The sequence below is a fragment of the Sarcophilus harrisii genome, chromosome 4 (genome assembly GCF_902635505.1).
Source record: "Sarcophilus harrisii chromosome 4, mSarHar1.11, whole genome shotgun sequence".
NCBI lineage: Eukaryota > Metazoa > Chordata > Mammalia > Dasyuromorphia > Dasyuridae > Sarcophilus > Sarcophilus harrisii.
This window is the reverse complement of record NC_045429.1, coordinates 101,241,840-101,308,291: the sequence shown is the minus strand read 5'-3', so window position 1 is coordinate 101,308,291 and position 66,452 is coordinate 101,241,840. Positions and strand designations below refer to the sequence as shown.

At 38.0% G+C, this 66,452-nt stretch overlaps 2 protein-coding genes across 2 annotated transcripts; one reads left to right on the top strand and one right to left on the bottom strand.

Annotated features, from left to right (window-relative positions):
- Nucleotides 1-17,124: 17,124 nt before the first annotated feature.
- FCMR (Fc fragment of IgM receptor) lies at nucleotides 17,125-37,633 on the top strand. The gene is made up of 8 exons (XM_012547821.2): nucleotides 17,125-17,306; nucleotides 20,211-20,540; nucleotides 21,658-21,753; nucleotides 22,544-22,763; nucleotides 24,204-24,331; nucleotides 26,057-26,242; nucleotides 30,186-30,241; nucleotides 37,252-37,633. Exons 1-8 carry the CDS (start codon nucleotides 17,270-17,272, stop codon nucleotides 37,435-37,437), a joined length of 1,239 nt encoding a protein of 412 aa, XP_012403275.2. The 5' UTR covers nucleotides 17,125-17,269; the 3' UTR covers nucleotides 37,438-37,633.
- A 7,004-nt stretch (nucleotides 37,634-44,637) lies between these two features.
- Nucleotides 44,638-53,677, bottom strand: IL24 (interleukin 24). Its single transcript, XM_003767649.2, has 6 exons — nucleotides 53,507-53,677; nucleotides 48,798-48,970; nucleotides 47,689-47,751; nucleotides 46,435-46,593; nucleotides 45,857-45,931; nucleotides 44,638-45,315 (listed from the first exon to the last, which is right to left on the bottom strand). Exons 2-6 carry the CDS (start codon nucleotides 48,951-48,953, stop codon nucleotides 45,232-45,234), a joined length of 537 nt encoding a protein of 178 aa, XP_003767697.1. The 5' UTR covers nucleotides 48,954-48,970; nucleotides 53,507-53,677; the 3' UTR covers nucleotides 44,638-45,231.
- Between the last annotated feature and the right edge of the window lie 12,775 nt (nucleotides 53,678-66,452).

Genomic DNA, 66,452 nt, shown 5'->3' with positions numbered 1-66,452 from the left:
CAGATTTGCCACTTTAGAAAAAGGAGAGAATTGAGAACAGAGACTTGGAAATGCTCTGGAGCCTTGTAGCAAGATTCTATCTTTCCTGGATATTGAATAAAGGGAAGACTAATAACACATCACTCTACAAATTGACAAGGTGGGGAAAGGCCTGTGACTAAGGAGGGGAAGAGGATGATGTTCAATAAATGAATTCGGGTTTTTTTTTTATTAGAGCATTTAACTCTAAGACTGGAGAAGGAAATGGCAAACCAATCCAATATCTTTGCCAAGAAAATGCTAAATGAGGCCATGAAGAGCCAAAGAGTTGGACATTACTGAAACCACTGAACAATAACAATACCCTAAGGCAACATCCATGGGTAACAAGCTGATACTTCACTAATTCAGGCTATTAATTGATTAAATATCATGATTATCATTGTTCCAACTGCACTTAAGTTGGGTTCCTTCTCAAAGATAAATTGGGTACTTATCTTTGTCAGTCAGTATTTTGCTGAGGCAGTTGGGGTTAAGTGACTTGTCCAGGGTCTCACATCCAGGAAATAATAAGTGTCTGAGGTCACATTTGAACTCAGGTGCTCTTTCCTGATTTCAGGACTGGTGCTCTATCCACTGCACCACCTAGCTGCCCCAGATAGTCTTTGATTTTAAAGAGCCCATTCTCAATGACATTCTAACACACCTCTCCATCTAGACCTTCTCACTGCCCTCACAAATTTTGCAGATCCTTCACAAAATTTCTAGTTCTCAAGTCCAAGAAAGGAGAAGTATATTCTAATCTCAAAACACAATCCGAAACATCACCATTTGAGGGTCATAAGATTCTACTTTGGAATCTAACTAAACTGGGGTCAAATTGAATTTTATTGAATTGAATCCCTAACTCAGACAAGTCCTTTGCATTTATAAAATTCTATTATCAAAACTTCCCTCCCACACTTTTGGTCTTGGTTTCCTATGGAATAAGTAGGAGTCTTATCTTCATTCTATAAGAGGAGCTAAAGTCAGAGACAGGTTCAGCAATTTGCCTACAATGGCACCAGAAGATAATGGTAGAGTCTGGTGTTCTTTCTACTTAATTGTGGTGCACAGATATGACATCTTTTAGCGAGCAACTGGCAGTCAGGTGACACAATGAATAAATTTCTGGACCTGAAGTCAAGAATGCCCGAATTCAAGAGCTGCCTCACAAGAGCATGATTCCAGTCAAGTCATTTAACTTTTATCTATCACTTTGGTCATATGTAAAATGGGGATAATATCACCTACCTTTCACAATTATTATAAAGATCAAATGAAATAACATCACTTAGTAGCACAAAGCTTAGGATATAGTAAGTGCCTTATAAAACGGTAGATATTCTTGTGTGAGATGAAGTATGTTTATGAGGCTGGGACCATCTTCAGCCTTGGTAGTCCTAACAAGACCAATTCAATTCAAAAAGCATTTGTTAACTTCCCCTTGTGGATAAGACACGGTGCAAAGAGACAGGGACTGGATCTTCAATTTTATTTGTCTAGTACATCCTTTCTACCAGTGCAGATTGGCACTTCTGCAAAGTGAAGTCTTAAAGACTTCCCAAGAGCAGTGAGAAGTTAAGTGACTTACCCAGTCAGTATGGTTAAAACACAAACATGGGGTAGAAATAGATTTTGAACCCAGGTTCTTGGCTTCGAGGTTGGCTCTCTCTCTACTCATCTGTGCTGCTACTCAGGTACTGGGGTTACAAAGACTAAACATAGTCCCTGCTCCCAAGAACCTAGTGCTTGGATCAGTTTTTCTACAGGACTTGCTTATAGTCTATGTTTACATTCTACCAAGAGGAACACAACCATTATACAGATGAGAATATACAAAGTAGAATATGATGATAGGAGGCCTTTTCTGGTCCTCCTCCCTTACTAGACCTAATTGTTAGTACCATCCTTTCTAAGGTCACCTTCCATCTATTCAATAATTATATCATATGTCCTGATTCATACACACACACACACACACACACACACACACATATATTCATGTACACACTCCCATTAGAATGTAAGCTTTTTGAGGACAGAGACAGTTTTGCTTTTTCTTTGTATCCCCAGTGATTAATACAAAGTCTAGCACATAATAAGTGCTTAATAAATCATCATTGATTGATTGATAAGGGCAAAGAAAGGGTCCAGATTTATAAGATATTTGAGCAACCATGAATGCTTTTAGCTAGCAAGGATTAGGGTAATGAGGTAGAAGAAGTACAAGTCAAAGAATACAGTCAAAGAATAAAGATGAATGGTTTGGGAGATTCTTTGGTTGAAGTTGGGGGACTGAGGAACTCCCCCATCTAGCCATCAGTACCCCTGGAGTTTTGAGATTCTAGTATTGGAGTGAGTGTGCCAGGACTAGCCCTTTGCAAAATTATTTATTAAACAGATGAAATTTGATCAGTGGTCTCTGCCTGGGTAGGATGAATTCCCCAAAGCAAGTCAGGAGTTTCTCAGTATATACCAGAGCCTTCAGCAAAATGCTGAGAAGTGGTTGCTCCCTTATTTGAAAAGTACAAAGAGGACAGTGCTCCATTTGGGCCTAGGCAAATAGCTGACTCCCTCTAAAGAATTCTGGGTAGCAGTTAGTCTCCATAGTCCAGATCATAAGTAGAAAGTGTCTCCACCAGGATAATTGACTAAAGTATTGAATTCTTTCCATAATTTATTTTTATCCAATGGGTGAAGCAGCAAATTATAGATACAATTAATAATTTCACCCAAGATAATGACAATGATGAGACGTCATACCAAAATTTATGGGATACAGCCAAAGCGGTAATAAGAGGGAATTTTATATCCTTAGAGGCTTACTTAAATAAAACAGAGAAAGAAAAGATTAATGAATTGGGCTTGCAACTAAAAAAACTAAAAAAAGACCAAATTAAAAACCCCCAATCAAATACTAAATTTGAAATTCTAAAATTAAAAGGAGAAATTAAAAATATTGAAAGTAAAAAAACTATTGAACTAATTAATAAAACTAAGAGTTGGTTCTATGAAAAAGCCAATAAAATAGATAAGCCTTTGGTAAACCTGATTAGAAAAAAGAGGGAGGAAAATGAAATTAGTAGTCTTAAAAATGAAAAGGGAGAACTTTCCATCAATGAAGAGGAAATTAGAGAAATAATAAGGAATTATTTTGCTCAACTTTATGCCAATAAATTTGATAACCTAAGTGAAATGGATGACTACCTCCAAAAATATAGACTTCCCAGACTAACAGAGGAGGAAGTAAATTGCTTGAATAGTCCCATTTCAGAAAAAGAAATAGAACAGGCAATTAAACAACTCCCTAAGAAAAAATCCCAGGACCAGATGGATTTACATGTGAATTTTACCAAACATTTAAAGAACAATTGGCCCCAATGCTATATAAATTATTTGATAAAATAGGGAATGAAGGAGTCCTACCAAATTCCTTCTATGACACAGACATGGTACTGATACCTAAACCAGGTAGGTTGAAAACAGAGAAAGAAAATTATAGACCAATCTCCCTAATGAATACTGATGCTAAAATCTTAAATAAGATATTAGCAAAAAGACTACAGAAAATCATCTCCAGGATAATACACTATGATCAAGTAGGATTTATACCAGGAATGCAGGGCTGGTTCAATATTAGGAAAACTATCAATATAATTGGCCACATTAACAACCAAATTAACAAAAACCATATGATCATCTCAATAGATGCAGAAAAAGCATTTGACAAAATCCAACATCCATTCCTATTAAAAACACTTGAGAGTATAGGAATAAATGGACTTTTCCTTAAAATAATCAGCAGCATCTATTTAAAACCATCAGTAACCATCATATGTAATGGAGACAAACTGCAACCCTTCCCAATAAGATCTGGAGTGAAACAAGGTTGCCCACTATCACCATTACTATTTAATATTGTATTAGAAACGCAAGCTTTGGCAATAAGAGCTGAGAAAGAGATTAAAGGAATAAGAATAGGCAATGAGGAAACCAAATTATCACTCTTTGCCGACGACATGATGGTATATTTAGAGAACCCCAGAGATTCTACTAAAAAGTTATTAGAAATAATCCAGAACTTTAGCAAAGTTGCTGGTTATAAAATAAACCCACATAAGTCATCAGCATTCTTATATATCACTAACAAAATCCAACAGTCAGAGTTACAAAGAGAAATTCCATTTAAAGTAACTACTGATAATATAAAATATTTAGGAATCTATCTGCCAAGGGAAAATCAGAAACTTTATGAGCAAAATTACAGACCACTTTTCACACAAATTAAGTCTGATCTAACCAATTGGAAAAATATTAAATGCTCTTGGATAGGGTGAGCAAATATAATAAAGATGACAATATTACCTAAACCAATCTATTTATTTAGCGCTATACCAATCAGACTCCCAAAAAACTATTTTAATGACCTAGAAAAAATAACAACAAAATTCATATGGAAAAACAAAAGGTCAAGAATTTCAAGGGAATTAATGAAAAAAAAATCAAATGAAGGTGGCTTAGCTGTACCAGATCTAAAACTATATTATAGAGCAGCAGTTACCAAAACCATTTGGTATTGGCTAAGGAATAGATTTGTTGATCAGTGGAATAGGTTAGGTTCAAGGATAAAACAGTCAACAAATATAGCAACCTAGTCTTTGACAAACCCAAAGACCCCAGCTTTTGGATAAGAACTTACTGTTTGATAAAAATTGCTGGGAAAATTGAAACTAATATGCAGAAACTAGGCATTGATCCACACTTAACACCATACACCAAGATAAGGTCAAAATGGGTTCATGACCTAGGCATAAAGAATAAAATTATTAATAAATTAGAGGAACACAGGATAGTTTACCTCTCAGACCTGTGGAAGGGGAAGGACTTTATGACCAAAGCAGAACTAGAGATCATTACTGATCACAAAATAGAAAATTTCGATTATACCAAACTGAAAAGTTTTGTACAAACAAAACTAATGCAGACAAGATTAAAAGGGAAGCAATAAATTGGGAAAATATTTTTACAGTCAAAGGTTCTGATAAAGGCCTCATTTCCAAAATATATAGAAATTAACTCTAATTTATAAAAAATCAAGCCATTCTCCAATTGAAAAATGGTCAAAGGATATGAACAGACAATTCTCAGATGAAGAAATTGAAACTATTTCTAGTCATATGAAAAGATGCTCCAAGTCATTATTAATCAGAGAAACGCAAATTAAGACAACTCTAAGATACCACTACACACCTGTCAGATTGGCTAAGAAGACAGGAAAAAATAATGATGATTGTTGGAGGGATGGGAAAACTGGGACATTGATGCATTGTTGGTGGAGTTGTGAACGAATCCAACCATTTTGGAGAGTAGTTTGGAACTATGCTCAAAAAGTTATCAAACTGTGCATACCCTTTGATCCAGCAGTGTTACTACTGGGATTACATCCCAAAGAGATTATAAAGAAGGGAAAGGGACCTGTATGTGCACGAATGTTTGTGACAGCCCTTTTTGTAGTGGCTAGAAACTGGAAACTGAATGGATGTCCATCATTTGGAGAATGGCTGAATAAATTGTGGTATATGAATATTATGGAATATTACTGTTCTGTAAGAAATGACCAACAGGATGATTTCAGAAAGGCCTGGAGAGACTTACACGAACTGATGCTGAGTGAAATGAGCAGGACCAACCAAGAGATCATTATATACTTCAACAACAATACTATATGATGACCAGTTCTGATGGACCTGGCCATCCTCAGCAACGAGATCAACCAAATCATTTCCAATGGAGCAGTAATGAACTGAACCAGCTATGCCCAGAGAAAGAACTCTGGGAGATGACTAAAAACCATTACATTGAATTCCCAATCCCTATATTTATGCACACCTGCATTTTTGATTTCCTTCACAAGCTAATTGTACAATATTTCAGAGTCTGATTCTTTTTGTACAGCAAAATAATGGTTTGGTCATGTATACTTATTGTGTATCTAATTTATATTTTAATGTATTTAACATCTACTGGTCATCCTGCCATCTAGGGGAGGGAGTGGGGGGTAAGAGGTGAAAAATTGGAACAAGAGGTTTGGCAATTGTTAATGCTGTAAAGTTATCCATGCATATAACCTGTAAATAAAAGTCTATTAAATAAAAAAAAAGAGATATACTAGGATAATGAAGGACCTTGAATCTACGTTATAGAAGTATCAATTGAAACAATTGGGCATATTTACCTTGGAAAAGAGAAGACTTTTGGGAGCATGAGAGCTGTCTTCAGATTTTTGATGGGCTGACACATAAAAGAGGAATTAGATTTGTTCTAAATGGGCCCCCTGGGGCAGAATCAGGACAATTGTAGGCTTGATATCAGCAAGAAATTTTCCAATCATGGTAGCTGTCAAAAAAATGGAATTAAATTGCTTCAGAACGTGGTGAGCTTTCCCCTCTTTACAAATCTTCAAGGAGACTCTGGAAAACCAATTGGTTATGTTATACCAGGGGTTGTTATAGGCATAGGTTGGACTTAGTGCTACTGAGGTCGCTTTGAAGTTTCAAATTCTGTTATTCTGGGATCCAATGTGATTTTATAATCTGAATTTCTGATCCCTGCTTCACAGTTGCTGAGCAAGATGATCATTTAACCACTGAACATGTTACAGGTAATAAATAGTATTCACATTTAACCACTAACTGAGCCCCAGTCCTCCTAGCTTCTACTACTGTAAAATCCCTATTGTTACATGTATCCACTTCCTACTTCTGTTCTTTGGTATAAACCAGATTAAGGTGCATGCTATGAAAATGGGAGGTATAATATCATTGCAACATCATCAATCCTGAAATTAGGAGAACTGAGTTTATTACTGGGGCTTCTCAGAGGTCCACCTCAGAGGTGACTGAAAGAGCTGTGTGAATATACACACACATTCATATATATATATATATATATATATATATATATATATATATATGTTTATATACATATATCCTGAAATTAAAGCTACTGAGGTTGCTTTGAAGTTTCAAATTCTGTTATTCTGGGATCCAATATGATTTTATAATCTGAATTTCTGATCCCTGCTTCACCTTCACCTAGCTGCCCCAGATAGTCTTTGATTTTAAAGAGCCCATTCTCAATGACATTCTAACACACCTCTCCATCTAGACCTTCTCACTGCCCTCACAAATTTTGCAGATCCTTCACAAAATTTCTAGTTCTCAAGTCCAAGAAAGGAGAAGTATATTCTAATCTCAAAACACAATCCGAAACATCACCATTTGAGGCTCATAAGTCTACGTTTTGGGGATAGGTATAAGGATGGATATGGACAAAGAAACTCTGCTCCAGTGTTGCTCCAATACTTCATCATGGTCACTGGAGGAATAACTTTTTTCAACCAGAGAAACCAGTTGGAAAGAACTTAGGAGTCATCTGCTTCAGCTCCCTTCACTTTACAGATGAGCAAGCAGAAACTTGACTTGTTCAGGATCACATAGGTAGGGAAGTAGTGAAGCCAGAATTCAAAGCAAGTTCTTCTGCTGCCAAGCTCAGCCCTCTGGAGCACCATTATACCACACAGAAGGAAGGAGAGAAAGAACTATTTATTAAGTGAGCCAAGTTCTGTGTTAAGCATAGTACCTACTTTATTATTATCCCCATTTTACAGGCCAGAAATTGGGCTAAGTGCTTTTTTTTGCAAATATGATTTCATTTGAGCCTCATAACAACTGGGAGAGATAAGCTATTATTATCCCATTTTACAATTGAGAAAACTGAGACAAACAGAAGTTATGACTTGCCCAAAGTCATACAAGTGGTAAGTGTTTCAGACTGGATTTGAATTCATGTCTACTTGATTCTAGGTATGGTGCTTTATCAATTAGTGGAGAAAATAGCTAAACTGACTACAGTCATGGATTGTTAATGTTCAAGTTGGGAAATGAGGCTTTGTGACCTAATAGAGGGCTAAATTTGAAGTCAGAAAGACCTACCTTCAAATCTTGCCTCAGTAATTTACTATTTTGGTGCTGTGATTCTAGGCAAGTCACAAATTTCTGTTTGCCTCAGTTTTTTCAATTGTTAAAAATTGTAAAAATCCTCTTTGGATTGTCTGATAATGATGACAGTAACAATGATGATGGTGACAAAGACTATGATAATATATTCACAAGGAGGAGAGGCAGCCTGGTATAATGGAAACACCTGTTTTGGAGTCAGAAAAACTGATTCACATCCTTCTTCTGGACAAATCATTTAATCTTATCTTTTCCCAGTTAACTTTTTTTTTTTTTGGCTGAGGCAATTGGGGTCAAATGACTTGCCCAGGGTCACACAGCTAGAAAGTGATTAGTGTCTAAGGCCAGATTTAAACTCAGGTCCTCTTGACTTCAGGGCTGGTGCTCCTAGATGTCCTCCAGTTAACTCTTAAAGATCACAAGTGGCAGATGAATTGACAATCTACATCTATGTCAGGAGACATAAATACACGTAGAATGACAAATGTGGACTATTTTTGAGAAAAGAAATAATTGACAGAAATATTGCTGTGGATTCATAGCTAATTAAAACCATATTTTACAATTAATACCAGTCAAATTGAATGATTCTGTAGCTTTCTGGGCTGATTAGATTTTTTAGCTAACACTCAATAATTCTCTGGGCACTGGACTCCTTCCAAAATTAGATAGGCTCTCTTCTCCCCAAAGCATTTTTGAGCCAGCCTTGGAATCCATCCAGCCCAGGCCTTCTGGATAGATTCCATTTGTGTGTTGTTAAGTCCTTCTCCAAGCCTCAGCTTCCTCCTGCTGGTTGACTCCTGGTATTCTAAACTTACATTTCTAGGAACTTTAGATTCGTTAGGTCATTCTTACCCATAGAAGAGAAACAGGAAAATGGTCATTTTAAAAAATTGCATTGCTATCTTTTAGTTTTACATTATCTTCATTTCCCAATATACCTTTCCCGTTACCCTATCTCAGAGTCATTGCTTATAGTAAAGGGAGGGGGAACCATTTTGGGACAAAGCTAACCAATGTATTAAAACCAAGTCCATGAGTATAGACAGTGGGATGGGATTTTTTTAAGCATACAATCTTCCCCTCCTTTAAAAAGAATAATTTTTTCTAAAGTACATAAAGACATAGTCCAGTTGTTAGACCCTCTGAGGTAGCTCTACCCTGGAACTCTCCCTCACATCCCTTACTCTCTAGGGACACCTTCAACCCCACGACAAGCTCAACAAGACTTTCCATTTACAAGTTAAATGTAGGCTGGGAAATCCCCATAAAACACTTCTTTCTAGCTCAAGGCCCATTATCTTTCCATCTGAGTAGGTTCTGGAGTAAAATTGCTTATTTTGCAATGGCAAACCGGGGTCAAAAGTCAAGAGAGCATTTTCTCTCTCTCTCTGCTTCTGACTACCTATATATGTATATGTATATGTACATGTGCATATATATGTATATAAACATATATATATATATATATATATATATATATATATATATATATATGAATGTGTGTGTATATTCACACAGCTCTTTCAGTCACCTCTGAGGTGGACCTCTGAGAAGCCCCAGTAATAAACTCAGTTCTCCTAATTTCAGGATTGATGATGTTGCAATGATATTATACCTCCCATTTTCATAGCATGCACCTTGAACTACATCTATATTCTGCCTGCTTATTTTTTAAATTTTCCTTTTTTCTCTTTATTGAAAACTTAAATGGAAAATAAGAAAAGAAAAAAAAAAGCATTGCTGTGTGCACAGCAGAACATAAGAGAGGATTCAGAATATAAAGCAACACATTTTCATTTCAAGAAAGCCTAAGTAATAAGTACTATGCATTGTATTCAAAGCTGTTCATTTTTTCTTTGTTTCCTTTCTTTAGTTTTCTGCTGGGCACTTTCTACTTTATCTTTTTTCCCTCCTTTCTCCCCCACCTCCACAAAAAAGACCATGATTAAGTATGTGTATGTGTATACAGACAGATATACATACATACATACACACACATATATGTATACATATGTTTATATATACATACATACATATATGTCTGCTTGCTATTTCTGCCTAAAATCTTGCCATTGATGAGTCATTCTTTGAAGCTAAAGCTTTGCCCTCTCCCCATGGATCAATCAGTCAATCCACTAGCATTTATTAGCAGCTTGGTGACACAGTAGGCAGCTAGGTAGCTCAGTGGATGGAAAACTAGAGCTGGAATCAGGAAGACCTAAAGTCCCATTCAGCAAATGGTCAAATTTTATTATCTGGGCAACTTGCTTCATTTCTGTCTGCCTTAGTTTCCTTAACTATAGGATAGAAATATAACAGCACCTACCTCCCAGGGGTTGTTGTGAGGATCAGAATGAGATAATATTTATGAAGCTCTTTGCAAACCTTAAAGTGTTATAAAAATGTTAGATATTATTATTACTACTAGTAGTACAATATGTTCTATGTACTGAAGATACAAAGTTAGAGGTGAAATAGTCTCAGCACTGAAAGTCATATTCTCCAAGAGAGACATCATGTGCAGCACCTATACACATACATTTTAGTCTAAGTATCCCACTGATATCTCAAGCTCAGTGTGCCTAAAATAGATGTTCAGCTTTTTAATATGAATGAGTTTATAAGGGTTTATTTTTCTCTGATAGGAGTTAATAAGAAAGCATAAAAATACCTGGGTGAAAGGAGGGTGACAAAGGGATTGGGGACTCAGAGCTGCTGAAAAGATAGAGAAGGGCAGAGGAGGAGAAGAGGAAAAACTTTGGGAATAACTTGCTCTACTTCCCAACTTTGCTAAGGGCTACACTTGAGCTAGAGTGATTCTATAGCCTATATATCCAAAGAGACAGCACTGAAAGAGTGCTTAGTCTGGACTCGGAGGCTTTGGCTTCACATTTTGGCTCTGCCACTTATGATATGTCTCCTTTCCTCATTTTTAAAATGAAGGGACTGGACTAGAATACTAGTACCTTATTTTCTTCTGTATAGAATCATAGGGCTATAGCTTTAAGTTAGAAAAGACCTTTGAAGTTAGCTAGACCATTTTAATTGATCACAGCATCTTAAGGCTAGAGTTAGAAGATGGATTTGGAACCTCAGAGGCCATCTAGTTCAACCCCTTCCTTTTATAGATGTGGAAACTGAGGCTCAGGCAGGCTAAATGTCTTACATTGATAAAGTCAAGGTCACATAGCTTACAAAATGGCAGAGCTAGAATCCAAACTCAGGTCTTCGGACTCTAAATGTAGCTATTTTATTTCCTTGGGGACACAAGGTCTGACTCATCTCCTCATCTCTAGACCTTGGATTGCCTTTTCCAAGGCAGAGCCAAGGTAACTGGAGCGTTGATCACTCCTAGGAAGGGGTTAAGAATGTCTAAAAATTGAACTCCCATCCTCACTTTTACTCAGACTAGAGCTCTGGCTAGTCAGGGGAAAACAATTTCAGAAAGTAGGGTCTGAGAGGGTTTCTTCCTCTTCTGAGGCGAGGGGCAATGATGCAGGGGAGAGCAGGCTTAGGCAGGCATTTCCTTTGCACCTGCTCTGGCTCCTCCTCCTACGCTAGAAAATCATTGAGCCTCTACTACAGATGTTTTCATTTATTTATGCTACGGAGGTGGGCAGGAGGGAACAGCTGGCAAACACCCAGCAGCAGCAGAGAAAGCCTAAGCACTGTACCCAACTCTACCCTGTTCTCTGAAGAGCTAGTCTTCCTCGGCCCAGAAAGAGTTGATAAGGAGTCATTGGGCACCAACACTTCCTTGCAAAAAGAGGACTAGGGAAAGTTTCTCTGTGTGATATTGAACAAATCTTCATCACTTTCTGGACTTCCATTTTCCCTTCTATGAAGAGATCTAGACCTAGGTTGTGATTAAAGGCCTTTCTTGGGTAGCTAGGGGGTGCCACAGGGCACAAAGCACCAGGTCCAGAGTCTGGAAGACTCAACTTCATGAGTTCAAATCTGATCTTAGATACTTACTAGCTGTGTGACCTTAGGCAAACCACTTAACCCTATTTGCCTTACTGTAAAATGAGCTAGAGAACCATTCCAATATCTTTACCAATAAGACTCCCCCAAAACACACAATGAGTCACAAAGAGTCAGCCATGACTGAAAAACAACTCCAAAGTCTAGATTTAGCATTTTCTGGGCTTAAGAATCATTCATCTTTTCATCAAATCATGATTCCTGCATTTTCACAGAATTTTCTCATAAGAGCATGGACACATGACAACAAACAGGATTTTAGTTAGCTTTGGATTCAAATCCTGCCCCTGACACTTCCTATCTGTATAATCAGAGCACATTTCCTCATTTGTAAATGACAATGCTAATACTTACACTGTTTCCCTCTATCAGCTAGCTAATCACCTGGTATTTATTAAGATGTGCTATGGGCAGCTAGATGGGATAGTGGATAGAGCACCAGCCTTGAAGTCAGAAGGATGTGAGTTCAAATCTAGCCTCAGAAACGTAACACTTTCTAGCTGTGTGACCCTGGGCAAGTCACTTAATCTCAGTTGCCTCAGGGGAAAAAAATGTGCCAGGCCCTACAACTAAGCACTAGGGAGGTGATGGCCCAGTGCCACATAGAGCAACAAGACTTCAAATCCAGTCTCAGACACTTACTTGTATGACCTCAGACAAATCACTTAACCCTGTTTGCCTGAGTTTCTTCAGGTGTAAAATGGCAATAACTTTTCAGGATTGTTATGAAGATCAAGTGAGATAATTTTTGTTAAAAAAAAAAAAGCCTATAAAATGGGATAATATAGTAGGTTCCATAGAAGGGCTTTATTCCCTTGTCTTTCTTGGGGATATAAAAAAAGACAAAAACATAATTCTTGTTTTCTAGTAGCTCACAGTTTAATTGGGAAGACAAGATGAAAACAATTATGTATAAATAAGATAAGTACAGGATAATTGGAGATAAGTTTGTGGGAGGGTATTACAATTAAGAAGACTGGGAAAAGCTTCTTGCAAAACTTGGGGGTTTTAACTGAGATTTGAAGGACATCAGTGGCTTGAGCTGAAAAACCAAGAAGAGGAAGCAAAGCGTTCTCTCAGAGTTGTTGTGAAGAAAGTACTTTTAAAATTATATAAATATAAGCTATTATTATCCTCACAACAAGCCTGTGTCAGCTCTGGGTAGCTATTATTACCCTGATTTTAAGCTTGAGCAAATTGGGCCCCAAGGAGACTTAACTGATTGAACTTAAAGTCACCCCAGAAGATCGGTGTGGAGCCATGGTTAGAACTGTGGAAGTCTTAAAATACTTCAAATGAAAATATTGAGAAATATATATTTTTCTAAAATGCTTTCCAGACTTTGCCACTTAATAAGGTGAAGAATGAGAAAATGGATGAATGTAAATTATCCAGCTTAGAACAAGAAATATCTAGTTAAGATCATTGACTTTCCTATCCCTTAAAGGAATGAGATTTCAAGAGGCATGTGTTGGAGCCACCTCTTGCTATTTTAAAAATCCAGTTGTTATATATATTTTACTATGTTTACCATATATTGGATTAATTGCCATCTAGGGAAAGAGGATGGAGAGAAAGGGAGGAAATTGGAACACGAGGTTTTTTCAAGGGTCAATGTTGAAAAATTATCCTTGCATATGTTTTGAAAATAAAAAACTTCAATTAAAAAAAAAGAAAGCTAATTGTTAAAAAATCTCATTGTGGCCATTTGCACCCTAGAAATGGGCAATGCTCCAAATCAAGATTTGATTTATTCTTTTGTCAATTGTCTACACTTGAAAAAGAAATGGGAAAAATGTCAAAGAGTGAACTTTAAGATATATCTTACACACATTTGGGGGGGGGAAGGGGATGGAGAGTCAGTTGTTAAATATTTATATCAAATTCAAGCAACCTCCCCTTTTTCCATTCTGAAGGAATTTGGGTATTGATTTGTGGGAGGAGATGTTTTCAGTTTTTCTGGGAGAGCCCTTAAGAAAAGTGGTCAAACAATGAAGTAATTTTCTGAGATTAATTTTCTATCATCCTGGTAGGTAGAATAGAGTGTTAACCTCAAATTGCATTTTATCATATTGTGGCCTTTGCTTTTTTTCAATGTTCCTATGAAGTTTTATCATCTTGGGTTAGAGAAATGTCTGAAGGAATGGGGTAGAACTCTATCAGCTTGGATATTTCTCTCTAAGATGGAATAATTTAGATTTCAAATAAATAAGTTAAATAGAAATCAATCAGTCTTATTAATAAATAGAAATTATTTCTGGCAGTGCAGAGTACAATGTCAATATTTTTCTTTGACTGGTTTCAAATCTACTCTCATACCATATATTGCCATCTCTTCCTACTCTCCCACCTCTCCACTGTTTATTAATTACTTATCTTTGCTTTCCCTGTGGCACTTTCTCTGCTTTGAAACATCTCTTTTTCAGTTGCTTCCAACCCAAAAGAGACTATGACCATCTGACTGGTGCCAACAGCCATGCCCTGAAATAGAGAAGGTCAATGCTGAACAGCAGCCATACAAGTTGTGAGGAAGAATAATTCCAAGAAGAGGCTTTTGAGAAGATTTCATGGGAAGTCATGAGATATTAGAACTGAGAAAAACCTCAGAAATCACAGAGTCTAACTATCATTTTATAATTAACAAAAGGGACTTGCTAAAGGCCACACAACTGGTCAGTAGCAGAGCCAAGCAAACATTCATTAAATGCCAACTATGTGCCAGGCATTCTGTTTGGTGTTGGGAATACAAAGACAGGATGAATCTACCCCTGCCTTCAAGGTGTTTACATTCTATCAGAGAAGTCAACAGGCACATATATGAATATACATTGAATATATAATCAAGACAAGCCAACGAGTACTTATTAATCTTGTTCTTTTCCAGGCATACTATGTTCCACTGGAGAAGGAAATGGCAAACCATTCTAGTATCTTTGCCATCTCCAATAGATTACTCCTTCTGTCATCCTCACTCTTACTTATTTTCAAACTCTCTGTGTATTGGTTCACTCTACCAATCAGAAACATTTTCATTTTTCCTCCATCCTGGGGGGAAAAAAACCCACTGGATCTTTCTGTCTCTGCTAACTACTGTCCACTATTTCTTTTGCCTCTTTCTAGGTTAGCTTGAAAAGGCAGTCTACAATGGGTGCCTCCACTTTCTCTCCTCCAACTTTTTTCTCAACCCCTACCAACTTTATCATACCTTCAAACTGTTCTCTCCAAAGTTACTCATATCTTAGTTGCCAAATCCAATGACTTTTTCACAATTCTCATTCTCCTTGATTTCTCTGTAAATTTTAACATTATTGATCACTCTCTTCTTAATAATCCCTTCTTTCTAAGGATTTTTAGAAATCACTCTTTCCTTTTTTCCATTCAACTATCCTACTGCTCCTTATGTCTCCTTTGTTGAATCCTCCTCAAGATCATGCCCTCTAACCATGAGTGTCCCTCAGGGTTGTGTCTGGTGCCCTCTTCTTTTTTTCCTCTAGATTATTTCACTTACCAGCTCACCAGCTCCCATGAATTTAAATCATGATCTCTCTGCTAATGATTCTCAAATCCACATCTCCTATCTCAGTCTCCAACCTGACCTTCAGTCTCTCATCTCCAGTTGCCTTTGAACTAGATGTCCACTAGATACTGTAAAATCAACATCCAATATGGAACTTACTATTTTCCCCTCTAATCCTCCCTGACTCTTACCTTCTCTATTACTGTCAAGAATACCATTATCCTCCCAGTCTCCCAGAACTCCAATCTAAAGGTCATGCTAGATTCCTCTCTCTCTCTTTAGCGCCAGCCCCCTGTATTCAAGCTGTTGCCAAGGCCTGTTGATTTAATCTTTGCAACATCTCTTGAACATGTTCCCTTCTGTCCTCTGACACTGACACATCACCTCATATTTACAGTACTGTAACAATCTTCAGTTTCTCCCCACTCCAATCCATCCTCCATTCAGCCACTAACGTGATTTTCCTAAAGGGAGGGTCTGACCTTTGTCATTATCCCTGGCTCAATAAACTCCATTGACTACTTATCACCCCTCAGGATTGAATACTTAAATACAAAATGCTCTGTTTGACCTTCAAAGTCCTTCATAATCTATCCTCCTCCTACTTTTCCATCTTCTTACATTTTCCTCCTTGACATGTACTCTTTGACCCAGTAACACTGGCCTCTTGGTCATTCCACACTTCATCTTTCTGCTCCAGAAATTTTCTATGGTTTTCCACTATATCTGAATGCTCTCCCTCCTCAGCTCTGCATACTGACTTCCCTGTCTTCCTTCAAGTCCCAACTAAAATCTCATCTTTTACTGGTAGCCAATTCTAAGGGCTTCTTTATTATTTCCTCTTAATTATTTCCTGTTTCTATTGTATATAACTGCTATATGTATATGTGTGTATGTGTGTGTATACATATACACACATACATAAATATGGCTTTTTTTTGGGGGGGGGGCATGATGTATCTTCCATTAGATTATAAACTCCATGACAGCAGGAACAATTTTGTTTCAGTGCTTAGCACATTAAATGCCTGGCACTTAATAAATGTTGATTGATTGATTGAAAATTGAGATAATCATTTTTCTCAAAAAGCTCACAATCTAATTAGGGGCAACATCACATCAAAAATAGAAGGGCTAAGTAGCAAATGATACCTTACCAAGAGAAGAGGGGCTCCAAAAATCAGAGTGGACTGGGGCTCTGGGATAACTCTAGCAAAGCTAAGGGTTACAAAGGTTAGCATCCAACTGGATCTAGGTAGCCTGTGCCTAGTAGGAAGTGGACATTGAGGCAATGAGTGTAGATTGAGAGACTGAAGATGTGCCTAAGATAGAAGCCAAGTGTGGAGCAGAAGCCCACTGGCTTGCCAAGTCCCTAAATATCTGTAAAGCATATAATGTTCCTCAAAGTTAAGGTGCTAAAGACTAATAAAGAAACATTACTGGTGACTACCATTTGTAATGAGCTGACCCTGAGCTCCTAAGCCCTGTGTTCATCCTCAACCCCATTCAAATATATGATTTCCTATGCGATCAGCTGACATTTTCCTTTCAGCATGGGTGAGTGTGTAAACAAGATTGTCTACTATTTCCTGATTTCTGATCTTTGTCTTCATCAGGATCAGAAACATCAGTCTTAGAGAGTGAAAGCTCCCTGAGCAGGCTGTGGGTCCTCTCTCCCTCTCCAGCCAGACAGGGCTGGGATGGGATTTTTTCCTGCAAGGAAGTCATGGACATCTTCCTCTGGATACTTTTCTTCTTACCAAGTAAGTGCTTCAGGAAAGGACCAGATTTTGGTTTCTTCCAGTGGTTGAGGTGCAGCACCTCTTCTGCTTCCCTTGAAGATAACTTGGAAGGCAGAAAAAATGTTGTAGATAATATTAGGAAGATCTGGACTCAAACCAACTAGACATTTTCTTGTTGTGTGAATCTGGACAATTCATTTAACTGCCTTAGTTTCCTCATTAATGAAAGAATGGAATTAGTCTTGACCATAAAGCTTTTTGTAATCCTAAATCTATGCCTCTCTGATACCTTTCTCACTCTGTCCAGAATTTAGCCTTCCTGAATGAAATACTATGGGATAAAAACTTAGGAATTTACCCCATCTTGGTTTATTGCTATTCTGACAGAGGGCTCTTGGTGACTGAAAAGTTTTCAAACCCTAAAAGAATTAAATGGTGGAATTCTAGGTGGCAAAGTAAGTAGATGAGGGAAAAGAAGATATTGGGGATAGAGATTTGGGAATAGGGGTCTTCTGCTTTTCCTCAAAATAGAATACATGATTTCTCAGGTTCCTTTCAGCTCTAAACCTTGATCTTGTCCTCCTATACCATATAGTATTCTATTTCATATGGAGAGAACCAGAGTAAATTGGAAATGAGGAGGACCATTTGGTTTTGGCTCCAAGGTTAAAGGTGGTTTCTAATTTTATATTTACAAGCATTTATTCTCTCTCCCTTCCATTGTCCCAACCAATGGTTTAACCCAAATTAAACTATTTCGAAAACTCAAAACAAAACAAAACATATTGATTCAACAAATAGTCCAGCAAAACTAGTTTCAACATTGCCGTGTCCAAAAACACATTTTCTTCTGGATTTTAAGTTGCTTTCTTTTGGGGAAAGGGCTAGGTGGTATGTTTCCTCTTTAGTCCTAATGGACTAATCATTTATCATTGTAGTTATTCCAACATTGGCCATGTCCAAAACCATATTTCCTTCTGGATTTTAAGCTGCTTTCTCTTGGGGAAAGTCCTATGGACTAATGATTTATCATCATACTAATTTGAGTTCTAAAGTTTTAAAAATATTTTTCTTTTGTTTATTTCTCTGTATAATAAATCATAGAGATCTTTCCAGTTTCTTATGAATGGTCCAATTTATCATTTCTTATGGCACAATATTATTGCATTATATTCATAAAATATAATTTGTTTATCTAATCTTCAGTGGTTCAACATCCCCTTAGTTTTTAATTTGGGGCTACCAAACAGAGAGTTGCAATAAAAAATGACCCATTAGCTGAGTGCTCCCTTCTCCCCTTATATTACATCATTCATATCCTTTCTTCCACTATCTCCTCCTTCATTCCTCACATGAAGAGTTGACCCATCTCTTTTTCAAGGCTTTCTACATGCCTAAGTGAGCCCATTGTATGCCATCTTCTCCAATAAAACATCCCCTCTGTCATATACTCATTCTCTCATTTTTCTTCAATCTGCCTACAAGCGTGCTTATGTTTCACCCTTCTTCAAAAACCCCTCACTTAATCAGTCCATCCCCACTAGCAAAGAATCCTCTGTTTCTCTTTCCTTTTGTTGCTAACCTCATTCAGAAAGCCATCTTCACTTCCTTTCTTTTTGCTGTCTTCTTAAACATCTATAGTCTGGCTTCCAACTTCATCATTCAACTGAAAATGCTCTCTCCAGATTTATTAATGAACTCCTAATGGTCAAATTGAGTGCTTGGCACACAGTAAGCGCTTACTAAATATTTACTGAACAACTGATTAACTGACGAATCTAAGGGCCTTTTCTCAATGCTCATCCTTTACCTCTCTGCAGCCTTTGAGACTGTTGATTGCCCTTATCTTCACGATAATCTTTCCTCTCTAGATTTTTGTACCACTACTCTCTCCTGATTTTCTTCTTACATATCTGGCTACTTCTTTAGTCTGCTTTGCTGAATTTTCATCCATGGTCACATCAGTTAACCTTGTGGTCCCCAGGGCTCTCTCCTGGGCCCTTATTTTCTTGTTTTCATACTATTTCATTTGGTGATCTTATTAGCGCTTATGAATTTTATTAGCATTTTTATGCTGATTATTCTCCAATCTATTTATTCAACATTAACTTCTTGGTTGATCTCTAGTCCCACATCTTCAACTGCTTACTTGACATCTTGAACTAAATGTTATATAGATGCAACACGTCCAAAACTGAATTCGATATCTTTTCTCCCCCAACTCTTCCCCCTTGAAAACTTCCCTATTATTACTCTGGGTCTCTCTACCCTCTCAGTTGCCTAAATTCACAACATAAGTGTTATATCCAAATTCTCATTGCCCCTTATCCCCTGTACTCAATCTGTTGATTTTACCTTTGTAACATCTTTCACATATGCCTTCTTTCCTCTGGACCGACAATCAGCCTACTGCAGGTACTTAAAGGTTCTACTGGTATAATAATCTGATGGTTGTTCTCTCTGCCACTGTAGGCCATCTTTCATTTAACTATCAAAATGATTATACTATAAGATGCTCTATCTCTCAACTCCAGTCTTCTTCACTAGCCATTCCCTATACCTGGATCCTCTCCATCCTCATCACTACCTCCTCTTACTGTTAAATTTTATTAACATTATTCAGAAATGTTATTGATATTATGTGTATTCATTTTACATCATGTTACTTTATTGATTATTAATAATCTTAATTCATTTTAGTTAAGCTCTCTCTCGAGATCATTTTGCATTCGTCATCATATCATTTTCAAACATGGACTTTAATTACTATGTTTAATTAATATTTATTCTACAACACTATATTATTTCTTTGGAATGTATTATAGAAGGAGGACTATATCAAGATTAATACCTGGGTCTCTAAGGGGTAGGCTGAGCCTGTGATGAAACTACTACTTCTTTTATATTAATTTCCTCTCCCTGCAGTCTCAAAGGCTTGGAAGCCCCTTAAAGAAATAAAGTTGTTTGGAGAACTGGGAGGATCCATCAACATCAAGTGTCCATTGGAGATCCCACAACAGAGGTATTATCTCTGTCGAGAGAAGGGCAAATGGTGCTCCACAGTAGTGTCAAGTTCACCATTTGTGGCAAAGGACTATAAGGACAGAGTCTCCCTGACGCCTTTCCCAGAGGATAAGGTATTCATGGTAGAGCTAAGGAATCTGAAAGAAGAGGACAATGGAAATTATGCCTGTGGAACAGGCTATCGAACAGACAGGGGGAAGACCCAGAGAGTAATTCTCACAGTCAATACTGGTAGGTGTTTTGGCTGTTTGGAAAACCCCATCTTGCAGGAAAGGAGATGGTATCTCCTTTCCCACTTGGAAATGTGAGGGCAAGCAAATACTTGGATGAGCTTCCTCATTTTTCCAGACCAATTCTTCTAATCATCAATACTCTAAGCTAAAGCCAGAAGCAAATGGGGATAATTGGGATACCTCCTCAGTTACCAGTTTCATTTTCCTCTAGTCTAAGATTTTCTTCTCAAGATGTCTATTAGGAACAAAGCATATGTTCTTTACTGCTTTTGCTTTCTTTCTTGGGGAAAGTCAAGTAAATAGGGAGCTGACCAAAGATTAATGAAGAGAAAGAGGTTGAGAAGGTTAGTGAAGGAAAAAAGTAGAAGGAAAAAAGAGAAAGTAAAAAGAAGAGCAAGAAAAGGAATTCAGAGGAGGAAGAGATAGAAAAGAGAATTTAATATGGGGAGAAGGAGGAGGGAGAGAAAAAGATAAAAAGGGAGGAATTTAAGGAAAGAGAAGGAAGAGAAGAAAAGGGAGAGGGGAAGATAAAGAAGAAGAAATATAGGAGGAGGAGGAGGGAATCCAGAAAATACTATAATCCACAGTCTTGATAATGAACCTTTCAAAAGAATAATTGATGGTATGGAGGGGTGCAGGGGAGAGGAGAAGAGGGAAACAATAAGAAGTGTAAGATAAGGAGGGTCATAAACAAGGATAATAAGACAGAAATGACTCTTTACTTTAGTGTTATAGCAATTGTAAATTTCATTTATGTCCTTTACCTCTTTTTCTATCACTCCATTCCCCTGCTGTTTTTCTCACTTTTATTAAGAGGAGTTGATGAATAGAGGGAACTTCCCCCTAATAAACAATCCTCCCTATTTCCTACACCACATTGTAAGTTTCTGGGAAGCCTCTTTCCTTGTTCAGTTCCTTTTTTTCTGATCCTATCTCTCCTCCTTGTACATTAGTTTTAGCAGCTCTCACTCTACCTTACAGAGTATTCCCTAAACTCTTTTTTCCCATCTTCTCCCCCACATCCCATCTGCTCTTCTCTCTCCCCAGCCAAAATATTCAGACCTTTTTCCTAGACTCCCCAGTGCTAATGATTTCCTCTTTCTATCCCACTACAGAATACTACCCATTCTGGGATCCTGACTACTTTGAAGCCCTTCCACCTCCCTGGTTGTGGACCCCCATTGAAGCTTCCTCTTTGTCCACCACTCAAGGTCAGGTTTGTTAATCCCAGGGGGAAAGGAGGAAGGAAGGAGGAGAATGAGGTTGGATGGAGATAGGGGAAGGAGGAGTGAAGGAGAGAGGAAGGCAAAGAAAGAGGAAGGGAAAGAGACAAGAGGAAGGGAATGGGGATGGGGATGGGAGGGAAGGAGAAAGGGAGGGAAGAAGAAGCAAGGAAAAGCTAAGAATAAGGAAAGTTGGAAAATAAGAGGGAAGAAGGAAAGGAGAAGAAATTAAGAAGAGGGGAGGAGAAAGAGACAAAATAAAAGAGAAAGAAAAGGAGGAAGTAGGGAAAAAATTTTAGAAAGTGTAAGGCTTGCACTGTTCCATCCTGATGATCTTGTAGGGACCAAGATAAACGATGTGTCTAATTCTCAAAGGAGCTTGTAAGAGAGTTGAGTCACTGATAGACCTTTCCTTAATGGAAACTTAGCTATCACTCTTTACCCTTCTATTCAGTGTCCTCATGCCATACATCTGAACCTCAATCTCTGATTACTGGGACTAGATATCAACACTAGGGAGTAATGTGGTGATTAAATTAGGATCACCATTTAGAAAATGGTGTTTCTTTCACTGAATGGTTGAGCAGAAGACAACTAGCGCAGACACCTCCAATCTGAAGCCTGAATCCTTTCCTTGTTCTCCCTGTTTCCTACAGGGTTCATTTATATGTGTTGGTCACACTGGCTCTACAGAGATCTCTACTGAGCCACTTGTACTCTTGGGCTTACCATGCAATTGTCATTCCACCAATTCATTGTCATTTCTTTCACCACCCAGCAACAAGCACTTCAGCACCAAGGACCCAACCTAAGCAAACCCAACCACCCTTGGGCCCTTCTCCCACCAGCTCTGTACTGACTCATAGAACTACCTTAGCAGCAACAACACCCTCCCCGACCTCCTCATCCTCTGTGACCACAAAGACTCTACACCTCGACAGACTGCCAAGGCTCTTCACTGTCAGTAATTCTCATCACATCAGACTACAGGGTGAAAGGTAAGCCCCTGCCTCTGAAAGTAGAAGTGGGGCCCTGTGTGATTGGGTTCACATCATGGAAAGATCTCTTTCACCCAGGATCCAGTGCTATAGCCCCTTCTCCCACGTCTGCCCTGTAAGAACTGTCTCCAGAAGACTACTGTTGAACATATGATTGGGAGGAAATGATGACTACAATGACAATAATGAGGCTTCATATGATAATTTACATTTATTATCTCATTTGACATCATTTCATCATTAGTGAAGATTAGATCACTAGCTCCCTAAAAAAAAAGTGTTTCTAAGAGACTGAGGGAAAAACAAGTTTCTTTGGGTGAGAAGGGAGGAAATAAGCATTTATTAAGCACTTACGATGTGACTGGCACAGTGCTAAGTACTTTATAAATATCTTATTTTATCCTTAAAACAGCCTTGGGAGGTAGATGCCATTATTATAATACCCATTTTCACAGTTGAGGAAACTGAGGCAGAGAAGTAAAAGATCTTGCCCAGGATCTTACAATTAATAAGTGTCTTTGGTCACATTTGAACTCTGGTCTTCCTGAATCCAGATAAAATGTTCTCTGCTAGGTTGGAGAGTCAAAAACAGCAAACTGACAAAAGGTAGAAGAGAACTTAGAAATCTTTCCAGAAGGGCTCTACAAATAAGAGAAAAGCATGGCATGAGTCCCAGAGAGACAAAACTTTACCCCAAGGGGCCTATGATCAACCAATCAGAAGATGGGTAGAGGGGAAGATGGGTCAAATCCTACCCTCTCTAGGTTAACAACTCATGGGTCTCTTTCCAACACAACCAAGATAATGCTTACTTATTATAATCTAACTTTCCCCTCTACTCCATTCCTGCCCTCTGCTCCATAAATTCCCAATCTTCTCTCTTCTGAGCCAGACACTCAGGGCAGTTACCCAACTCCAACCTGAGCAACAACCACAAGAGTAATGTAGATGCTATTGGGAAAATCTGTCCTCCATCAGCATAGCCACCAAGAAAAAAATATATTGTTGGGGGACAAAATCAAAAAAGCTTAGAGACCAGTGATCAAGGGCAAATACCTTATTATACAGAAAAATAAGAATAAGAAGTCATTTGCATATTAGCAGAATTTGGGTTGAAACTCAGGATACCTGATTCCAAGTACACCAGTCAAGAACATGAGCTGCCTGGAATTGATTTTTAAAAATGCTTCAATGAGGAGCATCAGGCAAAAAAGGCAATCTATGAAGGTATACATATCACAGAAGATTCATGACTATTGGCATGCTGGCAAATTAGGATTGTGTGAGGATGGTGAGTGGGTTATGAGGATGGAGGCACAAATTCTATCCTGCAAAAACTCTTAACAACTGTCCTTGGGTCTTGATGCCATCCAATATTCCTTGCTTAAACCCTCCTGATTTTCAGTACTCCTTATCTCCAACTCTCTCTATTTCCTCCAGTGCTTCCTACTTTGGATCATCTGTGAAGAAGGATGGGGGATTTCACAACTTGATCCTTGTCACTCTGGGCATTTTCTTGATGATGTTTCTAGGCATGGTGTTGGGAAGATTATTGCAGAAGAAGAGAGGTAAGAACTGGGGTCTGATTCCTGAGGAAGGCAGAATTATAGGGCCTAAAGACACATTAGAATCCTTGTTCTTAGACTTGTGTATCATGGACAATTTTAGAAATCTGATGAAGCTTCTGGACACCTTCTCAGAATAATGTTTATATTGTACATTCATAATTGGAGGAAATGTTAAATTCTTTTTTCCCTTCTGCTAAGTCAAGGAGCCAATGATAAGACTGGATTATGATTAGGGACTATGTAAAGGCTAAATTTAAGGATCTAAAGACAAAAATGGACTAGTCCTTGTTCTCAAGGATCTCATCTATCAAAGGGTTTAGCAACTTGTACATATATGGGGTATACACAAAATCCAAAGTAAACAAATACAGTATTGGGAAGAAAAATAGCAGTAGGATGGGATAAGGGTGGAGAGACCCTCAGAAAAGTGAGTGATACTTGAGCTTAATTCCGAAGGAAACTTGGGTGAAAGGGGTTTAAAGAGAGGCAAAGAATGGAGAATTGGCTAGGAAAAGAGGAAAAAGGAAGAAAGGGAAACTTCTGAATCTTCCTTATTTTTCGCATCCATTATCATACTAGAATTACTTCTCAGAACAACATTTTTAAATGCATAAAATACATAGAATACTAAGGGGATAAACAGTAAAATAAAATTATCAGAATCTTTTTAAAAAGTAAGTTCACAAATCCCAAGTTTAGACAGTCCAACATTGGGTCCAACACTCGATGATATTCTGGCTAGGTAAGATTTAACAGAGTTCGTGTTCTGTTGACCTATCCTTTAAGGCCCCTGGTCCCTCTCCAGAACATGATGAGGCATTGGAAGAGGATTTAAATGAGAAAGGTGACCATGGTATATGACAAGTCCCTTGGAGGAATATAAAACAAAATGACATAGGTGAAGTCTGGGGAGATTGGGAGGCTTAATGAAGGATTTGGTCTTTGAATTAGTTATTAATTCAGGACCTTTGACTTTTTATCTGTCATGGATCCCTTCACAGTCTGGTGGTATTTATAGATCCCTTTTCAGAAAAACATTTCTAGATACATAAAAATACCTAAGATCACAAAAGAAATTATATCAAAATAAAAATGTAATTTTTTCCTCTACAAATTGAAAAACAGCTTGAAATCTATCCATGCATCTGGGTTAAGAACCTCTGCCCTGAAGCATGGTAGAGAGCTCAATATGTTGCAGCTAATTACCCAACACAGATAACCCCCCTGTTACAAGATAGATACTCCCTATCTTGAAACAGCTCTGACCATATGGGTAGAACAAGGACTAAAGGAGGAAGGAATATGGAGAATCAGAAATTGGCTTTATTTCTGATTATCCTGGTTTCTTTGGAGTCTTTAGAACACTATAGGGAAATGGCTTGACATCATCAACTTGTAAACAGCTACCTGCATGAACAAGACCTACCATCCATTTATTTACCTGGGATGAGATCAATTGATTAAGATCTTTCTTAGGATCTGCACATTCTTCTTAGGAATGTCTGGAGACTTCGAAAGGTATTGATCTCTTTTCCTCTTTCTCCTCTGGTAACTGAACTCAAATCTTGATTCTGATGCTTGATAACTTTTTGATCATGGACAAATCATTTACCTTGCCCTGGGTCTCAGTTTCCTTCTTTGTAAAATGAGGGGATTGGACTAGATGTCCAATTTAGTCCAAGGGAGTTCTAGATCTCTGATTCTGTGATCTTTCTTCCTGAGAAGCTCTTTCCAAGAGGATCAACAGACTAGCTATGAGGATGAGCGCTTTGGAGGCCTCCCAGAGAACTCATTCCCAGCTGCACCACTCCAGACAAAGACGCCTTCCCCGGCCTGTCTCTAATAGACTCCGTTCTCAACACAACATCTACAGTGCCTGTCCACGACAAGTTCAAAGACCCACCCAGAATGGTGAGAAGGGGCAGGAAGACAATTTTAATGTGCAGGGAAAATAGAGTGAAATTTGGTCAGGAAGAGAGGGGAGAGATTCTGGAACAGCAGACATTATAAGATATGATGAGGATGTTATTGTGGGGTGGAGAGAGAGAAGAACAGGGCTGGGCAAATGATGAACTCACCTGGATATCCTTAAGAAAAGCATGGAGGCAACGTTGGTAGCTTCCCATGTAGTTTATCTTGTTTTTTTTTTTTCTTACTTAATTTTACATTAAATAAAGAGGCAGAAATAGACAAGAAGTATTTCCTTATTCAAAATAGAACAGAAAAAGATGATTATATGTGAAATTATAATAATAAGTTTAATGTTACATAATTTAATAAAATAATAATAGATTGATATATAATATATGATAGCATTGATATAGTACCTTAAGTTTTGCTATATATAAATCCTCTCAACAACCCTGTATTTTAAAAATTTGCTTCAAAAACCCTCTTGTATTTCTTTTCTTCCTATCATTACACTGTCATATTCTATTCTCTCACCTCTAATCCCTTCCCTCCAATAAAAATGATAACTTCACATTTTAATTAAGTTTTCTCACTAACTAGGTGCTAAGAAACAGTGTGTTATAATGAGAGGCAGCATCTGAACCAGAAGAGTTGGGTTCTGGTCCTGCCTCTGACACCTAGAAGTGTGACCCTGGGCAAGGCAACCCTCAGTGCACAGGGGAACTCTCCAAGACTATGAATTACAAGGAAAGAACCACTCTGAGATAGTATAAGATGTTCCCTCCTCCAGGAATCCTGTGGAGGCATGAAATTGCAGGTCTAGTCTCCCTCTTTGGATAGGAAATAGGATGAAGTGTTACTATGCTAGCGAAAAATGACTGATAGTCCTCTGACCTGGCAGTCTTGCCAGGTGTCCTGGGATGAAATCTGCCTCAATCTGCCCTAATTAACATTCTTAGAGCAGAATTCTGACATAACACAGAGCAGGAGAAAATGAAAAGGAGTGTCAGTTTTGAGGGTCATCTTCAATCTCAAGCTGCTTAAGCCTATCTTTCTTCTCTCTCGAATTCCACCAAGTGTCTTGGCTCTATTTGGTTATCAATTCACAAAATATAGAAAGTAAGATCAATATAAGATGCTGCACAAACTGATATGTTAGCAGTATAATCATCATCATCATTATTTTTTATTATAACTTTTTATTTACAAGATATATGCATGAGTAATTTTTCGGCATTGACAATTGCAAAACCTTTGCAATTTCCCCTACCCCCTCTCCCAGATGGCAGGTACACTAATACATGTTAAATATGTAAAAGTATATGTAAAATACAATATATGTATACATATCCATACAGTTATTTTGCTACACAAAAAAGAATCGGACTTTGAAATAAGGTAAAATTAACCTGAGAAGAAAATCAAAAATGCAAGCAGACAAAACCAGAGGGATTGGAAATGCTATGTAGTGATTCACACTCATTTCCCCAGAGTTATTTCGCTAGGTGTAGCTGGATCTATTCATTATTGAACAAATGGAACTGATTTGGTTCATCTCATTGCTGAAGAGGGCCGCGTCCATCAGAATTGATCATCATATAGTATTGTTGTTGAAATATATAATGATCTCCTGGTCCTGCTCATTTCACTCAGCATCAGTTCATGTAGGTCTCCATCCTGCTGGTCATTTCTTACTAAACAATAATATTCCATAGCATTCATATACCACAATTTATTCAGCCATTCTCCAATTGAGGGGCACCACTCAGTTTCCAGTTTCTAGCCACTTCAAAGAGGGCTGCCACAAACATTCATGCACATACAGGTCCCTTTCCCTTCTTTATGATCTCTTTGGGATATAAGCCCAGTAGTAGCATTGCTGGATCAAAGGGTATGCACAGTTTGATAACTTTTTGAACATAGATGCAAATCACTCTTCAGAATGGCTGGATGTGTTCACAGTTCCACCAACAATGTATCAGTGTCCCTGTTTTCCCACATCCCCTCCAACATTCAGCATTATCTTTCCCTGTCATCCTAGCCAATCTGAGAGGTGTGTAGTGGTATCTCAGAGTTGTCTTAATTTGCATTTCTCTGATTAATAATGACTTGGAGCATCTTTTCATATGGCTAGGAATAGTTTGCATTTCTTCATCTGAAAATTGTCTCTTCATATCCTTTGAACATTTATCAATTGGAGAATGGCTTGATTTTTTATAAATTAGAGTTAATTCTCTATTTATTTTGGAGATGATTCCTTTATCAGAACCTTTGACTGTAAAAATATTTTCCCAGCTTATTGTTTCCCTTCTGCATTAGTTTTGTTTGTACAAAAGCTTTTTAATTTGATATAATCAAAATTTTCCATTTTGTGATCAATAATGATCTCTACTTCTTTGGTCACAAATTCCTTCCTCCTCCACAGGTCTGAGAAGTAAACTATCTTATGTTCTTCTAATTTATTTATAATTGCATTCTTTATGCCTAGATCATGAACTTATCTTGGTGTACGGTGTTAAGTGTGGGTCAATGCCTAAATTTCTGCCATATTAATTTCCAATTTTCCCAGCAGTTTTGGTCAGTGAATTCTTATCCCAAAAGTTGGGGTCTTTGGGTTTGTCAAACACTAGATTATTAAAGTTATTGACTATTTTGTCCTGTGAACCTGACCTATTCCACTGATCAACTTCTCTATTTCTCAGCCAATACCATATGGTTTTGGTAACTGCTGCTCTATAATATAGTTTTAGATCTGGTACAGCTAGGCCACCTTCATTTGATTTTTCTTTCATTAGTTCCCTTGAAAGTCTTGACCTTTTGTTCTTCCAGATGAATTTTGTTGTTATTTTTTCTAGGTCATTAAAATAGTTTTTTGGGAGTCTGATTGGTATAGCTCTAAATAAATAGATTAGTTTAGGGAGTATTGTCCTCTTTATTATATTTGCTCGTCCTATCCAAGAGCACTTAATATTTTTCCAATTGGTTAGATCTGACTTTGTGTGGAAAGTGTTTTATAGTTTTGCTCATATAGTTCCTGACTTTCCCTTGGCAGATAGATTCCCAAATATTTTATACTATCAGCAGTTATTTTAAATGGAATTTTTCTTTGTATCTCTAACTGTTGGGATTTTGTTAATGATGTATAAGAATGCTGAATCATCATCATTATTAATGATTTGTGTCTACCATATGCAAAGATTTGTGCTGAATGCTAGAGAAACAGACAAAAATGAAACAATTCCTGCTATCAGAGAACTTATCAGTGATTTTATATATATATATATAATATATATGGGGAACATATTTATATTTGGAGATAATATGTATATATACAAATTATATACATATATGGAGAATATATAGGGAGATTTGATATATGTATATATATGGAGATTATACATATGGATGTATGTGAAGGTTTTAAATATATATACACATATATGTGTGAAGATTATATATATGGGGATTACATTTATATATGTGCAAAGATTATATATGCTGTTTACATATATGGAGATTATATGTGTGTATAGTTTATAGAGAGAGAGCTTATTGGGTGTGTGTAGTTCATATATATGGAGATTTTACAAATGTGTATGTAGATTACATATGTATGTGGATTACATATATATGGGAAATTTTATGCATATATACATATGTGTGTGAAGATTTTATGTATGTGTGCCAATGGAGGGGGAGGGAGAGAGGGAAGGAGGGAGGAAAAGAGGGAGAGAGGGAGAAGGAGAGGGAGAGGAAGAAGGTGAAGGATAGGGAGAGAAAGAGAGAGAGATTATATATCCAACAGACTCTGCTGTCCTTGACTCCATCACCTTGAAATTCTTTCCATACACAGTGTTGAGAATGGGATTATGGAGGGGCAGGAGGAGTCAGGATGGAGAAGGTAGTTGAGACATCTCCTCACTTCTATCCTCTTTTCCTACAGGTGAGCAAACATCTGCCAGCAGCCCCAGCATTACAGAGCCTTCAGCCCCTCCCCAGGTGAGAACTCTCCCTTTTCTGCTAATCATATGATATATCATATCATAACCATCATATCCCTTATCACATCCAGTCTTCACCACTTTGTTGGGGAAGTATTTTTGTCCCTCTTTTACATAAAAGGAAAATGGGGTCTTAAATTTTTCTTAGACTAGCAAATGACAAAGATGCTAATATTTGTAAAGTGCTCAGCACAGTGCCTGACACATAGTAAGTGCTATCTAAATGCTAGTTATTGTTAAACATAAAATTTTAGAATAATATTGGCCATCTAGTCTACACCATATTGGAAAGAATTTTACCCTAAAATCTTTAGTAAGTAAGAGGTTATCCAGATTCTCCTTGAAGATCTCTACCATGGGGGAATCTCCCACCTCCTGAGGTAGACAATTCCAACTGTTCAGGGAGGACTAGCATCTCTGATGCGAGGGGTTGCATACCCCTTTTCAGAGCTGTCCATCCACCCTTAGGGTCCACCTGGCACCCAACTCTCACTTGTAGCTCCAAGAAGCTGTGTGTATGCAGCAACCACACCCCATTAAATTTTTCTTGGTCACTGGGCTAAACCAGATTAAGGGTAATTAATAGGCCCCCAAATCCATTTGCTGAGTTAGGGAGAAGTCTACCCCAAGCATGTGGAGACTTCCTCTGGCAGAAATGGAAGATGAGAACAATTTGTTCCAGTAGAAGGTGGCAGAAGCAACCACTGTGAAAATTGGTCAGACATCAAAGATACCAAGCTTATCCACTGCATCTTGGGCCATCTCCCAGATGGCAGGTACACTAATACATGTTAAATATGTAAAAGTATATGTTAAATACAATATATGTATACATATCCATACAGTTATTTTGCTACACAAAAAAGAATCGGACTTTGAAATAAGGTAAAATTAACCTGAGAAGAAAATCAAAAATGCAAGCAGACAAAACCAGAGGGATTGGAGTCTTGAGTTTTGTCCTGATACTGGACTTTGATGACTTTGGAAGAGAGAATGATGATGATGACTGTGCAACTCTGCCTCCACTTAAATTCAATTCGCAAGCAAGATGTCACTCTGTGATATCATTGGTCTTCTTCAAAAATGAAGGAGGAACAACAACAGTGATAATTAATTGTTAAGGAGTTGTTGGGGGGGTTTTCCCCGTGATGTCAAGGCTATATTTGTCTATCTGCAATTTCTATCCGTTCCTTTTGGTCCTTTCCTCTAGGGGCAAACAAGAATAATCAAAGGGACATCCAGTCATAATACACACATAGGTTAACTCATAGCCAGGTAGAAATGAAGATGAGTAACGATGTTACTCATATCATCTAGATAGCTCTCAAACCAAGACTTCCATATCAAGACTGCTTAAACTTCTTTCTTCTCTGCCAGACTTCTGTCTAGTGCCTTGCAATCAATCAACAAGCAAATTCTAAAATGAAACAAATGTAAGGTGCTGTTCAAACCTTAAAGAATCATTTAGACTTCTGAAGACATTACACATGTCAGATTCAGTGTCCTTGCCAGGATACCAACCTGTCCTAACTCATAGAAAGTTGTCACTGGAAGCCTCAGGCTCAGGAGTCATAGATTGTCAGAGCTAGAAGGGAACACCCATGTATTCCAGATGAAAAAAATGAGGGCCAGAGAAGTAGTTTGTCCAAGACGACATTAGATCAATGGCAGAGATTGTATTTAAACCTAGTTCTCTTGATGCCTATCTAGACGAGTGCACTTTCTGCCCAACTGAGGCTTCAAGTATTATTTCCTTTAGTTAACATAGCAATCCTGGGATGTAAGCGTATTATTATCCTCATTTTACAGAAGAGGAAACTAAGGTGATCTAGAGGTAAAAAGACTTGCCTAGATTCAAAGTCTTAGGTCAGAATTGAGCTCATTTTTTCCTGACTCTATTCACTATATCACCTAGCTTTTTCTTTTGTCTAATCAGAGATGGGCTTTCTTATTTTCTATAACATATCATTAATTCAAAGAGGAAAAAGAAAGTAAAAAGCAAATTAATTCAATTTATTTTCCTTTAAGAAATAGAAAAAACCCTTTGATTGTATTTTAAAATTAATAGGAGAGGTATATTTAATTTGACCATATTCAATAGTCTGAGCAGCTAGGTGGCATAGAGCATCAGCCCTGGAATCAGGAGAACTTGAGTTCAAATTCAGCTTCACACATTTACTAGCTGTGTAATCCTGGGCAAGTCACTTAACCTTGTTCACTTCGGTTTCTTCAAATGTAAAATGTGCTGGAGAAGGAAATGGCAAACCATTCCAGTATCTCAGCCAAGAATAGGAATCAAACATGACCAAAACAACTGAAAAACAACATTCAAATAGATTAGCAATTTTGTAACAGGGAGGTTATGCCTATAGAAATATCAAGTCAGTAGAGTAGAATGAACATTGACTCTGCAGGCAAATGACTTGGCTTCAAATCCCACTTTCTTTTTGTTACTTATGAGACTGTGGACAAGTCTCAACTTCCCTGGACCCCAGAATCCTCATCTACCAAATGAGAGAGGGTTGAACTAAATGGTCTTACAAAGTCCTTTATGATTCTAGATCTACTTGCTCAATGAATCCACAGACCAGACAAGGGTTCTTAAACTTTTTCCACTCATGATACTTTTTTTTACTCAAGAAAATTTTACATGACTGAGTATATAGATATATAAAATAAATATTCAACTAAAACATTTGCTAATAATAAATAATAATTTCATGACCCCCACATTCAGTTATAAGACTCCATATGAGGTTACAAACCACAATTTAAGAAGCTGGGGACTAAATTATGTCAAGTTAAAAGCAGAATCTGACCCCACTGTCTACCAGGGCTGGAGGTTGCCCATCACTACCATAAAGTATTCATTAATAAAAAGTCTGAAATGAGTGTTCCTCCCTCCTCCCTGGGTCTCAGATGGATGATCTTCCAGAGTGATGATGACTTGAAGGGGTGGCCAGGTTTGCCCTCATTTTGAGTTCATGTACAGGGCGACTCAGACAAAATGTTTAAGTGGAATTTTGTCTTCAAGCCTTTCCCATATCCCTTTCTTCTACCACTCTTTATCTCTATTCCTACTCCTATTTTATCCCAACACCACTGTCTTTGGGCTACCTAGAGAATGCCATATTGGGGCCCTCTATAGTCCATTGAGTCATTAAAACATATTCTCCCTTAATATTATAATCTCAGAAAGTCATAATTAAACTTATTTATTGAAGTGTGGGGGCAGGTAGGTAGTGCAGTGGACAGATCACCCACTGCTACGGGAGTCAGGAAGATCTGAGTTCAAATGTGGTCTCACTAGATACATGACCTTGGGCCATTTAACTTTGTTCACCTCAGTTTCCTCATCTGTAAAATGAGATGGAGAAGGAAATGGCAAACCACTCAGAAGATTACAGAATGGGGCCACAAAGAATAGGACACAACTGAAAAACAACAAATTGAAGGGTGAATGACAACCTAAAGTGTTTATGGGATTGGGGGCATTTGCATTTTCAAAGAGGATGTCTCCTAACACAAAGGTTGTGTCACAGGCCAGTGGAGGAGATCATTTTTGAGCAAGGGGAATCCTAGAGATGGCCCTTCAAATCCCCTCACTTATTGGACACTTATTTATTGCACTTAAACATAAGGCCGACCCTACTGGGAGTTGTCTGGGAACCGAAAGCATGAACGGAAACAGTTTGGTCTTTATTTGCATACATCTGCAGACCTCCTTAGTGTGATGACTGGATTTGAAGCTGGGTTCTATCATTTATTACCAGTCTCTGTACCTCAGTTTCCTCCTCTGTAAAATAAAGAGATTGTACTAGATCAGTGGTTCCCAAACTTCTGTTCTCAGTATCATTATACTATTAAAAAATTATTGAGAATCTATCCAAAGAGTTTTTATTTATATGGGTCATATTTATACATATTTATCATATTAGAAATATAAACTAATTTTGAATTTTATAGACCCATCTGAAAGGGTTTCAGAGACTTCCAGGATTCTCTGAACTGTACTTTGAGAACCACTGAACTAGCTGACCTCAAAGGTCTCCTCCAGCATTAAACCTATATTTCCATCATTTTTTAGACTTATGAATCTTAGAGCTGGAAAGGTCTTGGTGGACCAACTCCTAATTTTACAGAGGAAGAAAATGAAAGAAGTGCCCAAAATCATATAGAAAGGTGAGGGCAGGACAAAAGCTGAACTTGTGTTTTCTGGGTGCTAGCTCAATGTTCTTGTCTCTATACCATGTTATCTTAACAGAAATTGTGAACCCCCTGGGTTTGGGGCCTCTGAGTTACTTTCCAAACTTCCAAGACTAATGGACTCACTCCTGGCCTCCTGTCAGTTTCTCCACACAGTGGTCTTAGATTAGTTGTGTGCTTCTCAACCAAGAAATCACAGTCACCCGAGGATGAATCAGGACTTGGTTCCCCCCCCCTTTTTTTTTTCCTTTTTCTCACACTGTCTGCCTGCAACTAACAAAGAGATTCCTTTGAAAAATCAGGAACAAATTCAATTTGAAAGATGGAGATATCACCTGATTTTCATTATGGCCTATGTGCTTCTTTTCTTTACTTTTCTTTTTGCAAGGCAATTGGGATAAAGTGACTTGTTCAAGATCACAGTAAGTGTTAGATATCTGAGATCAGATTTGAATTCTGGGAGGCAGAGACATGTTCCAAATCAAAGTGCCAAAGGCTGGCAATATTATCTCTGAGGCAAGCACTGCCCAAATTGAGTAACATCTAAATGAGGTTGCAGCCATTAGCATAATTTTCCTTCAGATCCACCGTAATTCATGATGTGAAAATAACACAGGAAATCATTAAGACAAATTCAGTTAAGTGAGAGGGTGAAATAATTACTGTAGTGTAGTTAGAATTGCATCATTGGAAGAGATCTCAGAGATCATTTACAGGGGATTTGAGGGCTTCATTTTTTTCTATTTCATTAGAAGGGAACTTCTTGAGGGCCATCCATCATGGGAGAAAGAAAGTAGCATTGGGATTGTTATACATCCTTGCTAGGGACCAATGGTACTGCTTTAGAAGAAAGAAGAGTGTGCGAGGGAAAAAAAAAAAGATGGGATGAGGCTATTTTTACAGAATAAAAGGAAAAAGATGAACAAGCTGCAGTCTAGTGTGCCCACATGCTCGACATCTTTTATTATCAATCCTCAGTCATCTTTTGAATTTTTGAATTTCCAACTCCTGCTCTGTGGAAAGATTGCAGTTTTATGCTAATTTTTGATGCATTTAGGTGGTAAAATGGATAAAATGCTGGGCCTGGAGACCTGAGTTCAAATACAGCCTTAGGCACTTAATAACTGTGATCTTAAACAAATTACCTAACTTCTCTTCGCTACAATTTCTTCAACTAAAAATGAGGATAATAACAATATTCAACACTGACAGATAATAACAGCAAGCCAGTGTTATTGTAAGGCTCCGATGAGATGAGATTTGTAAAATACTTAACATACTCCCTGGCACACAGTCGATGCTATGTAAAAGTTAGATTGTTAATTTTATTCCTCAGGGCAAAGTCTTGATCACTCCTGTCTAGTTACACTTCTGCCCCAAATATATATTTTATGCATTTGCATAATGTATAATGGGAATGGCTTAAAGGAAAATATGATATGTCTGATGCAAAAGCACTATCTGTTGGTTATAGCTTCCCAAGCACATCATCATCATTTTCATTTTTGTATTTGCTTCCCCAGTGCCTGATACACGCTTGTCATTTGATTGATTAGTAGCAGAACATGTCTTGCCCATGGTTGAAATCTTTAGGACATGTTACCCATAAAGAATTCACACTGATGCTCATCCTTTGGGAATTGACATTCCAAATATCTCCTATGCAACCCAATCCAATCAACATTTATGAAGTACTTACTGGGCAACTAGCTGGCAAAGTGGCTAGGGCACTGGATTTGGAATGAGGAGGATTCTTCATCCTGTGTGCAAATCCAGCCTCAGACACTTACTAGCTGTGTGAACCTGGACAAGTCACATAAGCATGCTTACTTGAATTCCTCATCTGTACAATGATTTGGAGAAGAAAATGGCAATTTATTCTAGTATCTTGGCCAAGAAAATCCCAAATGCATATCCTAAAAGTCAGGCACAACTGAAAAATAACTAAACAACAATAAAAAAGCATCTACTATGCAACAAGCACGATGTACCAAGCAAGTATAGTTTTTTCTCCCAGGAAGTGAAGGCTGTCTTCTCTGAAGTCCCCTTAAGCTTTCATTTAGCCTTTTCCAGGAATGAATGCCTCAGTAGTTCATTTCCTAATGTACTATAGCATATAATAGAAAAGGTGGGGCCTGACTCAACCCAACTTCCTAATTACTCTCCAAAAAGGTAGATATTTGAATAATGTGTCATGTAATAAAGCCCTGGAGGGATAATTCTTTCTTTGGCTTTAGTCTTAAGATTACTAGACAGTCTAGCAATCTAACACCTGGTAATTTTAGAAACTTAGTTCCTTTTAAGGCAATCTCCTTCCTAACTAAGTCTAGATGTTTCCGGGATTCCCAAGTGGGATAATATTCCATGAAATGGGCTTTGGAAATCCCCAGAAAATCACTGAGCAGAAAAGCCAATGAAGTTTCCACATCTTCTGGAATTAATTAAACTATCAACAAATATTTATTAAGTTCTTACCATGTGCTGGGCTAAATACTGGAAACATTGCCTACCTCATCCTCCCAAAATAATAAAGCAAAAAGTTCCTTCCCTTAAGGAGTTTGTGTTCTAACAGGGGAAAGAGAATATACATAAATTGGTTTGTACAAGATTAATAGAGAATAAAAGGAAATAAGCTAAGGGAGAAAGTACTAATTATGGGATGAGGGAAATTCTTCCTGCAGGAGATGTATTAAAATGATGAAAAATTCACAATTCAGAGGCTACATGCTCTATTGATCTCTAGGGAAACTGAGCCTCTCTCATCCCATTCAATCCATGTTATAGTTCTTTGGTTGTTCTCAGGTGTCTAAGATGGTGCAGCTCCAAGCACCGGTTCCTGTGATGAATGAATACATGAGCACCTATCAACTGTGTCTTGCTGAAGCAGAAGAATCTGATTCACATGACTACATCAATGTTTCCTGTTTGACTCAGCTGCCCAACTGCTCGCCAGATCTAGGTTTCTGTGCCAACCAGGCTTGCCGCTGAGCTATTCAGAACTGACTCTGCTCTACTCCTGGCACATAGCACATGCCCACCCCAGCTATTTCCCCAGGTGCTCTCTCTTCTCTGAACACAGCGCATTCACACCCCATTCATACTTCTCCTATTCTTCTCCTATTCAACTGTGAAAGCCACTTGGCTTCCATGGAGGTTGGCAGTTAATAAACATTTATTAATGCTACTACTATGTGCCAGGAACTGTGCTAAATGATGGAGACATAAATGGGAAAAAAAGAAAGCCAGTCCCTGATCTTACAATTTAAAAGGGGAAAACAACACATAAAAGGAGGCTGAAAGGAAATGGGAGTTGAGGGAAGGAAAAGCAGGGAAGGGGATGGGGACAGGGATGAGGAAGAAAGCCAGATCAGAGTAGCCCTATGGGAAATGAAGAGATGAAGAAATGGCCTGGAGACTCTCCTTAAATTGAGGTTTGGGGAGGAATCCTTCTCTCCATTCAGAAAGGTACTAGGAGTAGAAGGTACAGATAAGGAGGTCTAATTATGGACCTTTCTCTAGGTTTTAGGCTACAAACTGGGTCCAACATTGGGATTCCCCCTCTCTGCCTTAATCATTGTCTCTTTGAATCATTTTACCCCCATTGAAAGTTGGCTTTGAGAAATCTTATAAGACAGCTCGACCATAGCTCATGTCCAGGTTTCTACAAATATGGAATAAAAGGTTCTTTAGTTCCTATAAGCAGCCAACAATAAGGAATATAATGTATCCAGACCAACTTTTACTCTCCCTCCATGGAAATGCAGAAAATAAATAAATGATTCAGAATAGCCCATAAATAATAGGCTTTTCCCCCTTCTCTGATGAATCCCACCTTCCTTCAGGGACCTATATAGTCTCCTAGGATCATAGAGTCACTCTGTGGCCTGTAGATCCCTTAAAAGTAAATAAATAAATTTGAGTATGTTAAGCAGGTAACTCTACTCACCACATACATACCCACAAATATATTCTAATGGGTCACACTTCTACCTGAGAGACTCAAAGAAATATTCAATCTTAAATTACTATGTTGTTGTTCAGTCATTAATTCCAATTCTTTGTGACACTATTTGGGGTTTTTTTTTGGCAGAAATACTGTAGTGGTTTGCTATTTCCTTATTCTGCTAATTTTTATAGATGAGTAAACTGAGGCAAACAGGGTAAAGAAAAGTGACAGCTAGTAAATGTCTGAAGTCATGTAGATGAGTCTTCATGAATCCAGATCTGGTACTCTATCCACTGTGCCACCTAGATGCTTTTTTAGTACTACAGTGAGGGGTTTGATTCCCCTAGGAGGCAAATGCACTTTAGATACTAAATAGATAATTCTCCTAACATCCCAGTGAGTCCTTCTCATACATAAGAGATATATAGTATTCTCTAGACTTATGCTGTATCCTAAGAAGGACAATACTAGAGAGGGCTTCACATCAGACTTGCATCATCCATATAAATCGTATTTATCATGTTTGGCAAAGTCAAGATCTCTCCCATCTTGTGGCTGTAGTCCCTTCATTCTCCACTAGCTGGGGATATCATACATGCAATCCCTCTTCCCCAAGAGGCTCTCTTTATCTCCCCTGAGAACTGGGTTTTGGAACTCTTAAATTTAAAACTGATAGGAAGGCAACCCTGAAGTCACATTGCCCTGGAAATCCTTCTTTATGTCTAGAGAGCTGGGTTCAGAAACTTCCACTTTTAGGCTACATGGTTCCCTTATCTGCCTCTGCAAGGCTAGGATCATGAGACTGGAGTTCAGGAACTGTGGTTTCCAGCCATGATGATAAGAACATGTTTACCTTCAGTGTACCTGTGTTCCAAGGCAGCCTTTAGCAGTTTCTGAGGAACTACAGGTAGAGTCTGTGGGCAACAATGAATCTACATCCTTCTTCTTTCCCAGGATCCAGGTCTAATTTTAATTTTTCTCCTTTTTCAGAATTTCTCAATATAAAGCAAAATTAATCAAAAGGACCAACTTTGCAAGTCACTCCCCTTTTTATAATCATGTTCCAAAGAGGTAACTTCTTCAACAACAGTAAAAATCAATCATTTCAATCCCAATTCATCAACTCTGATTTGAGAACAGGTCAAATGGTCATGGGAGATACAATCAAAGTCATAACCAGCACCTTGCCTCTACACAATCGGATCAAATTGATCAGGGCACTCCTTTGATCAGCCCCCTACATCATGGTGGTTGTTCAATCACTTTAGCCATATCTGACTCCTATTGGCCCTACATGGGGTTTTCTTAAATACTGCAATGATTTGCCATTTCCTTCCCCACTGGATTAAGGCAAATAGGATGAAGTGATTTGTTCAGTCACATAAGTAGCAAGCTAAATTTGAACTCAGATGTTCCCGATTCCAGACCCAGCACTCTCTTCACTTATGGTGCCATCTAATGGCAGGATCACAGATCATTAGTAATAAAGTCAGATCCATTCTTCCTAATTGTGAGTCCTCAAACAGGATTTCCATTTTACAAAATGGAATCTATGTCATGAGAATGTCAAAATTAGAAAGTTCCCTGGAGATCATCCGGTCTAATTTCCTTATTTTACAGAGGAGGAAGGAAAATGTGTAGAAATACTGGTTACATGATTCAAGGACCATGAAGGCAAAGAGAGGCTAGACTATTTCCTCAGCAGTAAAATGAGCTGGGGACTGCAAAGGTCTTCATCTTTGTCAAGAAAACCCCAAATGGGGCCATAAAGAGTTGGACACAATTGAAAAAAATTAGCAAAGGACACTGTATGAGGCACTGTATAGCCAACCATGAAAGTGAAATAATTTATGCCTTCAAGTGGAAGCTCTAGGAAAGCAGATTTAGATTTAATATATAGAGAAACTTGATCAAAGTAGAATTTACTTTGTAATTCTCTTTGATCTCTCTACATATACATTATGGAATTTCATTTTAAAAAAATCTTTGTAGGCACTATAGCTATCGTTACACATTTTTACAGATGGAGAAACTGAACCTTTGAGATATTAAGTGATGAACTGAATGTCAGAGAAATGCAAGTCTCTCTTTTGGCCAGTGACTGGGCCAGCTGGCACCTCTAATGACTGTAAGATCTGCACCTGTGTCTACCAATCCTTCTAATGGTATGTCATTTATACAGCTAGTGAGTGTAGGTCAGTTAACTGTTACAGCTGCTGTCCAGTATATTCCTGGATTTTGTTATTTGGAGTCAGAATCTGGACAACTATCACCAGATTGCTTATTAGGAGTCTGTATCAGTAAACCTGAGGCTAATACTTCTCCTGGTTGATAAGTCACACATTATCTACCTGTATTAGTGACTGGGATATTATCTACCCATTCCCCAGTTTCCCACATCAGTGTATGCATGGACACTGTTTTGTAAGTACCCTCAGGAGGTGAAATGGTCAAGCCTACTGTGCCTGGAGGCAAGGGATCCAGAGGCTGGAGAGGAACAGATTTCACCTCTCCAGGGAGTATCTCAGTTGTCCCAGCTGCATACAACTCTATTCTCCCCAATTGTAATCCCTTTCTCCAATCAGGTTGCTTTCTGGCTGGTTGATTGCATAATCTCCTTCTCCCATCATATGGCTTCCTGGCTGATTGGTTATGTCTGGGTACTGAACTTTGTTGCATTTTGGACATGGAGTTTTGGGTCTTGTTTTCCCACCTTGTTTTCTCACTCTGTCTCTATGCCAACACTGAGCTTTCAGATGCCCTACTTTACTACATTGAAAGCATTGACGAGTCTCTCTGGAAGTCCCTTGCCAAGAGGGACCCTGTCTTCCCATATTGGGATCTTGGAAAGTCTGCATTATATCCTGGCTATAAAAGGTATTTGTGCCCACTGTGGTACAGCATCTTATGATCTCCTCTAAAGGAGCATCTTTATGTAGTCCCAGTATAATTCTACAAACCTCATTAGCATTTTTCTATTCTATCCCTCTAGATAAGGACGATATGAAAAGATTTGCCTTTTCAGTGCTCAGCATTAACTTAGCTGAGCCTTACAAGTTTCTTAGAGATGCCATTCCAGAGGCAGTGTGGTCCACTGAAAAGCATTCTAGCAAAGTGTCAGAAGACCTTAGTTGAAATCTTGACTCTGATACTTATCCCTAAGTAATTTTGGTCAAATCATATAATCTCCCCAAATCTCTCTCTTTTTTTTTTAAAATGTCTCTTCCCCACAGATTGATGGGGATTTTTCAACTATAAAAGGAGTAAAAACTCCTGTTTCACCTTCAAAGTCCATCTCAAAGGGGTAGCACTAACTTCAGCTGCTATTGATCCCCTTATTCCAGACATGTAGGTGTCTGCCTTAATCTTTGGCCAGAGAGTAAGTGCATTTTCACTTAGTTTGTACGACAGCTGTCTGCAGACATACACAAAATCAGCAAAGGGTTCATTTGGCCCTTGTGTTATTTTTGTGAAGGCTTCACCCTTATCGTTTTTACTGGGGAGAGAAGTCCATGCTTTGATACCAGCAGCACAATTTGCTCATATACTGCTAAGGGGTAATTTGGATGTTGACTGATTTAAGAAAGGTAAATGAACAGATGGAAACTATGGGAATTCTTCAGCCTGGACTTCCATCTCCTACTCAATTGCCTAGAGCAGGGATCCTCAAACTTTTTAAATGGGGGCCAGTTCACTGTCCCTCAGACTGTTGGAGGGCCGGACTATAGTAAAAACAAAAACTTTGTTTTGTGGACCTTTAAATAAAGAAACTTCATAGCCCTGGGTGAGGGGGATAATCGTCCTCAACTGCTGCATCTGGCCCACGGGCTGTAGTTTGAGGACTCCTGGTAGAGAATGACCTCTTGGGCTACAGACATTAAAGATTGTTTCTATTCTATCCCTCTAGATAAGGAAGATATGAAAAGATTTGTCTTTTCAGTGCCCACCTTTAACTTAGCTGAGTCTTACAAAAGATATGAATGCACAGTTTTGCCACAGGAAATGAAAAACAGCCCTACTATGTGTCAAATGTATGTTGCTACTGCTCTTACTCCAGTAAGAAAAGCATTTCCAAAAGTTATGTTATTACATTACATGGATGATATATTGGGATGTGCACCTGAGGAACAAATGTTAGAAGCATGTCTACAAAAGACCATGGAAACACTAAGGTACTACAAATTGCGCATGGCTCCAGAAAAAATTCAAGGACATGCTCCTTTTCAATATTTAGGATATGAAGTATACCCTAAGGTGCTTACAGTACAAAAACTTTCCTTAAGAACAGAAACACTAAACACCTTAAATGACTTCCAGAAATCGATAGGAGATATCCAATGGATGCGTCCAATGTTAGCCTTGACTACTTCTCAGTTACAACCATTATATGACATTTTAAGGGGAGACAGTGCTTTAAACTCACCACGCCAGCTTACAAAAGAAGCTCAAGTGGCTTTGAGAGAAGTTGAACTGGCTTTATTCAATGTGGTTGAAAGAGTCACTCAAAAACCCTTGGAAATATCAATTTTTGCTACACAGGAGGCACCCACAGCAGTCCTTCATCAAGGAGACAGTGTGATAGAGTGGGTGAACCTCCCAGTACAACCAGACCAAAGCCTTACTCCTTACCCAGTGTTTGTCGCTAGAATTTTATTAAAGGCCATTAAGCAAGCAGTACAATTATCTGGGATAAGACCTGACAAGATATACACTTTTTATACTACTGCACAAATTAATATATGCTGTGAAACCATCCCAGAGTGGCAAATTTTATTAGCTATGGCTCCAAATTTTACACACGGGTCTCCATTAAAGATAACCAGACTATTACATAATTGGCGATGGATTCTTGAAGAGAAGGTTTCTAAAGTTCCTCTTAAAGGACCAACTATTTTTACAGATGCATCCAAACATAATATTTGTGCTGTATACTCTCATGACTTAACTATAAAGAGAGTAGTCAGAACTCCTTTTCAGTCCACTCAGCAGAATGAATTGTATGTGATCATTCTAGCTCTTACTTATTATCCAGGAGATATAAATATGATGAAGAGAGCCATCTACATCCAGAGAAAGGACTGTGGGAACTCAGTGTGGACCACAATATAGCATTTTCAATTTTTTGTTGTTGCTTGATTGAATTTTATTTTGCTTCTTTTTTTTACCGATTTGATTGGATTTTTCTTGTGCAGCACAATAATTGTATAAATATATATGCATATATTAGATTTAACATATATTTCTACCATGTTTAACATATATTAGTCTACTTGCCATCTAAGGAAGAGCATGGAGGAAGAAAGGGAAAATTGGAACACAAGGTTTTGCAAAGGCTAATATTGAAGAATTGTCCATGCTTTTATGTTGAAAAATAAAAAGTTTTAATTAAAAAAAAAGAAATGGAAAGAAAAGAAAAAAAAAAGAAATAGGGATCATTCTACCCTTCACACAATCCTATGTATTTCTCTTCCAGTGATCTTTAATAGCTTTTCCCAGGTATCTCTCCTAACTGGAAGCTTATCCATCAATGGAAAGAAATTGTCAAGAATGAGGAGAGATGCATTTTATTAATAGAAAATGGCATTTAAATAAGAGGATGTCCCAGGTAGTGTGATAATGTCATCTGTCTGTTCTGACATTATTCTCATCCCTGAGGGCAATCAGTTAAGCAATGGATAAAACAGAGAATGAAGAAATCAAGCCTATAAAAAAGGGAGTGAATTGCAAAGTTGTCCTCACTGTTTTTGGTTTTTCTTACGAGATTTTAAGAAAGTAGATGAGCTAAAATTGGACCTGGATCCTTGAAAGGAAAAGGGGAGGTATCTTCCAACTTCATTGGTTACAGTGAAGAACTTGGAGCAAGGGTTCTAGGTGTAGGGAGTTTAGAAGATCTAGAATAATGTGGCCTACCCTAGTCTAGAGTTCCAACTCTTACAAATGCACCAGGGGGCAGTCTGCTCTCTAAATCTTCATCTTACAAAAGGTAAGGATGTTACTTAAAATTTCTTATAACAAATCTCCAGCATCTTGGACAATTCTCCAAGACTCTAGGTTGCAGAAAGAAATGATGATCTGAGTGTTTCTTCACCAGGAGTTCCCTAGGACAATGAAATCATGGGAGGGGGAGGATAAAGAGGGGAAGAAGGAGGAGGAGAGGGGGAGAGGGAAGATGACAGTGATTAAGATGATGATGACATCATGAGGAGGGGAGGGGATGAGCAAGAAGAAGAGGAGGAAGAACAGCAAGAGGAGGAAAAAACTAGTCAACACCTTCAGGTTAATTCAGTGTTTATTAAGCACTTCCCTTGTACTCCCCAGCTCTGTACCAGACACCAGAGTGAAAATATTTAATCCATAGATCCAAGATCCAATTTAAAAGGCAGTTGGAGGCTATCTAAGTTCAACCCTCTCCTTTAATAAGTGAGAAAAGTGGGACCCAGAGAAGTTAAGTTAAGGTCACACAGCATGCTAAGGGTCAAAAATAGGATCTGAGCCCTGGTCCTTTTACAGTACTCCCATATAAATAAAAGGGACTTACAGTTTCCCCATATAAATAAAAATAAATTATTAAATACATCTGGAATAAATACAGTTTACAATTAGCTGGTACTTTGTCATCTTTTTTGAGAATTATTCCCAGCAACTTAGGGTAGCCTCCATGAGTAGATTAGCTGAGTTGTAGCTACTAAAAATGGAATGTAGAGAGGCTGGAAGCAGTCTGGGCACAGTCTGAGAACATAACAGTCTGGCAGGAAAAAAATGACACATAGAGAAACCACCGGAAGTGGTATACAATTGAAATGAGGGGGAATGTTGGTAGCAAGTAGGTTGCAGCATCAAGGCCGAAAGGCTTTCTCCATCCAGGATAAGAGAATATCCACTTCTCCCAAGGCCTTTGTCAGCCTTGCTTCTGGGTGCAACTAAAGGGCAAGAGAAATTAGGTATTAGTTAGGTGGACGGTGCAGTGCTAACCACTGAGTTCTGTTCTGAGTCTTGTTCCCTCCATCTATAAAGGAACTGGGCTCTAGGATCTCAAGGACCCCTTAGGTCTCTTAAATGCTGCCTGTGTAATGGGAGATGGCCAGTCCTGGGGGAGAGAAGAAAAGAATGGAGAAGAACCATAAAATAATCAAGTGGGGGAGAAATAGCCTCTCAACTGGAAAAGGGGCAGATAAGACAATCACATTCTGTGGAGTACATGATAAGTATAATTCAAATGCCTCTATTACTTTCCTGATACATCCTGGTAAACAAACTCTGTGTTTTCTTACAACTATAGTCCTATGATTTTATGATTCCATGTATATTTTGGAATGATACAAGTAGATCCACCTGCTCTGAACTCTATTATTAAGCTTTCATTTCACAGAGGCCGATCTACACCTACCAGGTTAACAACCCCCTTTTCTCTGTTTGCTACCCTCCCTTCAGTTCCCAAACTCCCCATGATTTTAAACATACCTTGGTAAATTCTTTCTGGAATAGCTGAAATTTCCTCTCGGAATTCTCACTTAAAGAAAACATCCCTCTTTCCTTCTGGAGAAGAAGAACAACAATGGAATTGGAGTCAATACATAAGTCTCTTCTCCCTCAATCCTAAAGACATTCATTTGAGTCTGGAGGGAGAGGAGTAACAAATAGATTCTTGAAAGACATCCAGTGGATAATGCTGTGATCTCTATCCTCAGTGTATCTGCAGAACAGGGAGGAAGTTTCTTAAAGATGCCATTCCAGAGGCAGTGTGGTCCACTAAAAAGCATACTAGCAAAGTGTCAGAAGACCTTAGTTGAAATCTTGACTCTGATACTTATCCCTAAGTAATTTTGGTCAAATCATATAATCTCCCCAAATCTCATTTTTTATTTTTTTTGCTTATAAATTGAAGGGGTTGGATTAAGTGATACAGTGGCACAGGGAGATTAGCTGAAGTCAAAAAGACCTAAAGTGACAGAGAGACCAAATCCTCCCCTGTCCAAGGTACTGAGCCCACTAACACAAGGAGACTATATCAGTGACAGTCTGGCTCTGATCCTACTCACACAATGCTGAAGTTTCTTCAAAACGACAAAGAAGTTGTTGGCCAAAGTAATGAATGGTCTCAAGATTCCAAGTTCGGCTGCCTTAGTGTGGTAGTTATTGAAAATGTTGCTCAAATAAAAATCCAGCAGGGAATAGTTGAGGCAACAGATTTCAGCCCACTGGGGAAAGAAGAATAGTTAATCCAAAAGTCCTCCATTCTATACTCTTTGGTCCTAGATGTTCTACTTTCCTCAGATCATTCTATCCTCATATCCATTAGATTGGACAGTTTGTCACATAGCATAAGAGGTATGGAAAGAATATGCCTGGGTGTTGACAGGCTCTAATGATGGCCTTCTACAACCAAGTTGGGGAAGCTTGGGGGAAATGTACTGACTTTTTTGAATATGTGGTTGAAGAAAGAAGAGAGAAAAAAGGAAGTAGGGAGAAGGAAAAAAAAGACAAGCTCTCTGAGGATGAGAACTGTAACTCATTTATCTTTGTGTTCTCACAAAAGTCTAATACCTTGTACATAGTCAGCACTTAACAATATGAGAACCAGTCAAATTAAAGGCTAGAAAAATTGTATTATAATTTTATTCTAAAATAAAAATTTTCATCCCTATTTTTTGGCTTATGAATTTTAAAAATGCATTGTTAATTCATACAGCTTGGTTCTTTGAGGTGTTCTTAAATTTCAATCCATTAATAAATGTGATCAAAAGAGAGAAAGAAGGAAGTCATAAAGGAAGCAAAAGGAGGAGCTACTTGAGGATGGAAACTGTGTCTCATTCAACTTTGTTTTTCCATAGCATCAACAATAGTGCCTTGCAAACAAATATTCTTTGCATGAATGAGTGAATGAATGAATCAATAGGGGAAGAGTAAAATCAAGATGAAGTAAGAGGAAATAAGAGAGGAAGTGGGAAAGAGGTTGGGATCATGATCCAAAGCAGGCACATGGGCTGTCTATAATGGGAAAGATGAAGTGACAAATTGAGATCATTTTCTGGATTATGTGGGCAGGATGTTTGTGGGTCTGAGTTTCCATCTGGGTCATCCCCAATGACTAAATTTACCAGTCTCTGCTTTATCTGTAAAAAGTTGATTTCCAATTTATAGGTAAAGGATTTTAGTCTCTCAAAAAGACAGATCATCTTCTCCCAGACCCCTAAGTTAGCCTGATAGATCAGAGCCATGAAGCCAGCCCAGGGTAGAGATATGATCCCTTCCACCTTCTCCTTTCCACCCTTCATTCTGAAGGATCCATTTACCGTGGCATTCTGGAAAAACTCTTGCCGCAGCAGCCGGGTTTCAGTGTTATGATCCAGGGCTTGCTTGGGGAACAGAAAGAAAAAATCATGCTGGAGAGAATAAGAAAGGCAAATAATTTACCAAACTCCTTTACATACTACTTAATCCGCCTAATGTAAAATGTAAAAAACTAAAGGAGTAGTGGAGAGATGAACCAGAGCCTAAAAAAGGGAAAGTCTATAATCATACCATGAGTCGGAAGTCTAAAGGGGCTTCTTTTCCATTTGGTGATACAAAAGACAAGTGCTTCTGGGAAATTAAATATTTAGGTAGTGCTGATCCTGAGCATACCAGAACTTCATCGTCACATTTTCTGATGAAAACATCTTAGATTTGTAAGTTATTGGAGCTAAAAGGGACCATAGAAACAATTTAGCTTACCACATTTTACAGATGAAGAAACTGAGATGCCTTATTCCAAATTTTACAACTACTTAGTGATGGAGCTGAGACCAGAGCCCAATTCTTTCTATGACATTACATTTCCTCTAGCCTTCTTAGCATTTCCCATTTTGATCCCCCAACCATTGCTATTTTACTTCCTACCCCAAGGGTTTATGATATTTTCATTTATATTTTTAACAGAGTTCTTGGAAACTCAGCAGAAATGTACGCTTAGATTTTAACACATATTTTCCCACATCTCAGGTTAACTACCCTCATCCTTTCATGGTACACAATTTGACTGGGTAAGAAAGCAGGAAGCAGCATGGATTATAAGGTGTGATAAAGTGGCTAAGATTCTGGGGACTTGAAAGTGCTACAGTACTCCCCAACCTTCTCTACTAACTTCTCCCTGAGTAGCTAAGTAGCTAAAATTGGGCTCCACCATGTAACCCTAGGGATATCGTCTGCCCAGGGGTCAGTCTGCCCTGTCTGCCTGTTTGTTCACATGTAAAATGTGGCTAATAGTAACACCTACTTCCCAAGACAGTGGCGAGGATCAAATGAGATAATGTTTATAAAGCACTTAATATAGTGACTGGCACATAATAAGCTTCTACTACGTGCTTATTCCCATCCCTACCACATCATTTTCACACTGGGGTGCCTATGGTACTTTACTTACCACCGTGCTTTTCATAGCCTGGAAGGCCCTCCACAACTCTTGAAGAATTGCCCGCTGTACTCGACAGTGTCCAATGTGCACTTCTTGACCTTCAGCTCCCAGTTCTGTGCTCCAGAGAAGGACGAGTAGAAACAGGGAAGGAAAGAAGACAGCCATCTGCTTCCTTTCTTTCACTGTAAAGGAATCAACTATTTTTGCCAGAAACAGAGGGAGGTGTCATGGTGGGACTGAAGTTACCACTCCTTAATCTGTGCATTATCTGTGCATAATTGGTGTGTTATCAGGGGAAAGGGTTCAAAGATGTAGGGTGTTTAGTCCCAGGTACCAGAATCAATCAATATTAGGACTGTAGGTACAAAGAAACCAGTGGAAAACCTTTATGATCAGGGAGTATAGAGCAATGTTTCACAAACTTTATCACTTGGTAAAACACTCATGAGTTTTCTGAGACATACTGAAGGACCATTCTACCTTCATCCCCCAGAGTCATAACTAGGCATTTTGGTGCCTTGAGTGGTGCCTTGAGTGCCTTGAGAAGGTACAAAAGTACCTTCAAGTTAATTTTTTGAGACAAATTTCATCAGGAACAGGTAGAGATCCTGAAATAGAAGTACTCTCTATGGAGAAACATAGATCTTGGAATACAAGAATATGATGAGGGTGATATGGAATAACAGATGAGCCTGGACCAGTAAGGCATTTTAATCAATTATTCATGCTAACTAGGCACTAAGGTCTGTTGTTGTTGTTGTTGTTTTCTATGATGCTGAAGGGAATGTAAGCACTTTAAACACCTTCTAAATTTCAGCTCTCTGGGACAAAGTTCCAGTCATTCTATCCTGAGTCTCTTCCCTTCAAACAGACAGTTTTCCAATGTCAATCTTCAATCTAGGCAGAATAACAAGAGGAGATAGATATCTGAAACAATCACAGATATTCCATATAAATTAGACCTTCATAGGTCATTGGCTCCATTATCCTACAGGCACACAGGACTGTACTTGAACCAATCTCCTAAAGTCTGTCAATCTGTCTCTCCATACCTGCCATATCCAACCATCATATTATATGCTTTGCTATAGAGATCTAGCCCATTGAGGCTTGGACAAATTGGATATTGTCCTTTAATATTTACAACTCTAAGATATAACATTTCTTTAAGGTATGATTTTGGGTGATTTTTATTATAAGACATTTGAATGCCCATTTAACACATCTTTGGTCTTGTATGTGTATACATTTTGCTATCCTCCTTTTCTTTATCATAATTATTTTTACTTTTCTCTCTTTATCTGTTTTCTATTTCCTGTGTGGCATTTGACAAATTATTCTCTTCCCTCAGTCTAGTTTCTTCTTGGGTAGAATGAGGGAATTATATTTATTTTTTCTCTAAGGTCACTTCTAGCTCTAGATTTATAATCCTATGACCCCACCCCCCCATAGCAAAATTTAAAAAAAAATGTAACATGGTGCATAAAAGCACTAAAGGATACATACTGGGAAATATAAGTCTTGAGGCCTGAGCGCTAAAATGGGTTTCAGGCCTCTTGATCTCTCACTTCTGATTCTACTTACAAGTAGATCCTTTTCTTCTGCAAAGGTTTATTTTCCCCATCTCTTACATAAGGGAATGAATGATTTCTACTAGGCTCTCTGAGGGCAAGGTATTACCTTTCCTAAATCCTTAATACAGTGCTTAGCACATAGTAGATGCCTAAGAAATGATATTTTTAATGTTGTCTGTCTTTTCTTTATCTGCAAAATGGGTATATTTTCTTTTTTTAAAAAAATATTTATTTAAAACTTAAATACAAAATAGAAAAAGAAAAAAATCACCATGTGCTTAGCGGAACATAAGAAAAAATTCAAAATACAAAACAAATTTTCATTTCAAGAAAGCTTATATAATAAATACTACACATTGTGTTCAGAGCTGTCCAGCTTTTCTTTGCTTCCTTGTTGATTTTCTCTTGTTCTCTGATGTGCACTTTATACCCTGTTCTTTTTTTCCCCTTTTCTTTCCCCCTTCCCCAAGTTCACCACAGAAGTCTACAATTAAGTGTGGACATAGATATAGATGAAGAGAAAAATAGATATATGGTGATAGATATTTATGTATGTATGTAAATACACATACATGTATACACATATATAGATGCATAGATACATATACATCACACAAATATCCATAACCATATACATATACATTCATATGAATCTATGTAAGGCTATATTATGCTTCTTTGTCCTCTGTTTCTCTGAAGGTAAATAATATTATCTTACATAAATCTGAGTTTTTCCATAGTTTTCTAAATCTACTAACTAATCATTTCCTATACCACAACAATATTTCAACTTTATACTGTCTAGTTATTTTAAAGTCTGAAACAATATTGATTAATATAGCTAACATTTAATATAGTTTTTTATTTTTTTTCTCCTTTGATTAAATCTATTTTAGTTTTAACTTTGTCTGAGAGGGTATATTTTCAATAATGTCTACCTACCTTAAAGGGTTATTGGACAGTTCAAAAGGGACAATATATATAAAATACTTTGCCAAGTTTAAAATGTTATAAAAATGCCTGTCTTCCAGGACATTGTTAACTGACTAGAAGAGGTTAAAAAAGAAAAAAAAAGAAATCTGTCAGAGGATAGGAATGGGTAAGAATGTTAAGGATTACATACCCCTTTGCCATCCTGACTCAATCCTGACTCTAACAATTAAGTTTCCAGTAAAGAAAGTAAGAAGTCGAATTTGCAGATGAGTCACTTTTATTAAGCCTTCTCATTAAAGTTGACTTGCTTTTAATAAAGCAAAAGAGAAGGATTTCATTTGTTAACATAATAGACCATAGACTCAGGTACATTAGAAAACACTTTAATCTAAACATTTCATTTAAAGATGGGGAAACTGAGGCCAGAGAGAAGAAATGACTTGCTCAATCCTAGCCAGGTTATAATATATGGTTAGAGATAGGCCTTGAATTCAAGTCTTTTGCCTCTTAATCCAATGAGCCTCCTGCTATATGAGACTACCTCCAATTTCCAAAGCCAGGTAAAAATTAATCATTTTCTACCAGACTTCAAAGCAGAAGTCAGTTTTCTAATATCAATCTTCAATCTGGGCGGGATAACAAGAGAAGACACATATCTGTAACAATCCCAGATGTTCCAAATAAATTAGACCTTCACAGGTCATTGGGTCCATTACCCCACATACAGACAGGATTGTACTTGAACCAATTCCCTCTGATATCACTATTTTCTCTTCTTATGAACTTCTAAACTGAGAAACTCACCAAATTCCCGTTATGATCCTTTTACCCTTCCGTTCTAGGTTCCTTACTACATCGAGTTGGGTTGAATGGTTCTATAATAATACCTTGTCTAGACGCTTCTTAATTTCATCACATCCCAAACAGACCAACCGTTGATAATAACAGAAGCAAAAAATCAATGGAATTGTTGCTTTCCCCTAAAAAAAAAATTCACTAAAGAAAATTATGCTAATTACTTACCTTGGGTTCAGGGAAAGTAGCTTGAAAGTGTGGTGTATACCCAGCTGTCAGAATGATGAGTCTATATGGACTTAGCTGTCTGCTTTTATAGAGGAGGAGGGGTGAGCACTTTTTGTGGTGGGTACCTTTGTACCTATCAGGGATGTATCAGTAGGTTGGAATTCTCTTTTAGACCAATGGAGAAATCATTTCATGAATTTGTGTGTGTACATTTGTGTGACTATCAGGTTGGGGGTGGGAAGGGGGGGGTTGGGGAGAAAGGACTCTCAATCATGATTAATTAGAAAGTTACTTCACTACCTGGTAAATTTTCACTTCCAGGCACCTGGGGCATATTGGCTTTTCCTTTACAATAGCACAATGGGGGAGGGGTCTAAACAGGCAGGTTGTCTAGGATGATTTTGCCTTTTGAGGAGACAAAACTAGACTATGGCTTAAATGTAAGTTTGAAATTATCTGTATGGCATAAAGATTTGGTCTTTGCCATCATGAAAGAGGATTAGGGAAAGTCACTGGTCACAGGCCCACAGGCTCATAGATTTAGAGCTGAAGACACCTAAGAGATCATCTAGTTCTATCTCCTCATTTTACAGATGAGAAAACTGAGAAGCCAACAAAAATTAAAGAAAGATTAGGGCTTAACTCCCTTTAATTCCCTCTCCAAATTTGTCTACCTGTAATTCCCTCAACTCATTATTCCATCTTCCACCTTCCATACCTTTGTGTGCCCTGGAATGCACTCCCTCATTCCTTCCTTATTAAAAATCTCTAGCTTCCTTCAAGGTTCAGTTTATATTGTGTGGGATGGATGCTAGATCCTCTTTCCCAAATTAACTAGTCAGAGACACCTTCAGGCACAAAGAGAAAGCATTTATTTAGTCCCTCTCAGCTCTCTCCATGTACTTGTGAACCTGACCAGCTTCCGGCTTGTCCAGGATTTAAAAAGCAAAAGACCCGAGCCTTTTCATTGGATAGACTTAAAGGACGCAACCATCCTTGACCAATTTTGTCTGCTTCTTGTGGGTTATGTCACTTCCTGTGGGTCTGACTGTTAGAGACCACGACTCCCTGTAACCTAGGGTTTTAAGACCTGGGAACAGAGATCATGTGACTTAGTCTCAAACTGAGAAAGCTTCATCCAACCAGTCCCATTCAACATGCAAACTTTTATGGGGATGTTCTTCTGACCTGATCACTTGTAAATGTTTCCTTCTTCTTCTTGGTAGAAGGGTAGAAATGGCAGAGATGAAGCTAAAGCTGCATGATCCCAGGAAGTCTTGAAGTGGGAAGTTTAGCTTCTCCCAGGCTAGTCTCTGCTGGCCCAGTTTAAAGATGGTTCAGTAGGAAACCATTTTTATTCCTAGAAAATGGCATCAAGGGAGAGTATGTTAGTCAGTTTTAAAGTCATTAGATATGTAACTGGAGCTACTGAGAGATCTGAATCCTGACAACCCAGCAGGACTGCTATCATATACATTCTATACCACACACTATAGATGGTGGGTCAGGGGTCGAGGTAGCATATTTTAGTGCCCCCTTTCTGCTCTTCTTCTAAATGCCTCAGACCAAGATTCTTGAAATGTAATCCATCCATATTCACATAGATAAACATTCTGAACTAGGGGTTCAGAAGTGGGAGACAGAAATTTATCTAAAATTTGACTAATACTGTGCTCCAAACAAGTGGGAGTAGTGCCCCTCCCCTGACTTTTCCTGTTGGGGCACCCTTGATGCGGGTTGTGGTCCCTTTAAGAATTGATTTATTTCTAATTCCCAATCCCTCCTAGCTGATGCATTATCAATCCAGGAAGCTAAGACCTTTTGATTCACAAATCCTGGTCAAAAGCATCCCTTTTAATTCCAATAGAAGATCTAGGCCTGTCCCAGCCCTCAGTGGATCTGAGCCAACTTGGGTTGTCCCAGCCCCCATTCTAATGATCTGTTCAGATTTCCCAACCCCCATCAAGCAAACTCAAACCCCCACTGAAAGCCAAAAGGAGCCAACTTGGGACTCCACCCACAGGCCCCTTTAGCTGAATCTCTCATTATAAAAGAGCCAAGCTGGAATCCTCTCTTTTCATAGGTTCCAAACATGCCAGCCTTACACCTGGCACACCAGGGATCTCTGTTTGCTGGAATCCTGTTTCCAGTGCCCTCTTATCTCTACCTTCACCTATTTCCTTAACTATACTTTAACCTTACTTCTGAACCCCATAATAAACCTCTGATCAATCTAGCTTTTCGGGCCTGTAAATTCTTTTACAGGGGACTCTTGCGCCGTTACTAGATTTCATTTAACTCCATATCCTTGTGCTGAATCCAAAAGGGTTGCAGGGGAGCTCTATTTGACTCTCTGAATCCTGAACCTGCCACTAGACCTCAATTAAACCCTAATTTCATTTAGGTACCCCATATCTAGACCTCATCTCCCTGATTCCCAGTAGGCAATTTTGTAACCCCTAGGCTGACATAGTCATTCTAAACAGCAGTATGGTAGATAGATAAATAGAGCATTTATTAAGCACTTCCCAGCACTGTTAAGTACAGACAATACAAAACAGAAAAAAAAAAATCCCTACCTTCAGAGTTTACATTCTAATATATAAAAGAGAGCTGAAAAGTGAATTGATTGGGGAAGATAGATATTGTCTAGGGGGCAAGGGAAGAGGACAAAGGTCTAGAGAATGGGAGAAAGGGAGTAAAGAATGAAGTGAATGGGGATGATCTAGGCACCTCATGAAATGGTGGTCTGGGACAGAGGCTCACTATGCAGAGGAAGAAAGTCACAGGGCTAGAAGCATCTTCAGGGTGAGCCACTCCTGGCTCCCAAGCCTTCATCTAGAACCATGTTTCCCTTCCAGACACTACCCAACTGTCTCTCTTCATGCCTTGTCACTTTCTTTCTTTAGCAACTTAGATTTCACTACTACCCATGTAACTCTGAGCACGTGAAGTCACCTTCCTCTACCTCAGACTTCTTTGCCAGGATGTTAAAAACTTTTCCAGCCTCCACAGCCATTGATTTATTTTTCATCTATAAAAAGAAGAAGTTGGGTAAGATGGCTTCTAAGTTCCCTTCCAGCTCAAGATCTATGATTCTGTGAAACTTTAATTCTCTCTCTAGACCTGGAGTACTTGTTTTAGGAAAAATGGGATCAAGGTGGGATAAGCAGAAGGAAATGGAAGAGATGTGAATCATTATTCCTGGATTATTTTTTTGCTCCTGGCAGTCCCAAAGCATAGGACTTGTGTTAAATGGAGTACTTTGGCTTCCTTTCAGTTACTGAGCAAATTGTGCTTTAAGTAACTGTGAGGAGGATTTGAAAAGAGGCAGAGAGAAAATAATCTACCTAAGATCTAAGAGTGTTTGGGATGAAAAGGAAGAAGCTAAACAGGAAACTGAGGAGATAAGCGAAGGATTAGAATAATTGTAATTCTAACTGGAATATTCAAAGTTGCCTGGAAGGAGACCAGAGTTTTTACTAAAAGGCTGATGAGGTCACCAGATAGTGGGCCAAAAAGTACAATTGGGAGGAAGCTAAGTATTATCACTATGTTCAATTCAATTTGACAACCACTTATTCAATACCTATTGTTCGTGCAGATATTTAATTTGCACTTTATGGAATTAAGTAGGGGGAGAAGAAAGGTGTAACATAGCCAGACAACAGTAATAAATAATAACTGATTAGTGCATTAGACGGAAGTAGATAAATAGATAAGCTAAAGTTTGTATTATTGGGAAATGCACCCACATCAAAGTAATCATGGCTTCTTAGAAGTATTCAGGTGCCAAGTATATTTTGTTGTTCAGTTATTTTTCAGTCTTATCTAACATTTCTTGAATCCATTTGGATTTTTTTAAAGGTATACACCAAAGGGCTATGTAAGATGTGAAAAAACCTAAATGTGGCCAATTAGGTTAGTATTCACAGAGGAAGTGGCATTTGAATGAGTTTTAAAGAATGGGTAGATGAAGCTAGAAAAAGAGAACAAGAGAAATAAGGACACCTAAGATATAAGGGAACCAAATGGAAGTGGAAAAGCACAAGATATATTTGGGGGATAGAGAATAATCTGTTTCTACTGCAGTATGGAACAGTGTGAGGCAAGGCTGGAAAGAGAATAGCATTATTGGGCATTGGGAGGGTCTTTAATCAATTTGAGATAGTCTACCCATGAAATCCCCATATACATGGGTATATGGATATTTGAACACAGAAACCCCTTCCTATAAAGTGGTTTTCCCCCAAGAAGTCTTGTACCTGGGGATCAATGTCTCTTCTCATTCCAGGTCTTTCTTATCATCCCACCTAATTATAATTATCCCTAGTGCTAGAACTGCTTGCTCTGGTTCTGATGAGAACATGACAATGACCCTGGGAAAAGCTCCTGAGAGAGAATGATTATTTATTTCTCTGTTCACACTGACATCAGAAACACATAGCTAAGGGGACAGAATGTTACACTGATAGAAATGCCTAGACTTGTTACAAAGTGTTTTGAGTTTGGGTCTTTCTTCCCCAATCAATTCTATGTGATCTCAATTCTATGGGACTCAGTTTCTCCCTTGGTAAATTAAAGAGTTAGATGCATTAGGTCTGTGGGATGTTTGATTGCTAACACTATGATTTTTTACTTTGATTCTAGGACTATGTGTTGTGCCACAGTTCCCTTTTATTGTCTTGACTCAATTTCCCTAACTGTTCTGACTTAGTTTCCCTGAATTGTTTTGCCTCAGTTCCTAATTGTTCTGCTCAATCCTGCAACAACACCCCTCCCTCTTAATCATCAGGATAAAGATTTTCTATCTTAGACATCATCAGAATGTCCCATGCCTCTCCCCATCCCAGTTTATCAGAATGTCCAGTGCCTCCCCCCCCCCCCATCCTGTCAGAACCAATTGATAGTCCATTTCTGCTCTCAGTGCTCTGATTCCACCCCTACCTCGGTCTATGCCCTTGATAGCTTGGAGCCACCTGCAAATATATGTCATTGAGAACTCACATTGGTTGCTGGATGCTTTGGACATCAGCCCTGGGGGCAGCATGCCCCTAGTACAATCTCTCCCTTTCAAATAAAATATTAAAAACTCTCTAATCTCTAACCTGCCTCAGTTTCTCCGGCATTACATTTTGGAGGCTTCCCATTAAGATATGAGAGCAGGATTAGAGATTAGAAACCTTCAGGTATTCACCTTGGGCCTCGGGGCAGTTGAGAATCTGGGTTCTTGGCCTGGAGAGGCTGGTCTTTTGGATTTATCCAGTCTCTGGGAAAGAGAGCAGTTTTCAGTTACAGCCATGCTCAATGATGGACACTCTATTTCGGCCACTGGAGTGTAAGTCTGGATGTTTTAGGATATAATCCAATCTGTTTACCTGTTCTGTCTGTCTATGCTAGCATCTGGATTCTCAGAATAATACAATGCCGATGGGCATTAAATTCTGAAATGGGTATCATTCCAGGATGCTGGATGATCCCGGCTGGTTTGGGTGTCTTGATCTGATTCTGAGTGCCTTTTTGGGCACTCTCAGGTTATAGGTGTTAAATATTTTATTTTTATGTTGTAATTGTGCAGTCTATGTCTGTGTGATTTGTGTTCTGTGTTCTGTGTGACTTGTCTGTCGTGTTGGTTAAAGAGCTGTGTTGAAGTTTTAAAAACAATGATTAAGAATTGGTTATTTCAATGTTGCAACTGTGCTTAGTATAAAAATTGCTTGTGATTTCTAACTCCTTAACTTGTTGCACTCATCTGTAAGTAAAAGAAACAGAAAATATTGGCTATTTTAAAACTGGAAGATGGGTTTTTTTTTCCTTGAAGCAGTTTAAAATTCAAGCCTAGCCTGGGTTGGGCTGGGCAGATAAGGTCTCTGGAAGACTCTTTTGTCCTCTTTTGTTTATGCTAATTGCTTTGAAACTTGGAGAAAGGTTTTGGAGAACTAGTTTAAACCTAAGTGAAACAAAACAAAACAAAACAGAACGTATCCTTTTGAGCAGTTTTTAAATGGTGGGAAATAATTTTACTGTTGCCTATGCAGGCTAGATTCGGCTATGTTGAGTTTAACAATGGCTTGTTAAAGTGAAGTTCTGTTAACTCGCCTAAAAGGGGTCACGTGCCTCTAAATAGGTAAAGTATATTACCTTCTGAAACACATTGGGTAATTTGTTAATATTATAAGTTATGCTTTTCTGGACATCTGTGGGTTTTATGAAGTTATTTAGCTATTTTCTGTCTTGTGAATCTTTACAGTTTTGAAGGGAAAAGGAGAGGAGAATGAAGGTGATTTATGAAGGATGGATTTGTAGGAGCAATTAAAGGTTTACATGATCTTAAGAAGTAAGAAAAAACATTAGGAAGATATTTGGAAGGAAAAAGAAGAGGTGGGAGAGAGAGAAATGGGAGAGGATCTTTATTAAACTCACCTACCCACTGCTTTCTGCTACTTTAGCAATGGAGCATCTAGTTAGAAAAGTTGTAGGGTTGAGAATTGGTTAAAGTATGTAGCAAGAGGGAAAGAGGAATTTGAGTAGAGGGTTGGGAAGCATGGTGGAGTTAGGAGAAAGACCACATGGAATTGGGCAAGTGCAGAAGGGAGGCCATGTGAAATCCCCTTCCCCCAATTAAGCCTGATATAGAAGGGTGGCTACCCCTCACCCCCACTAAGTGTGTTTTAGCAGAGGTTTGGCTCTAGCAAGTGATTTTAAGAGATAGGCCTGCCTTTAAAAGTTAATTGACTGAATATTTGTTTCTTTTGATACATAATGGTTTCCTTGGTTATAATTTGAGAGGGTTATTTCTAAAAGTTTAATATTTTTAAGAACTTCTTGGATTCTTTTATGTGATATTAAGATATTCTCTATAAGATATTCTATATAGTTTTAATTAATTGCATTAGGTCATCCTGAGGTCATTTAAAGGGCCTCTGAAAATAATAGTTCTTTTCTTTGTCCTTTTGAAAATGTTTCTGTTATGGACAATATGCAATTTGGAATTTTTTCTATGTGTTGGGTATTTTTAAAGCAAAATGATTTGTATAAAGTTCAACTTATATATCTATTTGGGTATGAAAAATGTGAACTTACTGGGACAAATTTCTTAATGTTATCAATATAAAGTTATGGTAAATACCAGTTTAGGATTTATCTGAAACTTTGGTTCATGGAATTTGTTATTGGAGGTAAATTTTCTTTGGCTTATAGTTAATGCTATTTGGGAGTTTTAAAGCTCCACCCTCTGACAGTTAGTGGGACAATTAACTGGAATGAAACTGGGTTAAAGCTATTTTATCCTGTATGTGCGGAAGGTTGAGTTTTAACGGCTTATGTTATGTTATAGTTATGTTTCTGCATTTTTTCCTCCTGTAACTGATTTCTATAATCAGAGCAATGGTCAATAAGAAACTGCTAATGCAATTAAATTATGACATACCTTGCTATTTCCAATCTGGTTATATGTAATCATTATATCCTAAATACTTGGGCAAATAAGTATTTAGCCTGGTCATCTATCTGTTACTGGATATTGTGTCTATGATATTCAAGTGTTTTTAAAAAGTTTCTAAATAATAAGAGGACGATTAGCACAATGGGTCTGTGAGACCTAACTGCTGTTTTTTATTGGAAATATAGCTGACAGCTTTTTGCCTGTCCTGTGAGACAAGAATATCTCCTTACATGTTAAGCTGCTGGCCAATCTATTTTGGCCTCCCCACATCTTGTAGCAGTCCTTGTGGACCAGTCTTTCTATCTCAGACTGTTCTAATCTTTATTTGTTAGATTTGGGTTTTTTTCTAGATTTTGGTCAAATTACAGATACATCTGGGTCCTAGATCGTCTTTGATTGCCAGCATGCCACACCACACCCATCTCCCTCCCTGGACTGAGTGTCTCCACACATCTTCAGCACGAAGCAGTTTTTGAATGAGAAATAATCGCCCCTGCTCTTGGTGTATTTTGGACTGATATGGGAATTTGGGAATGGTTGATGAAAGACTATTAAACCCTGACTGAGTCATCTATTACTGTGTGTTTTAAGATTTAGGATGGAAATTGTTCAAATTGTGTAAATTTGCTGTTATGTTTGAGGGATTTTTAGGAAACCCTACTGTACTAGTCTGTTACATACAGGAATTTTGATTCACTCTTGGGATTTATATGTGGGATGGTTATTTGATAATTCCTTCCTGTAAGAAAAAAGGGAGGAAAAGATAGGAAATTGTGGAAACTGGTGAATTTTTCTCAAAATACCTGAAAGAATGGGAACAATTTCTATTCACTTTGCCTTAGACACTTCTGCCCCATCCCCATTTCACTAGTTCAGATTGCATTGGAAATCCTTTAAACTGGACTATGATTTGCTGGTTATGCTTTAATTTTGGAACCCCTTATTCTGTTGGAATTGCCCTGGCAGACTCAGTTTGGGGGATTATTCTTTAGAAACAAGCAGTAATCAGACACCTGTCCTGAGACTGGCAGTCTCTCTGATCTGTTTCTCCACTCCTGTAACCCCAGTTCCTTTATTAGTATTTCAGCATTCTCAAAGGACCTTGCAGTTTGATATCAGACCTCTAAAAGTTTGGTGTTTGTTGGTCTAACTGTGCATACTCTGATAATTCTGCTCAGAAATTTGGATCCTTTCTGTATCCTGGTAGCAGCCTGTCTGCTCCTCTAGGTGGGGACAGGTGGAGCTACTCCAAGCCTGACCCTTCTCCCCTGGAATGGGGTGCCCCTCTGAATGAGCAGCTTGACTGTCTTGAGCCTTCCTGCTAGCAGAGACTGAGTTAAGTGCACAAACCACCATAGACCTAACTGTGAACCATCCATCTCAAACTGGATTCTCTGGCTGAGATGCTCCGGAATTGCAGAGGACCTGATATGCTTGCAACAGGGAGCCTGTGTATTGCTGATTAACTCTGGGGTTATCAGGGAGAGACTTGTCCTTGCCATAAGTCCTTGCAGTTTTCTAATTTTATTTTGGCTTATTTTCTTCACATAGGGTTGGTCAAAATTATGATGCTAAGACCTTTCAGGTATCTAGAGGAAGGTAATTCTATGATTTGAATATTCAGAAGAGAGAGTATGAAATGTTATGCCACAGTTCCCTTTTATTGTCCTGACTCAATTTCCCTAATTGTTCTGCCTCACTTCCTAATTGTTCTGCTCAATCCTGCAACACGACTCCCTCCCTATTAATCATCAGGATGTTTAATAAGGATAAAGATCTTCTATCTTAGACATCATCAGAATGTCCAGTGCTTCCCCTCACCCTGTCAGAACCATTGATAGTCCATTCCTGCTCTCAGTGCTCTGATTCCACCCCTATCTCGATCTACCCTCCTGGTACCTTGGAGCATCCTGCATATATATACATACACACACACACACACACACACACACACACACACACATATATATATATATATATATGTCATTGAGAATTCACTTGGGTTTCTGGATGCTTTGGACATCAGCCCTGGGGGCAACATGCCCCCAGCACAATCTCTCCCTTTCAAATAAAATATTAAAAACTCTCTTATCTCTATCCTGCCTCAATTTCTCTGGCATTACATTTGTTATACAACATGGGCAGTTGCTTGGGGCACACATTGTTAAGAGAGTGGTCACAATGAAATTTATGTTTCAATGGCTTTTTAAAAAACACACTTTAATTTTTTAATCTAAACACTTTTAATAATTTAGAAAATTATGCTACCCATGTTATGCTGGCATTAAAAAATAAAAAGCCAATCACTATAGAGTAGAAGAAAATGAGAAGACCTCAGTTTGAATCATAGTTATTTAATTTTTACCAGTAATCTCAAGCCAATTAACTTCAGTTGTCTCATCTGTATGCTGAGGAAGTAGACTAGAAGATTTTTAAAAATCAATGTTAATAGTCTATGATTCTATGAAATGGAGTGAACAATAAAATACAAGGGAGATTTTTTTAAATTACAAAATTGATATTAATAAACTTAATGTGAAACATTAATATAACTAGTTAAATATAGTTGGCAGTTATTTACATTTAAATAAAATAATTTCAATGTGTAAAATAGAAGGAATTTTCAGTTTTTCCTCACTATCTCTATTAGGAGTCTTTATCCATTTCTTCTCACTTTTTCTCTTATACAACCCTTTCTTTTCAGTTTGTTCTCTGACTCTGTGATTGTTTTTTTCTACTTTGCACAATTTTTTCCTTATATTTGTGGTTCTTAATTACATTAATACATCTCATTTCATTACTTCAACTTATTTCCTCTATTTTTGGACATTTAAGTTGTTTCTAGTTTTTGTTGTTGTCGGGGTTTGGGAATTACTTTGTTGTTTTTTTTTTTGTGTGGGGGAGGGTTGCTATTACAAATATGCTTATTGTTATATTTAAAAATTAAGGTAAATTGAGAGACAAGGTTCTGACCATGATCAATTTGTTAGGCTAGCAGTGACCAATAAATTGAGTCAGTGACCCCTCCTAAAGACCAAATATCCTCAGTGAGGGCTAAAAAGGTCTTTTATTTTAATAAACAAGATAACAGAGCAAAATCTTCATCAATGCAGCTGTTTCTTCTTCTGACTGACTATCAATGATGTAGTCAGAAATGAATTTACATCATTTGGAAGAGTGAATGAGTATTTAGGAGTATTTAGGGAGAACTATCACTTCTGGTATGAGACCTTGACAAGACTGCTCATCAACGTTTGTTGTCCACTTGACATCCAATTATTGCTTGTGGTTCCAAGAAGGTATAGTATGTGCAGTGGTCACACTCCAGCTAAACCATATCAGCAGATGGGCTAAATAAGATTGAGCATAACAAACAAGATTTCAAACCTATCAGTGAGTTAGGAGAATGTTTATCCCAAGCACGGGAAGGCTTTCCCCAGTGGAATGAATGGAGGAGAACAATTTGTTCCAAAGCCATGAAGGCAGCTGAAGTGGGCACTGTGGATCATTTAGAGCTTGGTCAGATACATCAAGGTCAGCCACAGCATCTTGGGTTATTGCTAGTCATTTTGACTTTTGTTTTGTCCCTGCACTTAGATGGTTCTGGAAGAAAGTGAGGCTGATGATTTTGTGCATCATTAAAATCCTGTATAGGAACATGTTAAGGCATCACCCCATGATGTCATTGGTTCTCTCAGAAAAATAAAGGAAGAACTACTACCCCTGCCAAGATGTGTGAATTGAGTCACAAGATAAAGTTTCCTAGGCAATGGAAGTAGTCTTTAAATGATGAGAGTTACTCATAATATTTTAAATTGTTGAAATTTGGCCTTTAGTTAAATGAAATTTATCCAGAACGTGGATGACGAGTGTTGTTACAAAGGCAGAGACAATTGTAAGACAAAAGTTTGACCTTTAGGAAAGATTTTCCAGGGTGTAGGTGGTAATTGAAGTCTATAAGGGGAAAGTTTAAAAGAAAATATTAAATCTAGCTTGATTAAGCTTTGCTGAAACAGAATTAAAATCAGTTTTCAATTTTTATGCTATGGAGAGAGATTTTTTTTCTGTTGTTTTCAATATTTAAAATATATTCCTAAAAATGGAACTTTGGGAGTCAAAGGGCATTTTAAAAATAATTTTATCATGTACTACCAGATTGCTTTTTAAAAAAAATTCATTAGCTTGAAATTCCATCAACAATAAATAAGTATGCTAGTTTCTCTATAACTCTGCTAACATTGAATTTCAATGCTTTTAATTATTTTTGCCAATTTGATTGGCTTGAAGTGGTACCCAAGATTTACAGTTTTCTGAGATTGCCCAGAGGGTGCTCATGTACTATTTTGATTATGGATTCACTAAAGAATGGTTGTTCTAAGATGGGACAAAACAAAAAATAATTTATATGGACTCCTTCTTTGTGAAATAAGTATTTTTCTTATTATAGACCGACAGATTTAATGATCTGAATAAACAAATAATATGCTATTTCCTTTGAGGCCACTGCTATATGCTTGTCCAATGGCTGAAGAGCTGGGTTGTGTAGGCTGTATGTGGCTATATTAAATGATGCTCTTTTAAATTCATTTGTTATATGCACAAAGTGGCATTGTCACAAAATATTATATCAGGCATTGTCACTAAGATGATACCTTTGATGGAGTAAAATCTACTTTTTGGCAGGGTTCTTAGATGTCATGTTGTTTAATTGGAACACTGAGATCGCAGTAGAAATGCCCAAAGGCCCATGAGTAGTAAGTGACAGACCTGGAGTTTGAACCTGTCTTCTAATCATATCTGAAGTATCTTGTCTTCCCTTTTGGAAACCCCATTTCAGGAAAACATTGGTAAACTAAAGAATATCAGAAGAAGGCAACAAAATGATTAGAGTCTTCAAGTTCATGACAAACAAGAATAGCGTTAGAGAAGAGATTAATTAAGGAAAGAGGAACATAATAGTCTTCAAGTATCTGAAGGGCTATCTTACAAAAGAGGGATTAGTTCTGTTCTGCCTGACTCCAGAGGAACCAACAAGTATCAGTGCAAATTTAGACTTGGTTTAAGGAAAAACTAGTTCTAACAATTATCTGAAAATAGGATGGGCTGACTTAAGAAATTGTAGGTTTCCCACTTTTTACAAGTCTTCAAGCAACAACTAAAATTTTTTGTAAAGCATGTTATAGAGAGCATTTTTACTTAGGGATAGTTTAAATGGATTATCATTAAATGGAAGTACCTTCCTAATCTGAGAGTTTATAATTCTCTGAGAAGGGAGAGAGACTTTTTGGAGAGAACCTGGGGATTAGAAATGAAAGTTTCTGCTTTATAATTTTTAGACAAGTTGTTTTCCCTTTAAATGTCCCTATCTAAAAGCTAGGAATTATAATCCTCCTTTATCTGATTGCCTTTGGGCTTTTCTCAATAGTGAAAATCATTTTAGAGAAGTACTCTGGCTATGTCCTTCCTCTTCTCACATTGCTTTAACAACCTGTTAAGGACTCCAAACTACTGTCCTTTGATATTTAAGGCCTTCCATATTCTGTTCCCAACATTTTTAAAAATAGCTTTTTATTTACAAGTTATATGCATAGGTAATTTTACAGTATTGACCTTTTGTTCCAATTTTTCTCCTCCTTCCCCCCACCCCCTCCCCTAGATGACCAATACATGTTAAATATGTTAAAGTATAAATTAAATACAAGATAAGTATACATGTTCAAACAGTTATTTTGCTGTACAAAAAAAAATCAAACTTTGAAATAGTGTACAATTAGCCTGTAAAGGAAATAAAAAATACAGGCAGACAAAAATATAGGGATTGGGAATTCTATGTAGTGGTTCTTAGTCATCTCCCAGAGTTCTTTTGCAGGGTGTAGCTGGTTCAATTCATTACTGCTCCATTGAGTTCCCAACATTCTTAATGAACTTTTCCCCCCTTTATCATACCCTTATTGTTTAGTCATTTCATTTGTGCTTAACACTTTTTGACTTCATTTGTTTTGTTTTGTTTTTTTGGCAAAGATACTGAAGAAATTTACCATTTTCTTTTCCAGCTCATTTTACAGATGAGGAAACTGAGGCAAACAAGATAAATGACTTGTCTAGGGCAACACAGCTAGTAAGGCCAAAAAGCTAAGTAAGTAAATCTGAGGCTGCATTTGAACTCATTGAGATGTATCTTCCTAGCTCTGCTCTCTTTGCACTGTAGTGACACCCAGGTGCTCTACTTAACATATCTTAGTTTCCAAGAAACTCTGTTGCAGTGGGGAGAAGTATTGGATTTGAAATCAGAGCATCTGAGCTCTTCTAGTTAGCAAATATATGACTGTGAACAAACACTTACAGGTCTCAGGCTTCTCATCTGTAAAAGGAAGAGTAGACCCAGAAGAGCTTTTAAGTCCCTTCCAACTCTGAATCTCTGATCCTATGATCATGTAAACCTGGCTAAGATCTCCAGGGATCTAGAGATATCATAGAGATCATGGCGAATGAAACAATGGAGAGACTTGGTGGGTTGGAAGGTGCACAAGCACCCAGTTTTGGGGGAAAATAGGTTTTCCAGTTTCTCTGACTTTAAAGGAGACTTCCACCTTGGATTTGAGAGGCAAAAAAGAAGGCAGGAAGAGGAAAGCCACTTTGGGACCCATGCTTGTGTAGATATGTATCAAGGAGTGGAGCAAAGGTCCAATG

Bases quoted from the DNA above. Each gene is read 5' to 3' on its own strand.
- FCMR (XM_012547821.2), top strand. From the start codon at position 17,270: ATGGACATCTTCCTCTGGATACTTTTCTTCTTACCAA. The intron at 20,541-21,657 runs GTAGGTGTTTTG...ATCCCACTACAG, and splicing joins AATTCTCACAGTCAATACTG to AATACTACCCATTCTGGGAT. The intron at 22,764-24,203 runs GTAAGCCCCTGC...TATTTCCTCCAG, and splicing joins ATCAGACTACAGGGTGAAAG to TGCTTCCTACTTTGGATCAT.
- IL24 (XM_003767649.2), bottom strand. From the start codon at position 48,953: ATGGCTGTCTTCTTTCCTTCCCTGTTTCTACTCGTCCTTCTCTGGAGC. The intron at 47,752-48,797 runs GTAAGTAAAGTA...CTGTTCCCCAAG, and splicing joins AGGCTATGAAAAGCACGGTG to CAAGCCCTGGATCATAACAC. The intron at 45,316-45,856 runs GTATGTTTAAAA...CTTGCCCTTTAG, and splicing joins TCCAGAAAGAATTTACCAAG to TTGCACCCAGAAGCAAGGCT.